The 60948-nt window shown below is 34.2% G+C and overlaps 1 protein-coding gene and 1 long non-coding RNA gene across 5 annotated transcripts; one reads left to right on the forward strand and one right to left on the reverse strand.

The window, feature by feature from the left end:
* Positions 1–12329: 12329 nt before the first annotated feature.
* Positions 12330–14225, reverse strand: LOC126889436 (uncharacterized). Of its 2 annotated transcripts, XR_007700030.1 has the most exons (4): positions 14074–14225; positions 13938–14019; positions 13680–13835; positions 12330–12607 (listed from the first exon to the last, which is right to left on the reverse strand). It is a non-coding gene; the product is annotated as an uncharacterized LOC126889436 (long non-coding RNA). The 2 variants fall into 2 exon arrangements; XR_007700029.1 differs by having other exon boundaries at positions 13938–14225.
* Positions 14226–14621: 396 nt separating this feature from the next.
* Positions 14622–57540, forward strand: LOC114337965 (TBC1 domain family member 15). 3 transcript variants are annotated; one of them, XM_050659560.1, is made up of 7 exons: positions 15007–15277; positions 18037–18679; positions 19960–20204; positions 26152–26568; positions 29212–29526; positions 41491–41802; positions 47212–57540. In XM_050659560.1, exons 1-6 carry the CDS (start codon positions 15272–15274, stop codon positions 41776–41778), a joined length of 1914 nt encoding a protein of 637 aa, XP_050515517.1. In that variant the 5' UTR covers positions 15007–15271; the 3' UTR covers positions 41779–41802; positions 47212–57540. The 3 variants fall into 3 exon arrangements, with proteins under 3 accessions (XP_050515518.1, XP_050515517.1, XP_050515516.1); XM_050659561.1 differs by lacking the exon at positions 15007–15277 and adding an exon at positions 14622–14732 and having other exon boundaries at positions 41491–57540; XM_050659559.1 differs by having other exon boundaries at positions 15008–15277; positions 41491–57540.
* Positions 57541–60948: the final 3408 nt, after the last annotated feature.

The raw sequence follows: 60948 nt of genomic DNA on the forward strand, positions 1-60948 counted from the left end.
GTGAAGTAATCCATTATCACCAACATGTATTTGCATCCATTGTCACTTTCTGGAAATGGCCCGGCAATATCCAAAGCTATTCTTTCAAACGGACTTCCAACATTGTACTGTCTCATAGGAGCCTTTCTTTTCCGGTAGGGCCCGTTACTTGTAGCACAGGTAGTACATTTCTTACACCAGTCCTTCACATCGTCGGAACTATTCATCCAATAAAATCGTTCCCGAATTCTCTGAAGGGTCTTCTTTACACCAAAATGCCCTCCTGATGGACTGTCGTGTAACTGACGAAGTACTTCGGCTACTCTGCTCTTTGGAATCACCAACTGTGTTCTCCTCACCGAACCATCATCATTTTCTATTACTCGTTTAAGCAAGCTGTTTTCCAAGATAAATGATTCCCACTGGGCCCAATACGTCTTAACTACTGAGCCTAGGCTTGATATTTCTTGCCAAGATGGTCGACGATTTTCTTCTTTCCATTGTCGAATCTTCTGTAAAACTGGATCTTTTTCTTGTTCTTCCTTGATCTTGGTAGGCGTCCACTCGTCGCTGACCACTGTTGTTCTTAGTACTGCTGCTTCCTTTGACTCTGTTTTGTTGCAATGGGAACATTCTGCTGGACACGGTCTTCTAGATAGAGAATCAGCGTTCCTGTGGCTAACTCCGGCCCGATGCTCGATCTTGAAATCATATTCTTGAAGTCGTTCAATCCATCTGGCTATCTGACCCTCTGGATTCTTAAACTGCATTAACCATTTAAGGGCGGCATGGTCGGTTCGGATTAGAAACTTCCTTCCGTAGAGGTATTGATAGAAGTGTTCCACTGATTTTACTACTGCTAGAAGTTCTCTTCTCGTGACGCAATAATTTCGTTCAGGTTTTGAAAGCACTTTACTAAAATATCCAAGAACTCGTTCCTGTCCTCCTTGGATCTGCGACAGCACTCCTCCAATTCCCACATTACTTGCATCCGTATCTAAGATGAACTCTCCTTCTGGCAGTGGATACCCTAATATTGGCGCTGTAATTAAATGCCTCTTCAAAGTTTCAAAGGCCGTTTGGCAGTCTCCATCCCAGCAATAATCTCTTGCTTCCTCTGTAAGTCGTGTTAATGGCTTAGCGATATCTGCAAACTTCTTAATGAACCTCCGGTAGTAAGTACATAGTCCCAGAAAACTTCTCACTTGATGTTTATCAGTTGGTTCAGGCCATTCCTTAATGGAATCGATTTTTCCTTTATCCACGGCCACTCCTTCTTTGCTGACTATATGACCTAAATAATTGACTTTTCTTTGAAATAACTGGCATTTCTTGGGATTTAACATTAACTGGGCAGCTTTAAGTCGATTAAAGACGTCTTCTAAATTCTTCAGGTGGTCTTCAAACGTCTCTCCCAAAACGATTATGTCGTCTAAATACACCAGGCACGTTTTCCAAGATAACCCTCTCAACACATTTTCCATAAGCCTCTCAAATGTCGCAGGAGCGTTACAGAGTCCAAACGGCATAACGTTGAATTCCCATAATCCAGATCCTGTCGTAAAGGCCCGTCTTCTCTTTGTCAACTGGATCCATTTCTACCTGCCAATATCCAGACTTCAAGTCCAACGTAGAAAACAATTTACTTCCAGCTAATGTGTCCAACGTGTCGTCGATCCGAGGCAGAGGATAACTATCTTTCTTGGTAACATTGTTCAACAAACGGTAGTCCACACAGAACCTCGTAGTTCCATCTTTCTTCTTGACCAGGACCACCGGAGAGACCCATGGGCTCGTAGAAGTTTCTATCACCCCGTCTTTCTTCATTTCTTGAACAATCCTTTCAGCTTCCTCTCTCTTCGCCTGTGGTAATCGTCGAGCTGATTGACGAATTGGCCTAGCGGTACCAGTGTCAATTTTATGTTTGACAACTGTCGTTCTTCCTGTCTTTCCTCCTTTCGGGACGAATATGTCACGATATTGCCTAAGAAATTCCCTTAATTTCCTTTTCTCCACTTGATTCAGAGACTGGCCTGCAACTGCAACCATTTGGTCGAACTTGTCGTTGGAATTATCTGATGTTGTCGTCTGACGGATTATGGACGTCACGGGTACACAAGTTCCTACTTTTGTCTCCTTCTTGATGGTCACTGGGTAGTCATTGACATTAATCAATCTCACGGGAATTTCTTTAGCAGAAGTAACCAATTCCTTTCCAATTATGATTCCTCGGCCAACCTCCTCGTCGTGGTTCCATGGCTCCATCATAATAGGTGTTCCTTCTTCCACAATTCCCTGTAGCCGCGCTACGATGATCGTTTCACTCCTCGCAGGCACAACTGTATCTTCTTTAATGGCTGCTAGCACAGTGATGTCATCATGTGGATGAAGAAATACCTCCTCGTTGCCAACTTTGATTACCCGGTTCTTAAAATCCAACTGAAATCCATGCAAATTCATTACGTCCATTCCTAATATAACATCTTCTTCGATGTCTGCAACTATGACAGTATGGACGAACTTTTCTGCTCCAATCCCTAATTGTATCTGGATTTCTCCGTGGATGTTGGCATTTTCACCTGTGGCAGTCCGCAGTCGCAACCTCGTTGGTAAGAGTTTCTTACGGCTGTTTATAACTGACGGTCGTATAATGGTCCTGGTCGCTCCGGTATCCACCAACAATGTGTACTTTTTACCATTTATTTCTCCATCCACATATACACTATCTTCACGACATTTCAAAGAAGCTATTAGTATGAGAGGGTCTTTGGAAAAGTTGCGGGTCGAAGCTGCCCCCCTAAGGCCGACCCGTTCTAGTTTTCCTGCTGGTGAGTCTCTTGACTGTTATTGTACCTAGGGTACTTACATGAACTCCGTACGTGTCCCATTTCCCCACAATTCCAGCACCTTATGGTCTTTGTTTTCTTGTATGAAATGCCCTTTATCATATTGACAATCTGGTCCAGTTTGTCTTCATCCTCTTCCTCTTTCACAGTCCTAACTTTACTGTACCCGCCAGATGCCTGGGTAGCTGATTCGTATTCGAGGGCGGCAGACAAGACATCAACCAGCGTCTTGTGACGAGCTAATCGCAGTGTTCTTTGCATTTCATGATCACGAAGGCCATCAATGAATGTTTGAACAGCCAACTTTTCCATCATGTCTTCGGGAGCTGTTGGATATGCATACCGTACTTTGGGGTGTAATGCTAGTTCGCCTCCATGTGGTGCACCCTGGGTAACGCTAAATGAACTAGCAAAAATTTGGCGGCAGACGAACGAAAAACAAAAACAATATCCTGCCAACATCACAGATCACAAACAGAAATCACAAACAGAAATCTTATCTATACGTAAACATACGATGGGAACAAATAAAGGTTCTTCTCAGAACCAACTGACTAGAGATCTCGGACCGTGTATCCGAGTCTGTCACCTTAACATCGAGGGCATAAGCCAGGCAAAATGCCAAGTGTTGCAAAAAATCCTACACGATAACGACATTGACCTGGTTGCCATACAAGAGACCCATACTGAAGACAAAGTCCAGCTTGATTTAAGGGGAAAGATACCTGGCTACGATTTACTGGGAGCCACCTATGATAAACATTACGGCGTCGCAACCTACATTCGCTGCAATATAGAAAATGGTTTCCTACTTTCTGCTTCCAATGAAAATAATATACATGAAGTAGTCACCAAGATTGGAGATATTACCGTAGTTAACATATACAAACCTCCAGCCACTACATGGAACCCAGAAGTGCTAAAGACTCATCCACATCCTACTATATACATCGGCGACTTCAACAGCCACCACGAAATGTGGAAGTACACCACGAATGATGAAAATGGGGAGGCACTAGTAGAATGGTCCGAAGAGCAAAACACATACCTAGTTTTTGATGCCAAAGACAGAGGAACATTTAAATCAGCTGCATGGAGAAAAGAATATAACCCAGACCTATGTTTTGTCTCAAAAGATACCAATGACAGACCACTAACAACTGCGAGAAGTGTCCTTGCAGACTTCCCACATACTCAACATCGTCCGGTGCTTATCACCATCGGAATATCAATTCCAATAATTAGATCATATCCTCGACCCAGGTGGAATCTTAGAAAAGCAAACTGGAAGAAATTCTCTGAACAACTAGACCGGACCTTGAGCTGGGTCCCTCCAACCAGCAAACATTATGAGAGGTTTGTGGGCGCAGTAATAAGCACTGCCAAGAAAACCATCCCTAGGGGGTATCGCAAAGAATATGTGCCTGGATGGACTGAAACATGTGAAGACTTATACACGAAGTTTCTCGAAAGTGGTGACCGAGAAATAGCCGATGAGCTTTTACACAACATCGATACAGCTAGACGCCAAAAATGGATAAAGACTGTCGAAAATCTTGACTTCAAAAAATCAAGCCGGCAGGCATGGTCCTTGTTGCGGAAAATTGGAGGAGCTAACCAGCTGGAATCCAGAGAGTCTAAAATGTCTCCTAACAAGGTTGCCTCCCATATAGTATCTCTATCCAGAGCTCCACGAGATCGAACACATACTACCAACGTGAAAAGAGACTTAAGGGCATTAAAACAAATGAACAGAACGAACTCCGAATATTCAGCAAGAATACTTATTTCTGAAATCACACATGCGCTGAAAGAAATGAAATCAGGTAAAGCACCTGGGTTTGATGGTATCCATCCAGAGTTCTTGATACACAGTGGTGCATACACGAAACAGTGGCTTGCAATGTTCTTTAATGATATACTTCAGTCAGGTAACATTCCTTTCTCACTTAAGCGAACAAAGATAATTGCAATTCCGAAACCGGGCAAATCAAACGATAAGCCAGAAAACTACCGCCCCATAGCTCTACTCAGCATGGTATATAAACTATTAGAAAAGCTTCTCCTCAACAGAATTAGTCACAGGATACTAGAAAATGTCCCCATTGAACAAGCTGGCTTCCGCCCTCATCGAAGCTGTACGGACCAAGTGCTGTCATTAACAACTTTTATAGAAGCTAGTTTTCAAAAGAAACAAAAGACAGCAACAGTATTTATAGATCTAACAGCAGCATATGATACTGTTTGGAGACAGGGATTAATATATAAACTGGCCCGCATTATCCCCTGCAGAAAGATAATTAACCTCATTGACAACATGCTGACCAACAGAGCCTTCCAGGTTATAATGGGAAAGGAGACGAGTAGACAGATGAAACTTAACAATGGTCTTCCACAGGGTTCTGTCCTTGCCCCTTTACTTTTCAGCCTCTATATTGCTGACATGCCTGAAACCGAATCTCGGAAGTTTGGATATGCTGACGTCTGGACCCTTGCAACAAGCCACCAATCTTTAGAAACTACAGAAATCACTCTCACGAATGACTTATCCATCCTCAGCGAATACCTTAAGAAATGGAGACTACAGCCAAGTACTACAAAAACTGAAGTATCAGCTTTTCATCTAAACAACAAGTTGGCAAACAGAGAATTGCGAGTGTATTTTAATAACAAGCTGTTAAAACACAATAAATACCCGAAATACCTTGGGGTTACTCTAGACAGAACGCTCACATTCAGAGAACACCTGACGAAAACAGCAGCAAAATTGAAAACACGCAACAATATAATACAGAAACTCTGCGGCACTACATGGGGGTCCACAGCATCAACATTAAGATCCTCTGCTCTTGGCCTGATATATCCGGTGGCAGAATACTGTGCTCCAGTGTGGCTAAATAGCAGGCATACCCACCTGGTCGACACCCAACTAAACCGTACTATGCGTATGATAACAGGCACAATTAAGCCCACCCCTACAATGTGGCTACCTACCCTTAGTAATATAGCACCACCCAACCTACGCCGCGAACATGCATTGGTTAAAGAATATAACAAAATAATGGACAGTCGCCAGCTTCTAGTCCACAACGACATCCCCGATATTCTTGGAAACCGTCTCCGATCCAGGTTACCCCCTCTACAATCTGCTCAAGCGCTGCAGCAATCCAACTTTGACTTAAATACCCGATGGAGAGAAGATTGGGAAAGTAGGACAGATCCGCATTACCATAGTCTACCGGACATCATAGGGAAACCTGGCGAATTTGAACGTCCCCGTAAGATTTGGGCAGCCCTTAATCGAATTCGAACAAACTGTGGAAGATGCGCCGACTCCCTCCACAGATGGGGTAAACTCCCCTCGCCTTCTTGTGACTGCGGCGCTGCAAGACAGACGATCAGTCACATTGTTCAGGACTGCCCACGCAGAGCATACACAGGCGACCCTATAGACTTTGTAATGGCAACCGAAGGGTCAATCGAATATATAAAAAAATTGGACATCTGTTTGTGATGCATTGTATAATGCATAAATCTAACTATATTCTGTGATATACTTAAGCCATACGCTAAATAAATAAACCGTACTAACCTGGCAATATCGACCTCGTATTCTTGAAGAGCTTCATCTTTCTTTTGTCTTCGATTTTTAAACTGCGACTGATAGACATGCTCTAAATGTTCGTGCCCGTATCGCATATTCAGTCTCTTTTTAAGCTGCTCGAAGTCATCTGTCTCCTCTACGGCTATGGTCTGGAGGACATCCAAAGCGTCGCCTCGAAGAGCAATAGTGAGGTTTACAGCCTTTTCTTTTTCGGACCATCCGTTCGCTCTGGCCGCCGATTCGAACTGTTTCATGTAGTTGTTCCATGATGACTTTCCGTCGAAATTTGGCAGCTTAACACGAGCATGACCCACACTCCCTTCAGCTATCGACCGTGGCTCCAATTTGTATTTGGTTTCATCATCTTTAATATCTGTTAAGATGGGTTCCATCCCTTTGTCTACTTTTTCCGTTTCCTCCATTTTCTTTTCTATTTCCTTGATCTTTTCTTCAAAAGTAGATTTTATGGACGATATCTTGTCGTCAAAATCCGAAGTGACCCTAGAGATCTCGTTAGTCATTTTGCTGTCAAGGGATGAAATATCACCCGAAACTTTCTTCTCTAACGATGCAATGTCTGTCGAAACTTTCAAAACATCCGAGGAAACTTTAGAAACATCGGAGGAAACTTTAGAAACATCGGAGGAAACTTTCGAAATCGACGAGATCACAGCAGCATGCTTGTCTTCAAACAAATAGGTTTCTGGATCTTGACCCTCTTCTTGAAGAGCGTTCTTTAGACGTTCGACTAGATCAGCCTTTTTCCCAGTAGTGTCCATGTCTCTCTCTTCTAACTGGTTGCGGAGCTCCTTAACGATCAATTCAGTGATTTTCTTATGTTGTGAAGACATTGTCACACACTTTATTTATTACGATTTATATTTTATTTATTTTTAAAAGTTCCACACTCTATTTAAACCGAAAATTTACGTTAAATTTATGTATTTCAAGTATCCTCACTTCTGCACCATTTTGTTACGCGATTGACTCTACTATTTTATTGTTTATGTTTTTAGGCACTAAGTTTAATTTAATTGACTTTATTTATTTTTAATAACTTACACTTAAAGAAATAAAGAACACTGAATTTATATCCTTTAATAACACTAATTTACAAACTTAACATTAAAATACTACATTAATTTTATTCGTTACAAAATAACCACGGCTTTATTAAAGATTACACTAAAACAACAATTTATCTAAATGTCTAATATTTACCATTTACATTTACATTTATTTCGCGTCCGAACATCGAAAAATGTTACTCGACCGACGACTACAAATTTATATCTAACTCTAATTTCAAAAATGTCTCTTTATATAGTTATAAAAATTAATCTACTGATTTCCAGAAAAAATCGAAAGATATCTATTATTTACAAAGCAACAAAAGAAAGGTGTATTAGGTGACCTTCTAGATATGCCGATACGTTCGTAAACAGCTGTCTCGCCGACGAACAGGGTTTCAGACACTTCGGCGCCAGAAAGTTCTGGCGTTGACAGGGCCGGCCTGGGACCGTGACAATATACTGCAGAAACTACCCCTATCCCTTGGCGAGCATGTTTTTACGATTTTCTCATTAACTATGTATTATTTTTAAACAAAACTTATACAAGGTTAAAGACCACTATTTACTCTAAAAATTATGTCCTATTCATTTTTTTCGTATAAGCAACCGTTACGGCACAGTGGCGCCGTAAACCTCATATATGCTTTGGCGGGCTCCAGTTTTTGTTTTTTTTTTCGTCATCTGTTCGTTTTATTGATAAAGTACTTATGTAAAATAAAACAACACAGTGTAACCTACAAATTATGACTTATGCACATTTTACATTCTTTGCTCCCCAAAGCCACAGTGGTGGCCCAAAATAAATTTTTGCATATTTTCGCCACCTACACGCATTTTATTGCATTAATGCTACGTTAATAGCACAATATTTACCCTTAGGTGGTCGCTAAGCAGTGGCGAATCCAGGGAGGGGTAACGGGGGTGATCACCTCCCCCCTCTCAAACCAAGTGATATTATATTCAAAGATTATAAAAATATTCATTTATTTTTATAGAAATTTAACCAATTGGCACCCCCCTCTTAACGATGCTGGATCCGCCACTGTCGCTAAAGCATAAAAAGTCATTCTTATAAAAATAATATTAATATAATATAAGTATTTCTATAAAAATAAATGAATATTTTTATAATCTTCAAATATAATATCACTTGGTTTGAGAGGGGTGGGGGTGATCGCCCCCATCACCCCTCCCTGGATCCGCCACTGCTTAGCGACCACTTAGGGGTGAATATTGTGCTATTAAGGTAGCATTAACGCAATAAAATGCGTGTAGATGGCGAAAATATGAAAAAAATTATTTTGGGCCACCACTGTGGTTTTGGGGAGCAAAGAATTTAAAATGTGCATAGGTCATGATTTGTAGGTTACACTGTGTTGTTTTATTTTACATAAGTACTTTATCAATAAAACGAACAGATGACGAAAAAAAAAACAAAAACTGGAGCCCGCCAAAGCATATATGAGGTTTACGGTGCCACTGTGCCGTAACGGTTGCTTAAACGAAAAAAATGAATAGGACCTAATTTTTAGAGTAAATAGTGGTCTTTAACCTTGTATAAGTTTTGTTTAAAAAAAAAATGAATAGGTAATAAGAAAATCGTAAAAACATGCTCGCCAAGGTATAGGGGTAGTTTCTGCAGTATATTTTCAAGGATAGGGCTGGTTTCCGCAGGGATGTTGCAATAATCATATATATTTTGAAAAGCACTATTGAAGAAGCATATGCCCATATGGATCAAAAAGCAAAAAACAAAAAAAATTTTCAACCCCCCATTTTATTTATTTTTTTTTGCTACAGGGGTTGCACTAGGAAATCGCTTTTAGTGTCCATGCATGGGTAATAATAACGTGCACAAAATGATATATGAAGCATATTAATGAAGGGCATTGTGTGTGAAGGATTCCAAGAAAATCACTTTATTTATTAATTCTTCTTTTTTTGGGGTGGTTTCGGGGAAAAATGGGGATGCATTATACAAATTTGTAAATAACACCAGTACATGGGTAATCGCTGAAAGTCTTTTTACTCTAGCATAAACGGTTCAGATGGTATAAAAAGGGATTTTTTAAAATGTAGCACCCTGTAATTAAAAAAAGGGCAATTACCCTTAAGTGAAACCTATACCAAAAAATCAATCATCTATTTGTGAATAATTTCCGCAGAATTTCTTTTTAATTTCCGTTACAGTTAGGGAAAAATATATTTTTTTTAAAAACATCTTTTTTAAAAACTTGTCAACTTTGGGGCGCCACCCTTGCTAAACGGTGGATGATAGAGATATGCTGTTAGAAATAAATTGTAGAAAATATAGTCCTCTTCATATTGATATAAAAGAAATTTTTTGTAAAAGGTACAGGAAGGGCTACGTTCCGCAAAAACCACAAATTACCCCCTTTAAAGGGGTGAAAAGGGGGGTTCCGGGGCGAAATTTGTTCAGAAAAAGTTAGTCTTATAATAAGCACCCCTTGATATGCCAGAAAAAAAATAAAACCGGACTTGTGTCCATTTTGCAAGGTTCAACCTCTGTTTCCTACACTACTTAGGCCCGGTCTTTTCACCTCCGGATAAATAGTTAACGGGAAGTTTATCTGACAGATAAAAAAAGTAGTGTCTTTTCACTCTGGAATAAAGTTATCCGGCAGATAAATTGACGTTAAATATCAAATATTTAACTGCCGAATAAAGTACCGAATAAGAAGTTATCTGGCAGATAAACTTTGATTTTCGTATATTTCATGGTTTCTGATTACCAGGAAACTAAAAATATAACCTAAAATCTTGAGGGTCTGATTGAATTTATTGCAAAAGTAAAATTTTGTTCTTTCTAAAAATTCTCAATCACAAATTTTATGTTATTTTGTTTTTATACATACCTACCTACTGTAATTTTTTAAGCAGAGTTATTAGATATTAACCCTCCGTTAGGCGCGTGGTCTACAATCGTAGACCACTCTCCTTTAAGTGGTCGCCAATTGCATAAAACTGCACATACGCCCCCATCCCGCTTAGTAGCTGTCACTAATACTTCCAACTTACTCTTCAGTTTTCTAAACGCCGCCGATCTGTTTGCATTATTTTTTTACCATTATTCAAAGAGCACTGGTCTACAACCGTAGACCACGCGACTAAGCGCGTTCCAGTTTTTAGTTGTATATATAAAGCTAATATGTAGCCCGCTGTGTATATAAAGTTAATAACATAAATGAAAATGTTTCAATAAGCGACTTCATTGAAAACTTAGCATGGTAACTAATCAAACAGCAAATTGAATATGGATCAACTATGCCTTCCCTGCTAAGAGAACTTAGACGACGAGCTCGCGTACTGCTCGGAGTTCAAGAAGTCGTACTCCTTTCCCCTAATATTCCAACAAATTACGTGGGACGATGTTGTAATTGTGCATGAATTTGCAATATGTCAACAAGAAGGGCATGCCAAATATGTGACACATTTGCATTCAAGGATCAGTTTGGGGATATTTGCACTGAATGTTTGACGGACTAAAATTGTGCCATTTTGACCATTTAATAGTTTTGTTCTTTTTTACTTTTTAGTTCTATTCTTTATTATTTATCCCTATTGGTCATTCTATAAGTTCAAAGATAAAAAATATTTGTGTTTTGTACTAAATTGAGCTTATTCTTATGACCATTTTCATTTACTTGCGAATAAAGACCCAAAAAATCATGACTTCGTTTTTAATTTTACCACTGTCAAAATGAGAAAAGCCAAGGAACAAAACATATCTAATATCAAAGTGCGAACATAAATAAACATGCTATTAACCACTAATTTGTTAATTTTGACAAAATGCGGTATTATACGACAAAAAACTCTTGGTCTACAATCGTAGACCACGCGCCTAAGCTTGTCAGCAATAGCGACGCGCCTAACGTAGGGTTAAATTAAAGATGGGTTATAATTTGAAAAAATTATAATAGGTATGTATTATTATATACCTACCCAACTATATTCATTTACAAAGGAAAACAAGTTGTAAAAAATAAAAATAGAATAGTTTCTTATCCCATCATTTCTTTGAATTGCCAAATATTTTACGATTCCAAAATGAAAGGTATTGATATATGTAGGTAGTAACTAGAATTATGTATGCACATGGTTCTCAGAAACAGTAGATGATACCTACCTTGAAAAAAAAGCTGCTGTTAAGTATCCAAAACATACTGGGTGTATCATGAAATTCTAAAAAAATAGAATATAGGAAGACTGATTTTATATTCTGAGAATTTCGTAATACTCCCCGGATATGTTTTAAATAGGTACCTTCTTACTAATATTTTTTTGTGCCAAATATAAGTAATTCTGTATTATTGCTGTTTAAATTCAGATCATAGCAATGGGTTGTTACCTTTTTAATGAGTCCGCAAATACATCCCTTTTTGTATATAGCAGAAAACAAAACGATTACATTGATTCAGTTGTCCTACACTGAAGCAATATATTTATAACATAGAGAGAGATGAAAATGAAGACAATTTTGAAAATGAATTGCTAAGTATAGACCAGTAATAAGCTAAATTATTGAATTTACTGAAGTTATGATGTTTGATAACCTTATAAAAATTTTTGTGTTAAGCTTGTCACGCACGGGGAACTATACTAAAATATATCTCATATCACTCACTATAGTAATGAGTGAGGCTGCATACACGGAACTATACCTAATGTATATTATGGTTCCGTTTATGCAGGCTCACTCATTATTATAGTGAGCAATATGAGATGTAATATATCTATTATAGTATACCTCCTGGTCAGTAACAAGCTTTATGGGGAAATAGAAGGATCATTAATATACATGTATAATTTTTTATTCTTTATTTAATTGTCCTTTGTATAATTTAATTATTAAATTTAATAAATCAATGAATTTTTGTGTCTCTTCTGCCCTTTAATTTTCTCTGGCACGCTTGTGTTCTACCCTTTCCTCCTCTTTTTCTATCTGAAGCAATTGAGCTATGTTGAGTATTAGCGTTGTTCTTTCTTGTAATACATTCTCTAGTTTATTATTGGTAGCTTATTTCTGGAACTAGCTTTTTCTTTGAGAACACAGGATTCCATCTTCTAGGTGTTTGTCATATCTGTAACCAATTTTTTTTAATTAGAAGAGTGAAAGATATCTACTAACAAATATTAAAATTAGGTTTTATTCTTGTTATTGGGATTCTTCAATTTACCATGTAAATTATCCAATCTTTAAAATATTGTGTTTTGATATACATAGTTGGTTTATCCCTAGTTTACTATTCAATATACCAGTTGGATGGATTATAAATCTGTAGCGTTTTGACAATGATTGATATGTCCATCTAGCCTAATTTTTCAGGAGGGCATTTTGAAAGTTTAAATCATGTTTTGTCAACCCAAAAACGAAAAGTAATCAACATAAGAAATCAAGTAATATATCAAGTTCTGGCCTACCTAATACAGTAGAATCCAGATTATCCGTACTCCTCGGGACCGAAGGTGGCACTGATAATCCGAACATGTATTTCTTATGTATAATAAGTACTTATACACATACATATTATAATATTATGTACCTACCATAAAAAGATAACAGAAAAAATAAATCTTTCATTATGAGTCTCTCTTTCGTCATATAGAGTTTCTGTTAAGTGATTTACAATGACGCTATGTTGATAAAACCTCAAAAATGCAACTTGAGTAATAGAAAATCATAGCACGGATAATTAGGGTTCTACTGTAAGTTAAAAGGGGACATGTGGGACAAAGGGGGTTTTACCTTCATCATACACATACCAAACTATACCAACTTGAAGAAATGTTACTAAATAGCATATCAAGCAAATAATCTCATTATGGCTAAAATCAGACGTAACATCAAGTTTTGCCATACCACTACAGAAATATAGTATTGAATTTAAATAAAAGTTTTCCCCACATTAACAAATTTTTACATCATTGAACAATTATTAGGTTTGTTCTAGCATCAGTTTCAAACGGTTTGAAACCATCAGCGAATAGTCGATCAGCGCGAGTAGATAGGGGATAGCACTGGTGACTGTATTATGTTCTCTCACTGAGCAACTAATTGCTGACGGTTTCTGACTAGTTTGACTGTTTGCTAGAACAAACCTAATATTAATAATCATATAATATGTACATATATAATTATGTAAACAAAATTACCACTGCATCTGTTTCATTAGCTAGCTTGTCTTTATTTAAACTTGTCTTTGTCTTCTATTTTACATACAAATCAACAGTTTTCCTCTAATTTAAAATGGATTTACCTCTTGTTCAAGCTCTCCAGTAAACTATTTCAGCATAATCAATGTTTTCTTTCTAAAACAATATTGTTGTCTGATTAAAATATGGAAATGTATTTCTAAACCTTATGACTTTGTATACTTATTTTTTTAAGTTGTAATTCTTTGATTTACTTACATTTCCTTCATTCCTTCTTCCAAAATGGAAATAAAATCGATAAAATCATCTTTGAATCTAATTATGTTAGGTTAAGTTAAAGCTGAAATTATAAAAATAAACATAAAAGTCAGGTGTGTTCGGAATCCAAACTTACTTTTAAGCTTATCTACCGGATAACTAACTGGAACATAAATTGACGTGAAAAGACGGGTACATTTTATCTGGCGAATAAATATTTATCCTCCAGATAGCTAACTGCCAGATAAGAGCATATTTATTCGGAGGTGAAAAGACCGGGCCTTAATTTTGTTTTCATTTATAAATGAAAGTTGATATGAATATAAATATATTTTTAAAATTTGTATTTATGCCATATTTATAATACAAATCATGTGTAATCTATTCGTAAGACAGCTGCAGTGTTGCCGATACACATTATTTCTTTCAAATAAAACATAATTTTTAATGGAATATAATATGTTATAGTGTTTATAATATATGCTTTTAATCTGATCATAAAGTAGGTACAATATTTATTTAAAAATTGTATACTTTGATAAAGCTTTCCCAAAATATCCAACCGTCTGGTTTCTCTTTAAACCACAGAATAAGAAAATACATTTGTGTGTGATTCTGTGGTCTGACTTTTGAAAAATGACAACGACACTTGACAGCGATGATTCATAAGTCAAATTCCAAATGCGAACTGTCAATGGTTGTCAACATTGTTTTTTATATACGAACAAGAATTTGAAATATTTTTATGTACAATTTATATTTTAGTGAAACTATAATTAGAGATCTGCTAAGAAGGTACGATTTCATTTTAATTACGTTAAATTTTTCCAATGGCAAAAGACCTCTGTCTTCCTAGTATTCGAAAGTTTAAAGTGCCTACAACAGCATTGTTTTTATTTCAGTGCCAAAATTATCCTACAAAAAGAAACTTTTAACTTGCATCTTTTTCGACGATTTTTTACGACACAAAAGTTTATAGTAATTAATGTTTAAATGAACATGCTTTACGTTTTTATAAGCTAAGTCAACTAGTATTGAAATAAATAAGTTCTTGGTAATTAATACAAGGTGGGATTTTAAAACTAATATTTAAAATTATAGGCAAATTAGCTGTAAATAATAAAACAGTTAATGGTCATTTTAAACGCAGTAGTCTGATATATCGCAGTTTACAATTTTTTAAATAATATCCTAAGAATTAATAAGTAGCACACTATAAGGTTTAAATAGCTGCATTTATAGATGTATCATTTATAAGTGTTCAATTTGTAAGCAGTGTTGATACTAATATAGAAATATCCTTATTCCACACATTTGACTTACACTTTTTTAAAATGATGGTAAGTTGGAAGTAATTTCTTTTTAATAGGTATATTTATACTGTGGGCTATTAATTTTTCTTTCGTTATAAGCATAATTCAATTATGTTTCAGGAATTCAATTCAATTTTTTTTAAATTAATACAAACAGGAATAGTTAAACCAAAGTTGCCCAGTAGACATATGCTTTTGCCAGTAGGAATTAAAATAACTTTCATAAAGCTTTTATGATAAGCCATTACTATCAAATTATTATTTCTAACAAGTAATTGGACTTCGTAAGCCCTAGCTTTTCATCCAAAGTGACCAAAAGTAGAACCGGAAGTCGATATTTGATGTATTCATAAAGTTTGCGTTGATTGATATATGATTTCACTACTTTTGTGTCATTTTACTAAAATTTCGGTCATAAAGATTCAACCTCGACTTTTCAATACACTTTGCTTGGTATGTCACATGTACTATTTTTGCAACTACAATATGGTACCTCTGATAAAAACTTTTTAACCAGAAATGATATAAAAATTAAAAGTACATATACATTTGTTCTCATCTTGCTAAAACACTTGGAGTAATATATTGCTTATACTATTTTGGTGACTGTAAAATGGTACTTTAGGTTGTAACCTGTATCATCCTTGGGTTATAAGCTTTCATGCGGCACCTAATTTATCAGTCTACCTGGTATGATGACGGAGGAATTATGTTTACAGACAAACAGACAGACGTGGATAATTCAATATTTTCATGTTTTTTCAAAATTGAGTTAAAACAATATAAGATGTTCAGTAGAACCTCAACTATCCATTCTCCATAGGACCGGATATGGCACAGATAATTAAAAAGCATTGATAGTTCTAACATTTATTTCTTAATATATTATAATACATAATATGTGCCTACTATAAAAAGATAATAGAAAGAATAAATCTTTATAAGTTTAAACTAATTCACAGATCAATCTTCTGATGTATGCTGTGCAAGTTTAAAATATCGACAGGGTCCGAAGTTTCTCTTTGCTCAAGTCATTTTCTTCGTCTTGACTCTCATTTATGGATGAATCAGTTTCAAAGGTTGTTTTATTTTCAAGTGTTTGTAAAAAAATATGCAATTGCTTAGCACACATTGACCTAGAGGGCCATTGTTTAGTTCTGCCATATTATGGCAGGGGAGCCCAAGCGGGGATTTTTGCAGTTCGAAATTGTCAGATTAAGATAATGTAAGTTAATACATGCAAAAGAGTGTATATTTCAAAAATCTGACGATTTGAGCCGGGCGTAAGAAAATGGGCGAGTCAAAAAGTTTCACAAGAAAAAAGCGAATAATTCACGAAATGAATGACAGATCAAAAAACTAAAAAATATGTGCTCAATATTTTTTAAAAATCTATCGAATGATACCAAACACGACTTCACACGGAGAGGGGAGGGGGTTAAATTTAATATTTTAAATATGAATCCCACGATATTTCGCGAAATGAACATCAGATCGAAAAACTGCAAAATACACTTATTCAATATTTTTGAAAAATCTATCGAATGGCACCAAACACGACACCCAACGGAAGTGAAGTGGGGGGTTACTTTAAAATCTTAAATATGAGTCCCCATTTTTTATTGCAGATTTGGATTCCTTGCGTAAAAATAAGTAACTTTTATTCGAAACATTTTTTCTAATTATGGGTAGATGGCGTTATAATCGGGAAAAACGATTGTTGGAAATGGAAAATTAAATTAAAAAATGGAAAGCGCCCACTAAAATGGAAAAATTTACTTAACTTTTTTTGGTTTTAGGACCTACTCTTCACAACCCAGTAGGTCCCCATAACGCTCGAGTGACTGCACATTTAGCATACTTTGCTCCCCTACTATTACATTCCACATCTGATCCTTTTTCATGCTATTGAATTCCCATCCTTTTTCAAGCATCTGCCTTAGAGTAAAAATCTGATCTATGGTCAATCTATTTTTCTGAATCTGGCTTGGTATTTCCCTATGACCTATAGGAATTCGTCTGGTATATTGTCAGAGCCTGGAGCTTTTGAGTTCTTTAATTTGTTAATTGCTTGTAATATTTCGTAAATTTTTGGGTATTCAACCGCTAGGACCACCCAAAGTATATATCTTTTTTATGTTCTTTTTCTTGATATATCTTTAGTAAGTTTTTGAAATATTTTTGCCATGTTGAGTGCTGCTCCTCTTCGTTGATTATTAATTCATCATTATTTTCTTTAAGACAGATACACAGCAAGGTATCAAGCTTCTCTTTTTGTTTGACACCGATTTGTAAAATGCTCGACTATTTCACTGTTGTCTATTTCTTTCCATTTTTTCATATTGCTGTTGTTCATATTTCCTTTTCCTCTCTAAACAGTTTTCTTGTTTCTCGTTGTATAATTTGCTTTACTTTCTGTTGTTTCTTGTTGAAGCATAATGTTTCGCTGTTTTTGTCTGCTTTGTAGTTTTTTTGACATTCTTTATCAAACCATTTCTTTGTTCTTTTCCTGTGTAGAATAGAGTAACTAGAGTAATTTTACTCTACTCTACTCGTCCTGCTTTTTCCTACTATTAGTTCTGCTGTCTGTGTAATTGATTTTTCCATTTGTTGTCTTTCGACATCATTTCTCTGGTCTACTAGATTTAGATGTTGTATCATTTCCTGTACATATTTTTTTTTTAATTTCCTCATTTTGCATTGTTGTACTAATTTAGTTATTTATATTATATTGTATATTTAGTTAATTTGTTAACTAATTTATTTATTATATTTTTAATTTTTAGTTAAAAATGGAAGATTGCCTTGAAGACTGTGAAGAAATTTTCTCTCAAGACGGAGTACTCCTAAAACAGGCACCCGCTACTCACATCACATTTGTCAACACTATCGGTACCTTGTACCTCTCAGAATCTCTAAATTCAAACAAAAAAAGATTTATCGAATGGAAGCCAAATGACATAACTGTGGATTCTGATATTCAAGATCAAGAATGGGCTGTAGTCAATACAGTTCAAAAGAGAATGAGGACTCTTAGTGGCAACTACCCTCCTGATTATCAGAACAGACTAAAATGCATTAAATTCAGCTTCGAAGAAATCAAAAGCTTTCGAGTGGCTAACAAAAATCGACAGATTTCATTTTACGATGGAAAGGCTGATTGTTTATGCATATTTGGGTTCCAACACGGAAACTGTGAAATGTTATTGTCAATTTTAAAACGAATGTTGAGAATTAGTTTATCCAAGAGAGATAAACACTTGTATATTGTATACGATGCCAGTTTTCACGAATTTCAACAGTTGGACAAATCGTTTGCGGAACTGGACATACAGCACGATTCAAGAACTTTATGGAGTGTCTTCAAAAACTTAAAGGACCATCCATATGAAGCTACATTTGAGGCATTTGCAAAAGTTACTGATTATGGTAGGTTATTAAATGTTTATAAATGTTATAAAAATAATTTATGGTTTGTATTAACTATGAAATGCATCACCATTCAATCTTTTTCCATTATGGCTTAATCAAGACAACATATATATTCCTGGGATCCTCGTCTACACCATCCCTCCATCTCAACCTTGTTGTAAGTCTTTGTCTGGTTCCCTTGCTTAGCTTTCATTTGCTCTGGTTAGATATCCCGCCCATCACGGCCACCACATGCATCTAAATTTTATTGCTGTGACTGTATCTCTGGCTTAGCATGAGTGGAGCAGAAAGTGACTCGGATCAGTTCTTGGTAAGAGCAAAAATGAGAATAAAGCTAAACACGAAGTGGACAAAGTAGAACCCATAAGGGGATATACAAAACCTCGAATTACATTAGAAAGACCAAGAATACCAATTGGGGATACAAAATAGGTTTCAGACGATGGAAGAAGGGGTATCAAATGAAGAGCTGGCATTAAACCAGAAATGAAAAATAACAGAAACCATAGAAACAGCACCAACATGGAGTAAAAGAGAAAAACGAGAAAAAAAGTGGTTCGGCTAGGAATGTGAATAAAGTTGGTGCTCCAAACTCTGAGACCGAAAAACATCATACTAAGGCAGATAGTGTGTGGTTGTGCTCCCCATTTTGTATTAGTTAGCTTGAGGATGATATTGTTTCTGGTGTCTCTTTTTTTTATATGTTGACAGTGGTATCGATAAAAGAGTTCTATCCAGACGTACGTCGAGGTATTTTGGCGTTTCGTTGTGTTCCAGCATCTGACCACACCATTTCACCTCCAGTGTCCTTCGGGCAAGCTTGTTTCTGAGGTGGAAAGCACACACCTGGGTTTTTATGAGATTGGGTTTCAATGGTTTACATTGTATAATTCAAAGTCTTCTAAGGCCTTTGTCAGTTTTACTTTGACTTTATCGAAGGTACTTCCTTGAGCTGCCACAGCTGTATTATCAGCATAAATAAATTGTCTTATTCATTGGTTGATGGGTTAGTCGTTGGTGTATAAATATGTTGTGCAGAATCTCACGAGGACACCTCTATAGGGGAGTCCATTTTTGGTCCTTCCACCAATTATTCTTGGGCTGGAGCGTTACATAGAACCGTGTATTCTGGAGGAGACATTTTACTAACCTTGTAAGTTGGAAATCCTTTGAAGTTTCGTAGAGTTTTGCCAGCAGCCGATTCTTATTAGCTAATATTCATGTTTACTTTCTGTAAACAATAAGATATTTTAATAAAAAATTTATTATATTTCCAGTTTATAGAAGTCCAGAACAAAGAGAAATTGATGATGTAGATAAAGAAAATCTAAACCGAAGTATAACCGAATACGAAAATACCACTACACATTCACAAGGAGACTACGAAGTTGTAGCAACAGTGCCTGAACGAAAAGACTTTCCTAGATTACGTCCTCTTTCCGTAGAACAATGGAGAGGTCATTTGAATAGTGAAGGCAAAATTGAAGACGTAGAATCAGTTAAAACACTCATATTTCGAGGAGTAAGTATATTAATTGCTAATATCTTATATACTACATTGAATAGTAACGCACCACTATAATTTCACTTTGCCCCCTTTTTTACAGAGAGAACATAGTAAGTACTGTTTGCCTCCATTCCTTTGGTACTTCTTCCTTTTCTCATATGTTTTTTAGTAGTTTGTGTATTTTGTCTTATGCTGCGTTCTTTGTTGTGCTGACTTGCTAGTGTCATCTGCTACTACTTTTACAATATTTTTAATTATGTCCCATGTTTGTTCTAGATGTTGAATGAATAGACAACCATACATTTTTTTCAATAGGTGACGTCTAGCGCTTGTACTTTCAGTATAGGGTAATGTGGGACTTCAGGTACTTCACACAAAGTGCAACAACCTGACCTCACCCACTAAACACTTTTATCTCCTACTGCGTACTCGAGACTACTCTTATAAACATAGTAACATTGTTTCTGCCCTATTTTTTCAGTTCTTTTAGTTTTACGTATTTTGTAGCATCCTCTCATATTCTCCTTTCTTTTTTATAATTTTCCTTATTGAGTGCTTTCACTCTTTATTGACTATGGCTTTCTTTATCATGGTTTCTGGTGTGTTCCTGCATATCGACCTTTCTTTTATTTGGGTACTTTTGCAGATGTCCTTATCATTGTTCTGAAACTATTGAAGATCTTATTGTTTCCACCAAATATTCTAGTTCCTTCTCTGTTTAATTAATTAAAGCAGTACACATTTTGTAATCTTCTCCCAATTCCTCTCTTTCCTACCACTTTCCCTTGTATAACTAATCACATCAAAACTTTAAACCCTGTAGTTGGCTGTATACCTTCGATAAAACAATGTGGAAGGTAGACTTCTGTTATATTTAGGTATATGAATTTATTAAAATTCTTAAAATTTATCCACGAGGAAGTAATTGTACAAAACGTTTTCGGTCAAACTGACCATCATCAATGTAAACGTCCAGTGTACAAGTAATTGAAACTAGCCACTTCATTAGGTGTAAAACCCTCTAAATTACATTTACTACATTGGACATTAAAAACAGTCGACATTAAGTCGATGTCTTAAGATTTTTAAATTAACATGTGGCTGTACTTCATCCTTGCTCGAAAATTGCACAAGATAGTGCTCAAGTGAGAGATTAACGACCAACTCAGTTGGTCAGTTTTACCGATGATGGTCAGTTTAACCGAAAATGTTTTGTACCATTTCCACTTCCTCATGGATAAATTTTAAGAATTTTAATAAATTCATATACCTAAATACAACAGAAGTGTTTACTTCATTCCACGTTGTTTAATCACAACAGCTCATATTTTTCATTTTTTAGTATGTGACCAAAGTAGCTCATTTTTCTTTCGTTCATAATGTTCAATATTTCTTTTGCTTTTTTCATCTTTCTTAATATTTCCATGTTTGTTACGTGTTGTGTCCATGGTATTTTCCACATTCTTCGATAACACAATAACACCACATCTCAAAGCTAGCAAGTCTTTTTTCAGTTGCGTCCGTAATTATTGTCCAGGCTTCAACTCCATATAAAAGGACAGAGAATACGTAGCATCTCTATACTCTTGTTCTAATTCCCATTCCCAGTTTTCCATTGCATAATACTGTTTTCATCTGATTCAAAGCGCTTCTGACAATCTCTATGCGTTGTTTTATTTCGAGGCTGCGGTCCCATTGGTCATTTGGTTCACATCCCAAATAATTGTATCTGGACTTTCTCTTTTTTTTTTTAACGTAGATTGTTTCGTCTTCAGTCTTGTTCTTACTGATAATCATGTTTTTTTTTTTGTGTTCAGAGCCATTCCATACGTCTCGCAGTACTGCGTAGTAGCCCAAAAAAGTAGCGATTAACCAAAATTTGCAGCCCTTCTCTGCTGTCTGCAAGGAGTATTGTATCGTATGCATATCTGAGATAATTCACTAATGTTCCGTTAATTGATATGCCTTCATCGATGTCTTTTAGTGCTTCTGTGGCGACACGTTTCTATTACTATTACCATTTTAATTTTAATTTTTAATACCTTTTTCAAAATGAAATAATGCGTCCCATTTAGAATTCACATTTAATATACAAACCATATGCATAGAAGGGCCTGTGTAGTTTTAAGAAACAAAATACACTCCTGGCCAAAAAAACCTGGACACCTTGAAAATAGGTCATTTTTGATGTCACGTATCTTCTAAACTTGTCCGATTTTAGTGATTTTTTTAATATGTTATAGCCTTATTCTTTAGCAATATCGCTGTGATCATATTGTTGCTAGAGAGGTAAATTGTCATTGTATACCGGGTGTATCAATCAAACTGTGTTTTTTTTCTCAAAGTTCGCCACACCCTGTAGAATATTCTAGCAATTATAAAATACTAAAATTAAAACCCAACTATAGCCTCATGTTTTCTTAACATTTTGTTGTTTGATTCATTCTCTTATATTGGATAATAAAAAAGTTAGGTACTTTAACAACTAGCCATGTTTTTCATCAATACAGGGAGATTTTAAATAAGTATAACAAACTTTAAGGGGTAATTTGCATGAAAAAAAATGACAGTTTGTTTTATAAACGTATGTTCGCAAATGCTTTGTTTCTGAGATACAGGGTGTTGAAATTTTTCTTACAAACTGACGGTTATGTATTGCTAAAAACCGGTCTAAAACCGGTTGAGATATGAAAATTAAATTTGGTGGGTTTTAAGATGGGTTCTATTTCGCATTTTCTGACATACAACTAAGAATTTTGTATTCGCCAAAGGCGCGCATACGGGTAATATGACCCGTACGTGTAATGGTCTGAACTTTTTATAGAAAAAATTAGTAAACCACTGAGATATTTTAAATTAAAAATCATTTTTCTATTCCTAGTTAAATTTGCAACAAAAAACCTATCTTTCCTTTTTTTCATGTGAGGCGCTGTTTTTATGCAAAAAATTAAAACATCTTAACGTTTACACAGTACCCTCCTGGTCAAAAAATTCCGGGCACTTGCATTTTGTACGTTTTTTAAAATTCTCTATCTGTTAAGGGGTTTAAATGGGGGGAAATAAATATAAATAATAAAAATAATTTATTTAACACACTAAAAAGTAATAATAGGGAAAATAAGTAACCCACAAGAAAGTAATAAACAACGCAAAAAATTAACATTGTTGGAAAAATTAAAGAAAAGAAAAAATAACATTTTAATTGCCCACAGTTGACTATTCTTTTGGTTTAGTACCGGGTATTGCCTCCTCTACATCTGCGGAGGCTTTCAATCCGCCTAGGCATACTTGTAATAAGTTGCTGAATTTGTGCTTGCGGTATATGCTCCTATTCTTCATTCAACGCTATTTTCAGCTCTTGAATTGATACTGGCAATGGTTGCCTCTTTCTAATCTTTTTCCCTAAAACGTCCCATAAATGTTCTATTGGATTCATGTCAGGACTACAAGCGGGCCAATCCAAAACTGGAATTTCGACAGTATTTAGGTAGTCCATGACGATTCGCGCAGTATGTGGACGCGCATTATCCTGCATAAATAAGAAATTATCCCCAACGAAAGAGGCGTAGGGGACAACATTCTCCTCTAGACACTGTCGTATATATCTATCTGCTGTCAGAGTTCCATGTTCGATAAAAATTAATTCGGTGCGTCCGTGGAAAGAAATACCTGCCCATACCATAACACCTCCGCCACCAAACGGCGTTCTGGGTGAAATACAGCAAGGTGCAAATCGTTCTCCGGGTCTCCTCCATACACGTTCGCGTCCGTCTGGAGATCGTAAGCAAAAACGGGACTCGTCAGAAAACATTACATCACTCCATTGCTGAACAGTCCAGTCTCTGTGGTCATTCGCAAATCTCATCCTGTTAGCCGGATGAGCTGCTGTTAATTTAGGGCATGCTACTGGCTTATGAGAGCGTAAACCACTTTCATGCAGAACTCTTCTTACAGTTCGTCCAGAAATTTGGGTTCCTCGAGCTTGTAGCAAACCACTAGCGAGAACATTTGACGTTAAAGAGCGGTTCCGTAATGCGGAAATCTGTAAAAAACGTTCATCACTCTGACCTCTACACCTTTTTCTGCCTGATCCTGGTCTTCTAGTGTATTCTTCAGTCTGACGATACTTAGTAATACCATTATGTACGGTACTTTTGGTAATATTTAACTGATTTGCAATATAACGTACACTGCGACCATCTTCATGTAACGCCACAACTTTTGCATTCTTTTCGAGAATCATACTAACACGATAATATGGAAAAACTAATAAACAGTTATCTGATTTTACCCGAATAAACGTCAATCTTATCGTAAACGCAATAAAAAATTCAAAAACTCTATCGCTGGTACACAAGAAAGAAGTGTCATTTTTTGACAAATGTCAAAATTTTGTTTCTATGGTAACGCGGTCATTTAAAAACATTACAAAATCGTTTTAATTGTTGTGAATGAACGTGTTTTATCATCACTGTTTATTTCCTCCCAATTAAAACCGCTATACATTGAGAAAATTTTAGAAAATAAACAAAATGCAAGTGTCCGGATTTTTTAACCAGGAGTGTATTTGAAATAAGTTTCATGCATATGGAAACTACCTCGAATACTTTGTAAGCGTTAAGATGTTTTATTGTTTTGCATAAACACGGTGCCTCATGTGGAAAAAAGGCAAGAACATTTTTTTGTTGTAAATTGAACGAGAAATTCAAAAATTATTTTTAATTTGAAATATCTCAGTGGCGTACTAATTTTTTTTTAAATTCAGACCATTACCCGTTCGGCTCATATTACCCGGATGCGCGCCAATAATGAATATTAAATTTTTAATTGTATGTCAAAAAATGCGCAATAGCTACCGGTTAAAACCCACCAAATTTCATTTTCATATCTCAACCGGTTTTAGAGCAATAGATAAACCGTCAGTTTGTAAGAAAAATTTCAACACCCTGTATCTCAGAAACGAAGCATTTGCGAACATACGTTTATAAAGCAAACTGTCATTATTTTTTCATTCAAATTATCCCTTAAAGTTTGTTATACTTATTTAAAATCTCCCTGTATTGATGAAAAACATGGCTAGTTGTTAAAGTACCTAACTTTTTTATTATCCAACATAAGATAATGAATCAAAAAACAGAATGTTAAGAAAACATGAGACTATAGCTGGGTTTTAATTTTAGTATTTTATAAATGCTAGAATATTCTACAGGGTGTGGCGAACTTTGAGAAAAAAACACAGTTTGATTGATACACCCGGTATACAATGAGAATTTACCTCTCTAGCAACAATATTATCACAGCAATATTGCTAAAGAATAAGGCTATAACATATTAAAAAAATCACTAAAATCGGACCACAGGTTTAGGAGATACGTGACATCAAAAATTACCTATTTTTAAGGTGTCCAGGTTTTTTTGGCCAGGAGTGTATATCCCTATTCAGGTAAAATGCCTTTTCAGCTTTTAAAAGACCAGATCTAATAAATTATCGCCTGCCTGGCCATATGGTAAAACCACATAATAACAAATTAATGTTTGTAGACTAGTTCAGTCCGTTTAGTCACAACTCAGCTGGCCCCGCGGTCGGTCACATCACCACACTCACAAAAGAATAACAAACCCTCTTTCGAGACATATTCTTTTTACCGAAAGAAATAAATATATTATTGACAGACAGTTTGTTGTTTTTACATCTATTTTAATTTCATTTATTTGTTTCCGTGGACAATACGGTTGTTACACGCAACTCAACCACACCACGGAACATTTCTTTAAACATTTCTTCTGAGGACATATTAAAAAGTAGAAGGGATAGTACACATCTTATATTATGTAAATAATAATTAATTTAAAAATTTCTTTTTCTTTTTTTCATAAGATATAAAAAGGTCTGACACTTCCCAAAAATATACAGCTCTTGAACAATGATCAAATTTTTATTTATCGTTATCGTACGTTTTAGGGTGTTACCCCGTCTTTAAGAGCCGAAGTGTGGAAGTTTTTACTGGACTACTTCCCTTGGTCGAGCACAGAAACCGAAAGACAAAAACTTCAAGCTGTCAAAAGCGACGAGTATTACAACATGAAATTGCAATGGAAACGAATGACCAAAGTTCAAGAAGACAACTTCTCTGATTATCGAGAAAGAAAAAGTTTGATAGAGAAAGATGTCAACAGAACCGACAGAACGTTAGATTTCTACGCCGGTGACAATAATGCTAATTTACAGACGTTAAACGATATCCTTATGACGTATATAATGTTCAATTTTGATTTAGGTTATGTTCAAGGGATGAGCGATCTGTTAAGTCCGATTTTGATGTTGTTGGACAATGAGGTAGACTCGTTTTGGTGTTTTGTAGGATTCATGAATAAAGTGGTAAGTTATATTTCTCTTTTATTATATGACAATTGTTTTATATTAGATTTGTTTATTAAGAAAATGTTAGCTTTATCACAAAATTCATTAGTGACTTAGTTTTCTAGTAATAGTCATTCTAATTGACCTAAAGTCCACCATTGCATTTACCGCCTAAAGTCACTTTTTATCACTCCATACCCATAGACGGACTGTGTAAGTCTATTAACTACTGGCAACTAAGAAACTGAGAAGGACAAAAAGAGAATAGTTGAGAAGGCTATGAGAAGATAGAACAAACTACATAATTAGACGAAGCAATAAAGCACTAAAATCGGTCTTACCTCCGAAAAAAAGGAGAAGACAGATCTTAATAATTCTTTTTGCATTCGATTCGTGAATGCACCAGGAAACTTTGTGAAAAGGAGCCATGATATAGTATTGAAAAACTGCATACAAAAAATGCATTCTTAAAGTGCATCTCAAACAGACAAAAAAAAAATCAGAACTCATCAATTATCGGCGGAAATGAGTTCAATTTTGTTACTCGGAGGTTTTTGGGGTCGCTGAAAACGAATATAGCATTAACGCTAATAGCATTAGACAGATGTCAGCAGAATGGACTGGATACCATGACTTATGATTCTTTGGAAAACTGGCGTGTGACATAAGAAGTGGTGAATTAGGACAAAATCAAATGGACAACAAAGTATTTTGAGCCATATAAATCACCGGGTCTGGACCCGGTGAAACAGAGGGGAAACGACCTTCCTGTACAAAAAAATACTAGCTTAGAACTGGAGTACATACCAAAAGCATCGAGCTTTTATACCCAAATCTGGCTAAACCGGACAGGAAAAAGCTAAGTACCTAAGGCCGATAAGTCTGATCTTATTCATACTGAGACTAAAAAAACTGCTCGATAGGCATATTAGAGATGCTGTATTGGTTAAAATCGGATACTTTAAGGGCAGCAAGCGTATCCAGCAGAAACGGCACTGCACCATCTCGTAAAGAGGTTGGAGTACATTCGTAAAAACCAAGAGGTGAGATTGGGTGCATTTCTCGATATAAAAGGAACATTTGACAAGACATCTGCTGAAAGTAATAGAGGAAACAAGCTGCAGATGTATATTCTGTGGATATAGTATTTGCACAAGTAGTCAGTGGTTGTCGGCAGGGGGAGTTTTATCTCCTCTTTTGTGGAATTTGGTCATGGATCGCCTGATAGCTAGACTCCGTAACGGCAGGCATCATGTCCTGGGTTATTAGTTTATTATTATCAGTTTGAAAGGTACAATTATTATTGCCACTCCATTTGTATTTTCATTATCTGGTCTACTGGGAAGTAGACGACTTGCCAGTAGTTGTTTTAAAATGGCCTTTATGTCTCCCAGTGAGTTTTTGAGAGTCCCCATACCGAAAGATGTTGGTTTCCATTTCTTTTTCGATTATTTTAGCTTTCCTGGGTATTGGATTAATCCCTGAACATCCCATGTTCCAATTTTTTGACACTTTCTTAAATTTAGTTTAGTTTTGAGTTCAGTCACACAGTTTCTGCAAGATGTTTCATTCTTCACATCTTGGCAGTCACTACAATCCTATCTTCAGTTAATGTTGCTGTGATATTGGGAGAAATTCCCTTGGGAATATATAGCGCGGTGGTTTCCCTTTGTCTTCTGCATGCAGTCCAGTCATAGTAGCCCAGTTTCAAACCGATATAGGATCATTTCCTGTGCACTTCGAGTACTGATAATTGCGCTGCTCTTCATCAGGGAGACATAGGAAATAGATATCTAGATTTTGGAAGGATAAAGGAATGGGATATTGTTTCTCTCAGAGAGGACTGCATACTATCACCATTATTATACAATATATAGTCTGCATGTATAATGAGGAAATTACTAGACGAATGGGGTGGTGAAGTCACTATAGTAGGCAGGGTAATCAGTCCTACCATCATTGAATGGCTAAACCGGATAAGCAAAGAATTCGGACTTCAGAAAAAAAAACAAAACTCCGAAAAAAACAAAAATAATGATCGAACAACGCTAAATTAGTTGGAACCGCAACAGCTAAATTAATTAAAATATGGAAAAACCGTACAATAACAATGAAGGCTCAAGTTGGTCAATGCCCTTATTTTTTCCTTTGCTATATACTCGGCCCAAACATGGATCCTCAAAAAAATCGTCAGAAGTAAAATCGAAGCTTTCGAACTGTGGGTCTACAGAAGAGTTCTACGCGTGTCCTGGACTGAACGCAGAACCAACCTGTCAATTCTAGAAGAGATGTAGAAGACGGACTATAAAAAAAGTGAACCCAGCATACTTAAATTAATTCGGTTACATAACCAGAAGAACGGGGACTATGGAACTTTGGTAGTAGAAGGAAAGGTAAAAGGAAGAAGACCAAAAGATGGACAGACCAAATGAAGACTTTGGTGGGAAAATCCTTACATGGAGCCGTCCATCTGCTACAGGATTGCAGTCAATGAAGACAGTAAGCTAAACATATTTGCAGTGTCACGATCTGACATTGGGGTAGGCAAGGGTTTAAGGAATGAGGAGGAAGGAGGATAACTCAGTATATTGTATAATATTAAAAATAGCTTATGGTTAAATGACTAATTATTAAATACATTAAAAAGTTTTTGTTTTTCAGAGTCGAAACTTCGATATTGATCAAGCTGGAATGAAGGACCAACTGGGTAATTTACACACACTTCTTGCCTTTGTCAATCCGCAACTTGCCACTTATTTAGACACTCACGATTCAGGAAACATGTTCTTCTGCTTTAGGTGGTTGTTAGTTTGGTTTAAAAGGGAGCTCAGTCAGGAAGATGTCATGAGGTTTTGGGAGGTTCTCTGGACGGGATATCCTTGCGAAAACTTCCATCTACTTGTTTGTGTAGCTATTTTGGATTCGGAGACAACTACCATTTTTCACAACAACTATGGATTCACTGAAATATTAAAGGTAAAGTTAATCAATATTCAACATCACCTCATTCATTCATTCTTCTTCCTTATTGATTCGATACTTAGATTTGTTTGTACTACAATAATATATATTATATTATTTTGAAAAAAAAAACATAGTACACTTTATTGGTATCCCAGAAAAAATTTGTTAAACCGTACTGATGGGAAAAAGACATTGAAGAAATTATTAAGATAACAGTACAAATTAGAAGGCCAAAAAATGCATATTTTCTAAAAAAATTCTCAGCTTCTTTATTAAATACGAATATGAATATGAAAACCTTTTTTTAGTTCCCATGAATAGCCCGTTTTCTAGAGGGCGTCTAATTTAACATCTCAAAAAAGTTGTCCGATGACATACAAAAAGACAATCAACCACTTTTAATCGAAAATTGCAAATAATTTAAATGGCGGACATTTAAAGAAAGCAAAAGTTGAAAAAAAAAAATAGATTTTTTTTAAGTGTTTATCTCGCAAAATAGTCTTCTGAATAAAACAAAACAGGAATAATGGAAATCGGTCATGTAGATTCAGAAAATTAGTGTCCACCATGTAGATAAACGCCATTTCGAGAAAAACGCGTTTTAAGGGGATCGGTACAAAATTTAGGCTCCTAGGCTATTTATATGCATTAATTTTTTTCGAATCCTGAGAAAAGTAATACGTATTTTTAAAAAATTTAAACGCAGAATAAAAGACTACCGAGGGCCGAAAGCCCATGAAAACTTCTATGCTTATTTTAATATGTTACAGGGGTGATAAAAAAGAAAAAAATTAATGTGATTTTTAATTTCAAATATCTCATTCAATAGAAACTTTTTGTATATTTTCCAAATCGAACATTCGCTATCTTTGTCATACAACGCACTCAATCGAACATAATATGGCTGACAAGACAGTGACAATTTTAAATATTTGACACGGCTTCAGGAATATTTTGAGTTGTTTATTCAATAATATTGATAGTGTACAATTTGATAAATAATTGATTTAAGACGTGAAATTAATAAAAAGTTATTTATTATTTATTATTTATTTAAGATCCAAGCGGAGAATACACCAGGATATATTCTGTGATCCAATTATTTTGTTGTTAAAGTTGTTCAAAATTTATATAAGCGTTCCATAGTAACAATATATTGTTAAAAAAATCACTTTATCAATTTTCCTCTTTTCTCGATGAAGTATTAGTTTTTATTGCATAGTATATAACTAATTGCAATCACTGAATACATAGTTAGTGGGAAAATAATCCTATAATTTAAGCAATTACACAAGTAACGGTTATCCAAGAACATTCAAAAACTGAACGAAAATCTCTATAATGCTAATGACAATGTCATTGTCAACTACTAATATTTACATCTGAAGTTTCCATACCAGTGATAATTTTACTACACGTAATTGCCCGTGTAAAAAAAGAAAAAGTAGGGATAGCTCCGTAAAATATTTGCGCCTACACTCTTAGCCAAGCCGCACACCAAAGAAACATGAAACGAAAAACATGAAACATGAAACGAAAAACATGTTTCATGAAACTAAAACACTGCTAAACAAATCTCAAAGTTTGCCTACCAATGAAACGAGTGTGATTCATGCTCATGACACATTTTTATTTTCGGAGAGTTTCATAAATGGCCGGACGTATATTTGTTTAGCAGTGGTTTATTTCCATGAAACGTAATTTACGGTTCATGTTTCTTTGATGTGCGGTCGGGCTTAAGTTTTAATTTTATTATCAAATTCTTTTGAGAAACTAATTTTACCACTTACAATTGCTCACTCTGCTATCCCTAGTCAATATAAACGTAAACTATTACTTATAAATCTCTTTTCTTGCTCTTGTCGAACCGAATATTAAATTTTAGAACTATTTACTAAGTTGAAACTATAGACCACAAATTTTAGTATACGGTCATTCTTTCATGGAATGTGACCAAGACTTTGGATGATTGAAAAATTAAAAAGAAAAACAAAACTCCCAAAATACAAAAATTGTTACTACTTTTACTCTTTATACCTCGATTCACCATGATTTTTACCGTAATCTAAACCATGATGAGGCTCAAAATTGCAAAACGCGTAATCAACCACCACATGAAAGAAACCTCAAATAATTGGATATTGGAAAATACCTAGACCTGGTATCAGATTGTGATGAATAAACGATATATTTTTTTATTTTTTTTTATTTTATTTTACTTTAATAAGAAATTCGCGAAGTGCTTAACTCGCAAAGAGAAACAATTTCAAAATTTGAAGCAGATTTGAAGTGAAAATATTGTCCAAAATTTCAAATATTTTTAATGAAAATAGATACCAACTTTAAAAAAGCTTTTGCTATTAAATGTACAGAGTTATTGCAAACTAATGTACAAAGTTATTGCAAAATAAGTGTATAACTAATTAAGGGGGTATGGTTTGAATCAACAGGATGGTATAAATCAACATTCCAAGCATTTTTGTGATTGTTTTTATTGTAGAATTATTTTATTTTTAAATTAATTACGCATATTAAGTACAATTTAGAGAATATTCAAAAAAGAATGTGTGTGTACTTTGTACGCACGTAAGAAGTTATACTTCTTCTATTACATATTATGTGATTTTAAGGAAATTGATATAATGTATTGAAAATCGCGATTCAAGGGACTGGACTGCACTCCGTATTCTAATTGAAAAGTAAGATTGTTTTGCCTTCGCATTGCAACTGAATAAAAATGGTATACATTTTTATTTTATAGTCGTATTACTCCGTAGAGTAACTAGGTGCATTTTTCCGTTGGAACTTTACCAGCTGCAGACGAGGGATGTGAATTGCATAGTGTAGAATTCCTTCCCTCTCGTCTTCACTGCAGCATCCATTTGACTTGCAAATTGTAGAAGTCTTGGAGGTGTCACCAGGAAAGTGTACCAATAAGTTTTCAATTTAAAAATCTTTTAGTAATATTTTTAATATTTTCAATATTAATAATTTACTATTAGGATTGGAAACTACTTCGTCTTCGTCTGATATAATGTACTTTAAACAGTTTATTTATATTTCATTTAAATATTAAACGAATTTTAATACTTACTACTTTCCAAAAATTTTTATTAAGACAATACCAAAAATTGTAAAAAATAAAAGAATAAAACGCACACAAACACATTGAAAAATTCCACAAAGAAAAAATGATTTCTGAACGATAATAATTGTTGGCAAAAATTTTAAATACGCATTTTCTGAAAAAAATTATATAACAAATATACTTACAATCATAAAATGCATAAAAAAATAAAAACTTACATCGGGATTCGAACCCGCGAATTTGGGGACGCTTTGATTCGTAATCGAAGCCTAGACTCACTCATCCAATTACACATTATTTGTCATGTGGAAAAATAGGGCAACTCAACGTTTTACTGTTTGACAGTTGTTCTGAATTTACCTAATCAAATTATGTAGTTTGATTTTTGTGGAAGAAAATATTAAAATATGAAAAAGCAGTAAGAAAACAATATATTAGATGAAGATTGGTAGAACTTTTGTTGGTAATCAAATTAAGTAGGTATGTAAATCAAAGCATTCCATACCTACTAGATAAATAAATCTACGCCAAAAAATCATAATTTAAAAATATAAATCGGACCTAATTTCGGATTTCTCTCTAAAATCCCCATTCTTGAGAAAATAAATTTATTCCAACCTAATCCAAATGTATAATTACAATATGATTATAATAAAAACTACTTACCAAATTAGAATGAGTTTTCCTTGTCTAAAAGTCCAAAAATATATATGAAAACTATTTAAAAAGGCAGTATAACGATTAACTAACTTTTGTTTGTTGTTTCTTTTCTCACAAATTTCAAAACGCAACAACCATAAATAATCAAACCACACATAGAGAAATAATAACAACATTCTTTTTATTTCTCTATGAAACCACAGCTGTGCCACAGCCGGCATATTGAATAATTTTTGACATGACATTTGAACATCCAATCAGAACAAAGTTGCGCCCGGATCGTAGGTTTTAACATATAAAAATTCACCCTCATATCGCGCGTAAAGAAGTATAACTTCAAAAAATTTTCAAGGGAAAATATTGAAAAATAAGTCATCGGTGGCAAATTTTCACAGCCACCGAAAAAAAATGGATTTTGCGGTGGACATCAGAACTTGTCACTGGATTATGCGAAACAAAAAATTCAAAAAGATTTTATTAGCGTATGAGTTTCTCGAGGAAACGCTGTCGAGTTTTTTGAAGTTATACTTCTTTAGGCGCGATTGAGGGTGAAATTCCCGGCGCATGCGCACAACGACAGTATGGTGTTAGTCGCTAAATCTTTTACATTATGTAGCGCAACTAAGGTGTGCGTGAAAAGAATATATTAGTGTTTTTAGTAAATATATTTATTATAATTTTTGTGTCTTTGGGAGTACGGTAATAAATATTATGGAAAATGTTTATTCAATTATCTATGTGTCACCGCGATTGTCATTATTATGACCGAGAAATAATCGTACGTAAGAGGGTAACCTCGGTAGCTCGTCGATAGAGCATTCGCCTAGAGATCGGAAGGTCCCACGTTCGAATCCCGGACAATGCATATTTTTTTGGTATTCTTTTAGCTCTTTCTAAAATTAATTTAATATTTAAATACAACACAAAAAAAACTGTTTAAAGTAGATATATTTATTTTGTTGAAATCATAATATAGAAGTATAACTTCTTACGTGCGTACAAAGTACACATTCTATTTTTTTATTTTTAACGATTTTGAGTTCTTGGTATCACTGGGAAGTAAAAAAACGAAATTCTTTGTAACAAAAGGGTGCAAATCAATATAGTTATTATTGCTAAACAAAAAATAAGCATAAAAACAAATATATATATCGACAGTGTTGCCTCATGAAATGTCTAACGATAATATATGCCAAATTTCAGGTGGATCCGTCAAGTAGTTTTTGAGTTACATTGTCCACCGCCTTTAAAAAAGCAGTTTTGAGAACAACGCGTTTAAAGTTTTGACAACTTCGTCTACGTCTTCGTCTTCTTATTTGTCTGTCAAATCGTAAAGTGATGCACACCAAATATGTTTTTTAATCGCGGAGTACTCTACAAAAGAGAAGAAGAGCAGTTTTTAAACATTTCTCACTACGCTCAGGCGTGCTGGCGAGGAACCGCGGCAAAGCGAGTCGAATCTGAAATTTGCAGAGAGGATTTTTGAAGTTTTGAACTTTCATTTAAATTAATAAAAAAATTAAAAATAACTATACCGCCCTTTCGCTAATTCGCTGTAGAATTTATTATCTAAAAGTTATATATCTTTCACTTCATAATATAATCCCCTCAATAGGGAACTTGCATAAAATTTTAAATTCGAAAAAAATGTTATAAATCACAACAGAACATAATTTAAAACTGTATCAAAGATAAACACGTTTTGTTTGGCTTTCGTTTGGCCCCCAAAGACGATTACAAATTCAAATTATTTCAGCCAGGCCAAAACGCGTCGTCACGTCATCCGTTTATATGTTTCTCCATTATATCTTATATCCATTCTTCCAACAAAGTAAACAGAATTTTAAATTAGACGTTATAATCGTCAGTAGAAAATACAGTTATGTGACGTTACAAGTGTTTTTCATCGTTTGAACTATTCATAGAAAACTTGTACTTTTACAAAATGGTTTTATTTTCCGTAGTAAACCTTCTTTCCGTTCCTTCAATAACTATATCAAACTCCAATGTCAACAAACTGGTATATATTATTACAATGACATACGATAATTGTTAATAGAATATCAATATTTTCCTTTATTCCGCGAGGAGGTATACCTAAGTAGGTGGAGGCCAATAAACTAAAGAAGAAGAAGAAGAAGAATATACCTAATGGACATCCTAAGTCTTGACGTCACAAAATTGGGAGGAGTTTATACAGTCGGAAAAATGAAAGAATACCCATGAACGAACATATAAAACACGCTGTATTTTCCTGTCACCGTGTCACAAAGAAAATTGTCCAGTGCAAGTGCATGTAACAATAATTATTACATGTACTTGCGTTGGCCAATTTTTTGTGTGACACGGTGACAGGAAAATACAGCGTGTTTTATATGTTCGCTCATGGGTATTCTTTCATTTTTCCTACTGTATTTGACTCCAAACAATTTTGTTTATAATGTTAAACACTCATAAGGAATTTTTAATTTATTGTTTACGTAGTTTGTGTGACAAAATAAGACATTTCATTTAGGTATTTAGTTAAAGAAACATGTCAATTAAGAGATTTTTATTCGTTTTTGCCCAGGTGAGTTAATTTAATGCAATGTTTAAGTAAACAGTAAAAACTTTTGAGGTTATGTTTATTTTTAACCACTAAGGAATAAAAACGACCTGAGCAAAAACGAATAAAAATCTCATTTCATTTAGGTATTTAGTTAAAGAAACGTGTCAATTAAGAGATTTTTATTCGTTTTTGCTCAGGTCGTTTTTATTCCTTAGTGGTTGAAAATACACATAACCTCAAAACTGTTTACTGTTTACTTAATCATTGCATTAAATTAACTCACCTGGGCAAAAACGAATACAAATCTCTTAATTAACACGTTTCTGTAACGAAATACCTAAATGAAGTCTTATTTTGCCACACAAAGCACATAAATGAAAAATTCCTTATGACCATTTGACGTTACAAACAAAATTGTTTGAAGTCAATATAAGCTCCTCCCAATTTTGTGACATATGTGACGTCAGACTAAGGCTGTCCATTATAAACGGGACCATATATAGTCCGTCTAATTTACTTACAGGTGCACGTCCTTATCTACGCCAGAGATCTAAGTTGACATAGTTGCCAAAGTATAAAAAAATCCTGAATATCCATTTTAAATCAAATAGATCACATAATTATTGTAAACGTGGATTATACAACAAAACAAATTAATATTCAATGTAAATAAGTAAAAACTTAAGAAATAGAGAACAAGAATTAAGTTATAATCTTTTAAGATTTGCAGTGCAAGCATTTTTGCACTGCATTGTTAATAATTAAAAAACGGCTCCGAACTCTTGGCATGAAGCCGTTAGGTTTCTTTGTATATGTCTACAATAACAACGAAAAAAGTTGTCAGATACCTCGATTATTCTAACACCCGGTTTCCCAAAGGATGATCATCTCAAAAATTATGTAATCGACGATTAACAATAGATTAAATGCGTCAGAAACGTCAAACAAACTAGTTTTAACCACAGTCGATCATCTGACAAAAGATTAATCGTTAGTTAACAGCCGATCATGAGTGTTTTGAGTCTGCTAAAGGTCGATTAACCAGTTTCGCTTGTCAAACGGCGGTAAAAATGGACTGTTACCTAATCTGCGACTATGCGTCGATTAACGGGCTGTTAAGAGTTTTTTTAGTTTTTTAATTTCTGCAATTAACAAATTCCTGGAAAAAGTTGTCAAATAACACATATATATATAAATGATATAAATCATGTTGTTCTGAAGCTATTTTCTTGTGGCATTTTTATAATTTTAACTATTTAGAATGGGAAATAAGCCACAATATTATTAAAAAATGATTTTTATTAACGTTTCGACGCCCAAATCGGGTGCCGTTGTCAAAATACAAAATACTATTAATATAAACAAAAATGTTGTTGCTTAGTAAAAAAATTCTTCTAATAATTTATTTAATTTGACTCATTTATATCGGCAATTCAGATACATATGATACATTTTAAAATAGAAGACTTTAAAATGATATTGCCAATATTTATGAGTTGCGTTCCTGGGACGACTTTACTGAAAGATAGTTCATTCGATTACATGAAATCAACCCCAACTCAAGAATATCCGTCACAAAAAAATCATAGCATGTGATCTGTCTTTAAAAATTAATAATAAAATAAAAATTAATAACGCGAGAATTTTAATGTCACCGTTGCATGTGGTTGTCTTTTTAAAGACAGATCACATGCTATGATTTTTTTGTGACGGATATTCTTGAGTTGGGGTTGATTTCATGTAATCGAATGAACTATCTTTCAGTAAAGTCGTCCCAGGAATGCAACTCATAAATATTGGCAATATCATTTTAAAGTCTTCTATTTTAAAATGTATCATATGTATCTGAATTGCCGATATAAATGAGTCAAATTAAATAAATTATTAGAAGAATTTTTTTACTAAGCAACAACATTTTTGTTTATATTAATAGTATTTTGTATTTTGACAACGGCACCCGATTTGGGCGTCGAAACGTTAATAAAAATCATTTTTTAATAATATTGTGGCTTATTTCCCATTCTAAATAGTTAAAAGATATAAATCATATTATTCAATAAAAATAAGATTTTTTTATGGAAGAAATAATTTAAAATATTTATTTAACTTGCAGAACATGGATATATCAGACATTTTTTATATTTGATTATACAATTTATATTTTTTTTTCTTTTAAAAATGTACGGTAACAAGGATGCTAGAATCATGGAGCTATTTTTTGAGAGGCCAGAGCTCTAAAAAGCAGAACATAATGATTATAGCGATGTAAATAAAAGGGAAAACGTGTGAGAAATTATAGCAGCTAACTTTGAAGACAATAAAACAGCCTGTAAATAAATTAAAAATAAATATAAAAAGTAAATATATAAACCAAAAATAAAAAGAAGATTATAAAATATTATAGATCATAAATAAACTGTTTTATATCTCCAACTTTCGTCACAATACCTAGCCTCATTTTTAAAATGCTCTCGTTCAATTCTTGCTCCAAACAAAAGTGACAGTACGTAAGAGAGAATGCACCTTTAGAATCTAACGATACAAGTTTGGATTTCGAGGTTAATATAATTGAAATTTTGAAGGATAACAGCCAATTGTGACAGTATCGCTACCAAATCGTATGTCAGATCATCGATTACATGATCTATGATCATGCAATTTTACAATAATTGGCGTTCGAGAAACCCATCACTGGTTAACAGTTGATCAAATCTGACAGCCGATTAGATGATCGGAGATTTGAATAACGTTTCGGAAACCGGCTGTAAGTCGTGATAAAATTAGGTGAAAGGACCAGGCAACACTCCTTATGGAAAAGTGGTCCCGGTCAAATTTGATGAAAGTTTGGTCAATGATACTTCTTGATGTGTAGATTAAAAAAGTCCATGGCACCTGGGTCTGAATAACTACTATTCTCGAGTTATAGCCTTCTAAAGTTATTGGATTCGAGTGCTCGGTTTACGTTAAGTGCACTAATTTACGGTCAAGTGAACGAAAATATTTATTATTAGAAGAAGAGAAACTCATGTTCTTCATACATACTTGCGTGTTGTATATGAATTCGTGGTCAAAAATAGTTGGATCGTATTTTAGTCTTCAGAAAACCTCCGAAAAGTCTTCACAAAACTAAAGAAGTGCGGTATAAAAGGTGCTGCTAGATCGATATAAGCATTATCATGTTTTCATGAATGCTTCTCAGTTATGGAATACCAGCAAAACTACAGTTCCGCCTTATCTTTAGAAAACTATTGAACAGTGGCGGATCTAGGGGGATGGGAGTAATTCCACTCGTAACATGTTCCAGAATAATTAAAGAAAAAATTGTTGAAACATAAAAAAATACATTAGTTGACATGAAACTTGTCCCGGATATCATATATAAGACAGGTAGAGAACATGGACTTGATTTCAATACAAAAAAAAAGTAAATGGTAGTTTGTAAATGTTAAATATTAATTACAATTGTCTATGGAAAAATCGGATTTAAATAATCTTCGACTATTCGTATGTTAACATTTTGCTGATTTCGGTTAGATGCACCATACGTCGTGTTAACTAACGACCTATCAGGATACTTAACATTGGGTTCATGTCTTGCAAAGCCTAAAAACCATAACACACCGGTGATATGAGCACAAGTACCTACAGTTCTCGCACCAGATTGACAGGTACAGTAGTACCCGTTAATCGGTTCTTCTACAGGCTCATCGTATAGGAAATGAATACTTGGTGTTTTGTAGCTTGCCGAAACCTAGAAAATATTCCAACTCTTATGAATCCCGGTTTATCCCTATTCTCATCAATTTGAAACTCTTCGTCATTTTCTCTTATTATTTTATCTTGTATGTAAGATGGTGCCAGTTTAATTTGATATATCCCAATCGTAAGGTCTTTTAGTCTAAGTCGAAAACAGGAAAGTTAGCAAAATCATGATTATGAAGCCTTCTCCATTGACCATTTCTTCTATATGATTATACCTAAGTATGAATATTATAGTTGTTCTAAAAATAGCCCTACAAAATTATTCTCCATAATATTTTGTATTAAAAAGCTCATCATCATTAGCTGTAGAACCCCTGGTGGACCTCGGTCTGTTCGAGAATCCATTCCATTCTATCCTCCGCTTTGGTTTTCCAATTTCGTACTCGTTAACACCCGTAACTCATCTTCTCTGGTCCTTAAATCGTACTCTGGGCCATGGGCGCCCATACCCATGGACAGGGGGGGGGGCGTGACTCCCCTGGCTTTTCGGGTGCTTTGAATTATATATGGTTATTCAAAGTATACAAAATATAATGTGCAACATTTTCACGTTTGCCACCCCCCTAAAAATTTTTATATGGGCGCCCATGCTCTGGGCTTACGTCTTTTCGTCACACTATCCGCTCTTTGGTTATAAATGTGTTTTGATGGCTCCATCTCGTTCATTTTCGTTAAATAAAGTTATTTCATTAATTCTGGAACATGTTACCGGTGGAATTACCCCTATCCCCCTAAATCCGCCACTGTTCAGTAGTTTTCTAAAGATAAAGCCGAACTGCAGTTTTGCTGGTATTGCATAACTGAGAAGCATTCATGAAAACATGATAATGCTTATATCGATCTAGCAGCACATTTTATACCGCACTCCTTTAGTTTTCTGAAGACTAAAATACGATCCAACTATTTTTGACCACAAATTCATATACAACACGCAAGTATGTATGAAGAACATGAGTTTCTCTTCTTCTAATAATAAATATGTTCGTTCACTTGACCGTAAATTAGTGCACTTAACGTAAACCGAGCACTCGAATCCAATAACTTCAGAAGACTGTAACTCGAGAATAGTAGTTATTCAGACCCAGGTGCCATGGACTTTTTTAATCTACACATCAAGAAGTATCATTGACCAAACTTTCATCAAATTTGACCGGGACCACTTTTCCATAAGTAGTGTTGCCTGGTCCTTTATATTTTTACAGTAGAGAATGTTTTTATAGTAAAGTAAATAATAAAAACAGTAAATATAATAAAACAGATACTTATAGTAAAGAATATAAACAAATATGAAGTGTCATCACCGCAACTGTCAAATAAATGTTACCAATTTATTCTAAAATGTCACCTTCGTTCGATTACAGTTACAGTGTGATTCGAGTAAATGTGCTTTATAAAAACGCTTTATAATCCATTTATACAAATTAAATGAAACATATTATTGTGTATTTCTTTAGGTTAACATTAATAGAAATCTTCAAATATTATTTCTACGCGTATATAATAAAATATGTCTAGTGGCTGTAATTCCAGTGTATTCGGAAACGTGATTCTAAAAAAGAACACACCTACAGCCTAAATATTTCGTGTTGGTATCATGCGACGTCACAGGCTATGACGCGGATGACGTGCAACGGTTAGTAAATTAGATGAAGTATAGTGAAACTGTGTGACGTCACGGGTCGTTTGAACTATTTTAAAATACAGAAGACTTTAATTTTGTACTTCTAAGTTATTATGAGTTTTTGAAGTGTAAAATTTTGGAAATCTCGTTTTTATACAAAACTGAACATTATTATGTAATAAAAAAATGTGCAAGTTCCCTATTGTTCATAGGGTAGCAATTATTTAAGTGAATACTCAATTAATGTAATCTACTTAATTATTTCGGAATGATCGAGGTATTTTTAATCTGTTGTAGCATGTAAACGACTTGAATGGCAAACTGGACATGGCCATAATGCTCAACAAAGCAGAAGGCATATACTACCAAATCAAAGAATCTGAGCACCTAACCGACAACATAAGGATCATACTCGGTTTACCGATTCTCCAAACCCAAACTTCCTACGGGAGCCACGAGCAATCTCCATTCGAAGACAGCACAGACATGAGCAATGGAACCCAACCTTGTTGTTCCGTGGATAACGTGAGAATCAGTCCAGACGAAGTAGCTTACGAAAAGTCGATCAATTCGAGCTTTTTATAGTAGTACTCTGATAGTGTATGTAAGGTAATTTTCTAAGATTTTATTGGCCAGGAGTTGCCACTCGACTGTTCGTTTTTCTGTTGTTAATCATGACTGTCTAGGAGCTAGGGGTGGTTGAGTATGCACTATTATATCCCATCGGTACATTGACGTTTCTTTTTGTTTTTTGGCGCGTAGATTCGATTTTTCGATGGTACCAGGCTGAAAATCTGTTAGATAATTTGTTATTAGCAATTTAATTGTTTAAATTAGCGACACGCTTCATTTATTATTTTTTTAATTGCTAATTTTAAATATTAACTTTTCTCAAAACGAAAGCATACGTCTCATGATAAATTCATATGTGTTTTCGTTCCTAAAATACAAAACCAGATTGTATAAAATTAATGGTTTTTTCAGGGAAACACAAATTCCGTAATAGATTACGATGCCAGATTGGCCACGCTCTTTATGTCAACTTCTTAAAAACTACAGAAAGGTTCTCAGCTTTTAAAGCGCCAGATTTAGTAATTTATCGCCTTTTCTGGCCACATGGTAGAACCGGATACATTATGACATAATAGCGTTTGTGGTCTCGGCCAGTATCACCCCAGCGGGCGTCGGGATAAGTCAACAACACACCCAGCGGGCACGCGGTGGAGTCACACCCTCGCAAAAATAACAAACCCTTACGAGATATAAACGAAGCACGCTTGTTTACCCAAAATAAATAAATATATTACTGTTCGTTGTTTTACATTTATTTTAATTTCATTTAATTGATTCCGTAAACCACCACGGAACAGAAGTTATAGAACATCTCAAAACGAACATTTTAAGATTCGATAAATGTTTCTATATTAATTTTTTGCCGAGATATTGAAAATTAATTTACGCGCGCCCGCATTAGATGCGCTCTAGTCCCATATCTTGGTAAAAAATTAACATAGAAATATGTAGCAAAGCTTAAAATGTTCGTTTTAAGTTGTCCTATAATTTCCATTAGCTAGATTTTTAAAGTTTATATAGTTTAATTTTGTTTAAATCTCTTTATAAACTGATTAACTCGAAACTTTTTAATGAAATTTTTATTGTTTAATTGTTAACTTTTTTATTAATAAGGATAAAATAATATGTTTTTTTTAGTTAATGGCAGGTATGAAAGTTGAGTTATACTTGGAAAAGCCCCATTGAACGTCTATTTTGCAATTGTTTTTCACGAAATTTAATATAACTCCGGTTCTAATAAGCGGACCAAAGTTTACCAAACACCATTTTGTTCATTTTCAAAAATATCACAGTAAAAGTAACACTTTTCAAAGGAACACAGTAAAAGGAACAATTTTCATTTTGGTAAAATTAAATATCTCTAATAGTTTAGGAGATACTGTTATTTAAACAATTAAATTGTTAATAACAAATTATCTGACGTGTTTTCATCATGGTACCCTCATAAAAATCAAATCTAAGCACCAAAAAACGGACAGTGCCTATTTCGGTCCAAGAAATAGGTAGGTCTTTTAAAAACGTCCCAAGTCGTCGCAAAGGTTAAAACTGCCCGATATAAAATATACCAGCTTAGCTCATGGGATATTAATTGTTACTATTCCGGTGGTGTGGTTGACGGAATTAATAAAAAATAAGTGTAACAACGAACAGTAATATATTTATTTATTTTGGGTAAACAAGCGGTGTTTTGCTTATATCTCCAAAGAGGGTTGTTTGTTAGCGCGAGCGAGGGTGTGTCTGCATCGTTCGCATACTGTGTAGAGACTGACTTTCGGATCACCAACTATTATGTCAACTGGTTTTGCGATAATGGCCAGAAAGGGCCATAAATTATTGCATCTGCCTTTTAAAAGATGAGAACCTTTTTGTATTTTAAGAAATTGACATAAAGAGTGTGGCGATATGACATCGTAATCCATTAGTGTTTCCTTGAAAAAAACATTAATTTTATACAATCTGTTTAGGGATACATTTTGGTTTCTCGAAATCAATGCCCTTGTTGGCATATGGTTTGTATATTACATGTGAGTTTTAAATGACTAATGTTGTTTTGTTTTGAGAAATGTTATTAAAAATTATTAAGAAAATAAAATTAGCAAAAATAGTAATTAAAGCGTATCGCTATATTACTATCAAATAATTTTACATCTTAATGGAAAAAAATAGATTTATAGAATAACTTTATTAAATAGAATGTATAAATCACTCTCATTATTAGTTAATGTTTATTTTTTGTTTCAAATGTTACAAACACAGAAGAAAAATTTAAACAAGATTGCCTTACAATCGGCAACCTATTTTTATTTTAAAATGGTTAAAAAGCTGAACCTTTACGATAATACATAGAAGATAAATTAGGTATAATTTGAAAAAAAAAACGTAATTGCTTTTGACTACATGAGCAGTGGCGTAGCAGATACCCAAACAGTCAATATGTCTCAAACATCTAACCATTTATTTATCCTATGTATCAGTAGCGAAATCGACTCCACGGCCAACATTTCCAACCAAGAGAAACTGTTTCTTAAATTCGAAAAGAACCCAAAATGCTGTACAATATTGCAAGAACGGGTATTGAGCGTAGGATGTTTTTCTATGTTAATAAGAAATTTTCCCTAATCTATAATTCCAAGATAAAATTATTATTATACCTACTAAGGGGGAACTAATACCCACCTGTTAATCTTCGAGCCGACCTGGGGAGTTTTGAAAATGTACCTGGGGTATCAAAGAATTAAAGTGAGCCGAGATGGGAATACCCCCCAAAAAACATCAAAAGTGCCAAGGTACAGAGGGTACATAAATGTGCATTCCAAACCCCCGTTGGCTCCTAGATTATGTTATACTATCAAATTGCACAAAACAGAGAGCCTAAAGTATTAACGAATATGGTAAATACATTAATTTACTATCGACATTTCATTGTCAATTTTAGTTTATGTGATATTTTATTTGTACATATTTTAACATAGTTTGGCTGTGTTATGTATTGTAATAATATATGTTGAACATCAATTGAGTCATTTAACGATTGTACATCAATAATGAGTTAAGTACCAAAAGGTTTTTAATTATTCATTTTAAGTGACATAAAAACTTTTGATCAGAAAATTAGAACCAAATTTGAATTTATTTTGTACCGAAAAATGTGTTTATATTGTGCATTCATCATCATGCAGCCTATACTTGTCCACTGCTGAATGTAGGTCTCCGTAGTTCACCCCACAAATTCCGGTCCTGAGTCACTTGCATCCAATTTTGGCATGCCGCTTCAGGTCATCTGTCCATCTTGTTGGTGGTCATCCTCTGCTTCGAAAGACCTGGGTCTGAGTCTTCACTCGAGAATACGTTTCGTCCATCTGCCGTCCTTCTTTCGCGCGACATGCCCTGCCCAGTTCCATTTTAAGGTAGATATTCTGATTGCGTCGGTTACTCCCGATCTACGGCGCAATTCTGTGTTGGTACTTACTTTCCGTGTCCGGAACACCAACAACTTTAAATTCTATATTTCCAATGGTTGGCCACATAGATGGCCCTGTCATTTGCTAAAATTAAGTCTTCTTCTGTTCAGGTCTCTCTCATCTCTGTGCATGATAGTAGATGCCGGCTGGTCTGAACCGCGCCACAGTCGCAGATATCGTCCTCCTGGTATCCAGGAAAATGTGTTGCGGTAGCTGACGCTTGCCACAGGTGTATTCGGCGCGTCTCTGGCGCTTCGGGGATGGATCTTGATGTTTTCAGAAAGTTTTTCTGAGATCTTTATCTACTTGGCTGAGTTTGGTGGTCATATAAGGTCCGTCTCCTGCTTTTTTCATTCTATCTCTGACGTAACTTTCCTCCTGATAGATGGTGGAGCAATCCCAGCTATGGGGTATACCTCTTCGATAGGTGTCGGTTTTAGGCAACCCGATATTATACGAACCGTTTCATTTAGAGCCACGTTCTTTACGTGAGCAGAGTTTGCCCATACTGGTGATCCAAACTACGCGGCCGAAAAACATAATGCTAAGGCAGAAGTGCGGAGAGTGTGTGGTTGTGTTCCTCATTTTGTATTAGTTAGCTTGCGGATCGGTAAGACAGAGTTCTATCCAAACGTACGCCGAGGTATTTTGGCGTCTCGTTGTGTTCCAGCATCTGACCACGCCATTCCACCTCCAGCGGCCTTCGGGCATGCTTGAGTCTAAGATGGAAAGCACATACCTGGGTTTTTGTGAGATTGGGTTTCAGATGGTTTTCATCGTAGTATAGAGCTGAGTCTCCCAGGGCATCTGTCAGTTTCACTTCGACTTCATTGAAGGTTTTCCCTGAGCTGCCACAGCTGTATCATCAGCGAAAATAGATTGCCTTGTTTGTTGGTGTATGGGTTGGTTGTTGGTGTATATGTTGTATAGAATCGGTGCGAGGACACTTCCCTGTGGGAGTCCATTTTTTTGGTCCCTCCACCGACTGTTCTTGGACTGGAGCGTTACGTAGAAGCGTCTATTCTGGAGGAGACATTTCACTAACCTTGTTAGTCGAAAATCCTTTGTAGTTTCGTAGAGTTTCGTAGAGTCCACGTCTTAACTGTATAGAGAAGGGTCGATCAGACGTAGCATTTTGATAAACGTACTCGAATTTCGAGATCATTTAGTCTTTTGATTTTTTGAACGATTTTTGGCATGTTCTATTCTCGATCTTATTTCTAGATCAGGATTTAGGCTGCTATCGATGCAACATCCCTATTAACTATTAAATCTATTAACCTGTTCTAAAATGTACCCATTTACTGTGGAAGGTTCAGGTACGTTTTGGGTTTTTCTGATTGACATCACTTTGGTTTTTTTAATGTTTATTTTCATACCAAATTACTCACAGGTCGAGTTTGTCTTGTCTATGAGTCGTGTAAACCCAAGTCGGAATCCGCAATCAACACCGTATCATCGGTGTATCTGATGCTGTTGATATTTACGCCATTCACCTTGACTCGATCCTTGGAATCGTCCAGTGCCTCTTTAAATAGAAACTCGGAGTAAAGATTAAACAGCAGGGGCGACAGAACACATCCTTGTCTAACTTCCCTCCTAATTTCTACTTCTGCGGATGTGGAACGTTTGATCCCAACTCTGGCGTTTTGGTTCCAGTACAAGTTTTTTAGTAATTTGATGTCTTTTCCATCTAAGCCGACTTCCTCCAAAGGTTCTAATAGTAGGTTGTGTCTTACTCTATCAAATGCTTTTTCGAAGTCTATAAAGCATATAAATACATATATTTTTCTTTTGGTCGTAGCATTTTTGGGCAAGAACGATTAAACCGAAGAGATTATCAGAATATTCGATTATCACTAAATTCCTTTTTTGCGCTTAGCTTGTTATTGTGGATAGAACCCGTTGTAGATTTTTAACAACTATACTAACAAAAATTCAAATTTTTAGTACAAAACCCTTCTAATTGTTAAAATATTTGTAGTATTTTATAAAGTCCAGCATTATGTGAGTATATAGTAAGAAAATACCTACAAGCACCACGTAGTAATGATTACAAGCTGAAATGTGATTAACACTATTATGATTAAGTGACGACGGATCAGTGGCAGCTCTGGAAGAAAACTTTTCACACTATGTAAGGTAAAGAAAGGTCAAAATGTGAATACGAAATTTGGGGATTAAATAGTATATTGTCAAAAAACAAGATATGAAAAATTAGGACTTAAAGGCCCATGGTTTCTAGTCTTGAGTAGATTCTTTCACTTGTTCCAGTTCTACACAAAAAAATTTTTTGGACACCCTGTATAATTAATCATGTTAATGTGTATATTACTAAATAGGGAATTGTATAACCTTTCAAATGAGCTAGCACTCGACCCCTATTCCTATTTTAAAAAATAGTCGATTACGTCATCAGGCCCAAATGGATGACGTCACTAGTACGATATATTATGTCAAAAAATCATAATTTAAAAATCGAATAACTTTTGTATTTTACATTTTTTTTCTAATTCTGTAAATAAAGCAGTTTACAAGGGGGTCAAAATATAGTGAATAACCCTGTACATTCAATGGGGCCCACCGACCGGCTCTGTCCCGTCATACAGCTGACCGACTATAATAACTTTTATTTATATTTAATTTAGAATGTGTGTACTGATTTTCAGCCTTAGTAAATGGATTTAATTACCTTCGTAGGAAAGCAATCTCTACACAATCACAGTAATCAACTGTGAAAAATCTAGCTTTAGTAAATTCAAAGAGATTTACGAGATTTTTCAGCGCTGCCTCTTGGACTATGATTGCTGTATTCCATTGCTCTGGCATTTTTTCGCTTTCCCATATTTTTACAATAAGTCGAGCTATCTTTTGGATGTAGTATATCTACTCCTACTTTTAATATTTCTGCTTACACTTGTATTTCTGTTTACCCTTTATCGTTTAGTAAATCGTCGAAATACTCTGCCCATCTGGTTAATTTCAGTTAGTTTATTGCATAGAATATTGCTAGCAAGTTTAGAAATATAAATTCATTTTAGTTAAGGTATAACAGACTCAAACAGTTTTTTCGAAAATAATAGTTTCTATTAATCTTTTCATATCTTGTTTTTTGAATATCAAACTTTTCTACAATATAACATAAAGTAAAATTATGGTAGAAATCGCGGACTTGGTTTTATAAAAATAAAATAAAAAATTGTAAAGTGAACGAAATTTTGAATCATGACAAGGTTTAAAATACGCAATTTTAAATATGAATGTGCAAGAAAAAGGAAACATCACCAACGTTTTGAAAAGTTTGTACCATTTAGTAATTGCAAACTGTGATTTTAAAAATAAGCCATCTTCTCGCGTTCAGCTTCTTTAAAGTGCGGAAAAATTCCAGAAAATGAACTTGGATAATCTTAAAACTTTAAGGGGCTATCCTAGTGTAAAAGTACGAAATTCATATACTTTTTCGGGAGTTTCTAAAATAAAAAGTACTGTACCAATTGCTTTGAAAATTTGCATGAGGATTTATTATAAAAAGAAGTATATGCAAAACAATATTCATAAAAGAATATTGAAAATTAAACGATTTATGCGCCATCTACTGGCACCGTGAAAATAAAAACATGGCTCCACTGCTGCAGTGATTGGGGCTAATAGAGATCCTGAAACATAAAATTTCAAAGTTATTATTGAAATAAAAGTTATTTTCTATACCATCAACTAGGGGTTTTTTGATCGGATAAAAAATGTCAATTCGGCGGTTTTTGAAACTGAAAATGTTTTGGCTAATTTAAAAAAAAAATCAACACTTTATTTTTCCAAATTTTAATATTTTTCAAATATTCTAGTTGATGGTATAGGAAATAACATATTTCAATAATCACTTTGAAATTTTATGTTTCAGGATCTCTATTAGTCCCAATCACTGCAGCAGTGGACCTATATTTTTATTTTCACAGTGTCAGTAGATGGCGCATAAATCGTTTAATTTTCAATATTTTTTTATGAAAATTGTTTTACTTATACTTCTTTTTATAATAAATGCTCATGCAAATTTACAAAACAATTGATACAGTACTTTTTATTTTGGAAATTCCCAAATAAAGTATATGAATTTCGTACTTTTACACTAGGATACCTTTTACCAGGGCGCATCTGTTAAACAACGTCTACATTAATTGGATGTGAGAGGTGGCATTCCGGTTTTTGCATAAAAAGTTTTGATAACTTCAGTAATACACTACTCCAAGAAATTAACGCACCACCTAAAAAATGGGTCATTTTTGATGTCTCGAATTTCCAAAACCTTTTATCCGATTTAAGTGATTTTTTTAATATGTAATAGCTTTATTCTTTACCAATGTCGCTGTAATAATATTGTTGCTAAACAAGTAAATTGTCATTGTATACCGGGTGTACCAACAAAACTGTGTTTTTTTTTCAATGTTCACCACACCCTGTGGAATATTCTAGCATTTATAAAATACTGCAATTAAAACCCAACTATAGCCTCAGGTTTTCTTAACATTCTGTGTTTTATTCATTCGCTTATATTGGACAATAAAAAAGTTAGGTACTTTAACAACTAGCCATGTTCGTCATTAATACAGGGTGTGCTACAAACTTAAGGGATAATTCTGCTTGAAAAGCAATTAGGTGTTTAGATAAAGAATCACAGCTCGACATAATTACCCAGAAGTTTTAAATTATAAATGGGAGATTTGAAAATAGTGCGAAAACCGTCTATTAAAAAATAGTTATCGGATCTAAGTATACCATTCTTTAGAACAAGACTAAACAATAAAACTAAAAGACTATCGCAGCTGTGTACAGGTCTGACCAACATTTTAAATTTAAGAAAAACAACATGCTACATGGTCAAACTCTTTTCAAAATGTGGTTAATGTTTTTTAAGTAAATATTGACGTATTAACGATAAAGTCTGCTCAGATGACTGAATAATATCGGTAGGGCAAACGTTTTGTAACAATTTTTATAGTAATAATTATAAATCTGTTTGTTAAAGTTAGTTGGTCCCTAAAATAATTTATTTCCTATAAAATAAACTTTTTCTACCAATAATGATCATTCATTTAGAGAAGCAATAGAACAGATGCCCTAAAAATTAGCGTATCCTCTCCGAAAAGTATGAAATTGGTTTAAAAATCGTATATTTCTCCCTCTGTCTGATCTGACTTTGCCTGATAGGCCTCAATATAGGCAAAATATGTCTTTGTGTTAATGAAGAAAAGACTTTAATAGAGACAACACAGACATTCATGACTTCTGGTATATCTCACACCGCCCTCTATAAAATGAATTGCAAAAATTTGTTTCTAGATGATATAGGTTTTCCGAATCTAAAAATTCTAGAAGGGAAAATTGTGAGAACCATATTTGAATTAAATATAACTACAGTCGGAAAAATGAAAGAATACCCATGAACGAACATATAAAACACGCTGTATTTTCATGTCACCGTGTCACAAAGAAAATTGCCCAGCGCAAGTACATGTAATAATAATTATTACATGTACTTGCGCTGGCCAATTTTTTGTATGACACGGTGACAGGAAAATACAGCGTGTTTTATATGTTCGTTCATGGGTATTCTTTCATTTTTCCTACTGTAGAAGAGGTTTAACAACAGCAAAAAGAAACACAAATAGACGAAACATTGAGTAGAAAACAAGATAATCAAAACACAAACAATAAAACATTTGTCCTAAAACAATAAAATTACAAAGAAAAAGCAATATTAGAATAATTTAGAAATGAAATAAAGTGGGGGAGACAGATGGTCAGACAGTAACTGATACCAACCAATGTAGACGCTTGATTCGTTGCTTATACCAGTCTATCAGCTGAAAATGACGAGTATCCGGATATATTGAACCAATATATGAACAACTCATGTCTAAAAGGAACAGATTTATGCCAAAAACTCAAATTTTTAATTTTTGCACAACCATTTGCTTTAATTTAATGGAACGGTTTGAATTAAAAACAGTTAAATTTTCACAAATCAGAATAAAGATGCACTAGAAATAAACAAACCAATAAACATTGAATGTTACGAGGAGCACTCCCAAATCATGATTTACGATGTATATACATTGTAAATCACAAATCATGATTTACAAAGTTTATACATTGTAAATCATGATTCGGGAGTGCTCCCGAACACAAATAGACGAAACATTGAGTAGAAAACAAGATAATCAAAACACAAACAATAAAACATTTGTTCTAAAATAATAAAATTACAAAGAAAAAGTAATATTAGAATAACTTAGAAATGAAATAAAGTGGGGGAGACAGATGGTCAGACAGTAACTGATACCAACCAATGTAGACGCTTGATTCGTTGCTTTTACCACTCTATCAGCTGACAATGACGGCAATCCAGAGATATCAAACCAATAGATGAACAACTCGTGTCTAAAACGAACAGATTTATGTCAAAAACTCAAATTTTTAATTTTTGCACAATCATTTGCTTTAATTTAGTGGAACGGTTTGAATTAAAAACAGTTAAATTTTCACAAATCAGAATAAAGATGCACTAGAAATAAACAAACCAATAAACATTGAATGTTACGAGGAGCACTCCCAAATCATGATTTACGATGTATACAGGGTGAGGCAAATAAAGGGCCCATTAGAAATATCTCGAGAACTAAAGGTTAGAGAATCATGAAAATTGGAACACAGGGGTTTTGAGGTATGAACTATTCAATGAAAATATTTTGGTCTCTTTGCTACTTCCGGTTATACCGGAAGTTGATTGTAACTTGGTTTTTTTAAATGGGACACCCTATATATTTTTACATTTTTAGACTCTTCTTGATTTCTTCTTTCTTAAAATATAAGGTTTTGTAATATTATACAGGGTAGTTTAAAAGATAATTACGTTTTCTTATTAATTTCGTAGCAACATTCACACCCTGCAGAATTGTAGCAGTTTGACACAATAAACTCTATTTACGTTCAAATGATTTTTAATATAGTCTACTATTGTTAAGAATTATTGGTATAGTTAAATTTTTCATTTTATTATACAGAGTTGGTCGAAACTCGGAATGAGTATTTTGTGAGTTTTCTTAAATGAAACACTCTGTATTTTATTATTGTAATAAAATGCTATTTTATGGTACTTTTTAATTTTTAAGCATTCCCTATACCTAACTGCTTTAATTTGTGAGTTGTTGGTGATTTAATCCGAACATTAATTGCAACACAAAATACGTGAAATTTTAGTAGGTTGGCCGTGAAAATAATTAATCTCAAATAATTTTTCGAAAATAAATACATATTAATCCAGACTGATACTTAAAATTGCCAATAATGGTTGAGCTATCAAAACACCTACGTAGTTAAGATTGTTGGTGCGATTAACAATTAAGCACAAATTAAAGCAGTTAGGTTTAGGGAATGCTTAAGAAGTAAAAAAGTATCATAAAATATCATTTCATTACGATACTAAAATATAGGGTGTTCCATTTAAGAAAACTCTTCCACCCTGTATACTTAAATTAAAAATTTAGCTGTACTAATGATTCTTGCCAGTAGTAGACTACTATCCCTGCTCAATTTATTAGACTCACCCTAGAAATATCAGTTTTTTTCATTTGAAACACCTTAAAAGTATGCTCAAAGTCATAGGAAACTGCTGAATGGGTTAAATAACAATTACTTAATAATATTGTTCTACATAATTGTTAAAAATGGTGAAAGTTTTTGATTGAATTGTGAAAACTTGACAGTTGGCAATAGAATGGGCTAAAAGGGCGCAATGACTCGACTTTTTTCAACTTTAGTTTTTTAGTTAAATTAGGGATTGGTGTTATTCGTAAAATATTCGTAAAATTTGCAGTGGTGAATGTTAATATTGTTGTATATAAACGTTAGTTTTCAATTTTTTAAATTTATGTTAAAATATTAATAGAAATATGTTAATTTCTAAAAGATGAATATCTTCGATTGGAATTTTTTCATATGGGTGATTGTAAAAATATTTTTGTTGAGCAAATCTCTTCTGTTGCTGCTCTTTTAGAAAATATTGCATGTTGTCAAAAAGAAATAGCAAAAACATGCAGTCTATTTTAATCTTTAGTTCGAATGTGGAGTCAAAAACCTAAAGGGAAACATCATGTTACATCGATTTGGAGGGGTGGTATGGCAGAAAGATTTCAGTCACTCCCAGAGCGCAACGATTTTTAATAAATTTGGCTGTAAAACACAGAAGAGTCACCCATAGCAATATACGGAATGAATTGGAAGAATCAGAGTGTTCAGTATCGAAGTCCAATGTATGCCGAAATTTGTACAGTATGGGATTCAAATATCATAGGCCAGTTAAGGAAATATCTAAACAATCAACTATCACCATAAATGCTCAAAAAGGCTTAGTTTGGGCCAATTTGCATTAATATTTTAGTCATATAATATTTATGCAAATTGGCCGAAATTAAGCGTTTCTTGAGCATTTGTGGTGATGGTTTTGGTTACTTAACTGGCGTATGACATTTGAATCCCATACTGTACAAATTTCGGCGTACAGTGGACCGATACTGAACTCTCTGCTTCTTCCAATTTATTCCTTATATCGCTATGGATGACTCTTCTGTGTTTTACAGCCAAATTCGTTACAAATCGTTGCCCACTGGGAGTAACTGAAATCTTTCTGCCATACCAACCCCTCCAAATCGATGTAACATGATGTTTCCCATTAGGTTTTTGACACAACCTTCGAACTAAATATTAAGATACTCCGCATTTTTTTGCTATTTCTTTTTGACAACATGCGATATTTTCTAAAAGAGTAGTAACAGAAGAGATTTGCTCAACAAAAAGATTGTTACAATCACCCATATGAAAAAATTCCAATCGAAGATATTCATCTTTTAGAAATTAACATATTTCTATTTATATCTTAAAATAAATTTTAAAAATTAAAAACTAAAGTTCACATAGAACAACCTTGGAACAATATTAACACTCACCACTGCAAATTTTACGAAAATTGAACGTACCAATCACCAATTTAACTAAAAAACTAAATTTGAAAAAAGTCGACTCATTGCACACCTTTAGCCCATTCTATTGCCATCAATCAAGTTTTCACAATTCAATAAAAAAAATTTACCATTTTAGCTTAATTATGTAGCCTGATTATTAAGTAATTGTTATTTAACCCATTTAGCAGTTCCGTATCACTTTGAAGATACTTCAAGGTGCTTGAAATTAAAAAAAAAACTGATATTTCTCGGGTGAGTCTGATAAATTGAGCAGGGATTGTGTATTAAAAATTATTTGAATATAAATAGAGATTTGGATGTCAAACTACTACAATTCTACAGGGTGTGAAAGTTGCTACGAAATGAATAAAAAACGTAATTATCTTTTAAACTGCCCTGCATAATATTACAAAACCTCATATTTCAAGAAAGAAGAAATCAAGGAGAATCCAAAAATGTAAAAATATACAGGGTGTCCCATTTAAGAAACGAAGTTATAAGCAACTTTCGGTATAACCGGAAGTACCAAATAGATGAAAATATTTTCATTAAATAGATCAGTCTTCAAAACCTCTTTATTCCAATTTTCATGATTAAGTTGCCTTTAGTTCTCGAGATATTTCTAATAGGCCCTTTATCTGCCTCACCCTATATACATATATTGAAAACCCCAAATCATGATTTCCAAAATTTATAAATTGTAAATCATGATTCGGGAGTGCTCCTCGTAACATTCATTGTGTCTTAGTTTGTTTATTTTTAGTGCATCTTTATTGTGATTTTAGTATAGTTGATTGAATTTTACTGTGAAATGTAAATTTATAATATTTTAAGGACCAACCTATTTGTGTAGTTTTTTAAGCTTAAATGGCAACTGTATTAAAACGTTATTGAATCACAATTTTTTGATATCTTGTACCTACAATTTTAGATTTACAATATTACATTAATTTTATATTATTGTACATCTCAAATAAATTATCCCAAACACTACATTGTGTGAAACATGAAATAGTAAGTATTTAGAGCATATTTAAATTATGGGTCACACATAAAGAATGGGGAAGAACCGAGAGATACTAACCACCATCAAATTTCGAAAGTTGGAATACTTTGGACACATTATTGGAAATGAATCCAGATATGCCATGTCCTCCTACAGGCCATCCTGCAAGGAAAAATATTTGGAAAGCGAGGTCCAGGAAGAAGAAGAACATCCAGGTTAAAGAACCTCAGAACCTGGTTCAACACAACATCTGTGCAGTTTTTCCGCGGTGCTGCAGATAAAGTGAAGATTACCATGATGATCGCCAACATTCGTCACGGATAGTCACATCAAGAAGAAGAATTTAAAGTATATTTTTATAAGTTTATGGTATACAGTGGTGAGCGCGCTAATAACCGGCAAAATAAAGCAAAAGATGGAAAACATAATACATTGGGAAATAAAAAGAGATGAGACTAGTAGAGGTGGAAATTATCGATATAAACGAATAAACTAACAATTAAGTACATATACTTCATCTAATTTACTAACCGTTGCACGTCATCCGCGTCATAGCCTGTGACGTCGCATGATACCAACACGAAATATTTAGGCGGTAGGTGTGTTCTTTTTTAGAATCACGTTGCCGAATACATTGGAATTACAGCCACTGGACATATTTTATTATATACGCGTAGAAATAATATTTGAAGATTTCTATTAATGTTAACCTAAAGAAATACACAATAATATGTTTCATTTAATTTGTAAAAATGGATTATAAAGCGTTTTTATGAAGCACATTTACTCGAATTACACTGTAACTGTAATCGAACGAAGGTGACGTTTTAGAATAAATTGGTAACATTTATTTGACAGTTGCGGTGATGACACTTCATATTTGTTTATATTCTTTACTATAAGTATCTGTTTTATTATATTTACTGTTTTTATTATTTACTTTACTATAAAAACATCATCTCTTATAAAAATATAAATTTCACCTAATTTTATCATGACTTGGAATTATCGAGGTATCTGACAACTTGTTTAGTTGTTATTGTAGACATATACAAAGAAACCTACCGGCTTCATGTCAAGAGTTCGGAGCCGTTTTAATAATTATTAACAATGCAGTGCAAAAACGCTTACACTACAAATCTTAAAAGATTATAATTTAATTCTTGTTCTCTATTTCTTAAGTTTTTACTTATTTACATTGAATATTAATTTGTTTTGTTGTATAATCCACGTTTACAATAATTATATGATCTATTTGATTTAAAATGGATTTTGGATTTTTTTATACTTTGGCAACTATGTCAACTTAGATCTCTGGCGTAGATAATGACGTGCAACGGTAAGTAAATTAGATGGACTGTAGTTTCCCACCATAGACGTCTGTGACAGGAGTATTTTATAAAATTCTCCTGTCACAGTGACAGTTGTCATTCCTCCCATACGTCTAAAGGTGGGAAACTATGTAATATAATGTTGATTTATACGTTTATATCGATAATTTCCACTTCTACAAGTTTCATCTCTTTTTACTTCACAATGTTTTATGTTTTCCATCTTTTGTGCCATATTGCCGGTTATTAATGCGCTCATACTGTATAATAACAAAATTCATTGTATATCGCTAATCAAATCATTTTATGCAAAATCAAAAGGGATAGTAGGGTCAAAGAAGATAATAATATAGTGCGCTGACATTCTAGCGAACCGATTGATTGAGTCGATCTCGTACAAAATAATCACACAGCCAGAAAAAAATAAACTCTTGAGATACATATTGATTTATGGTTGAAGATATACCCAGAAAAGAGAAACTAGTGAAGAGTTGAAGATATACGCAGAAAATATTTGAAGAAAAATCAAACGTGGTGTCACATTCATCCGTGCCCATGCCTCATTCCTTCTTGTTCTGGTGGTGCCTATCTGTTTCGAATGTTGGAGACCATCATGACAATCTGTAATTTGCTCAATGCTGCTCTGAAAGGATTTGTGGTTGTTGTGTTGAACCACGTACGTATATTTTTCATTCAGGAAAAATTAAATCGAAGATTCAATATGAAAATGATGTTCTAATTGGAATTTATTTCCTAGAAGTTACTTCAAAACACTTGAAGAAATTATTGTTTTGATAACAAAAATCATTTGGGATAATTTATTTGGACCTAAATATTGGTTGCTTTGGAGAAAAATATTTTTACTGTAATTTTAAGTATAAGTAATATATTTCGCTTGTTTTACTTTTTAAATTGTTATTATGACTTAATGTTTTATTTTATCAATAAAATACTCAACTTTTTTCAACTGTGTTTCTTATTAAGAGTGCCTAATCCTCCTCATCCCTTGAGCCCTTGTCAGGATGTGGTGACAATCTAAATATTGTTAAATTGCTGTCATATTGCACTGGCTGCGATCCTGAACCAGATGGACCGCTTCATGAAGGAATTTTCATACCAGAGTTTTCATTTGCCTATCGAGTTGGAGTCCTTCCTCTTGGTGTTTGACCCTCTACATTTCCTTCTACTACCACTAGTTTCGAGGTAATTTAATAGCCTGTCTTTCATACGAAGCTCTTCAAGAATTGACACGTTGGTTCTGTAGACACCAAACACTTTAGTCAGAAAAATAAATGGAACACTGGGAGGGCTTCTCAAAACAGATGGAACACGACTTCTACGGAACACAAAAGGAAATATGGAGAATGATCAGAGGACAAAGAAAAGAGATGAACGAACTAATAAAAACGAAACACATTCAGAAGGAAACTTGGGCAGACTATTTTCGATCTTTGATAAACTAACGATAACGAACCACCTACACCTGAAGTAGCAACAAACGAAGAAATAAATATTGAAGAAGCAGAGGTAACGGAAGCATTAAGGAAATTAAAAAATAGAAAATCACCAGGAGAGGACAGAATATCGAATGACCTCCTAAAGTACGGAGGATAAGATCTTACCAAACATCTATTAAAACTAATCCAAAAAATAATAGAACAAAACAGAATACCACAAGAATGGAGATCAAGCATCCTAATACCTCTCTTCAAAAAGGGAGAAACATCGGACCCGGAGAAATACAAAGGAATTAATTAAACACAACACTAAAATTAACTACCAAAGTGATAACAAACAAACTGAATAAAATTTATAACAGCAGAAGAACGAAAAGGTTTTAGGTCGGGAAGATTATGCACCAACGCTATGTTTATAATGAGGCAGGTTCAAGAAAAATCATTAGAATACAACAAACCGGCATACTTAGGTTTCGTAGTATGCACAAAAGATCTTTATAGGTCGAAGTGCTGAGAGGCTCCATAGCCTTAACGACCTCACATAATCTAGGTTTCGTAGACCTTAAGAAGGCATTTGACAGGGTCAAATTAAAGGACGTTATCCATTTATTGTACGCAAGAGAGGTACTATTGAGAGATATATTGTACCCGAAAACTACAGAGGAATGCTTAGTACAGCTCTGAAATTGACCATATAAGTCATTACCACCAAAATCACCAACGAAACATCTAGCAGATGAACAATAAGGCTTTGCATAGATCTGGGCGATCCTGTAACGATCCAGTTTTTGTCATCAGGCAGCTCATGGAAAAATCACTAGAATACAACGTCCCGGCTTACCGTTACTTCATAGATCGACAAAAGGCATTCGACAGTGTAGAGCTGAATTACGCAATTCACCTGTTGTATAAACGAAACATACCATCAGATATTATCAAGACTATCGAAAACATATATACAGCAGAAGTAACATACAGGCCAGAATTAATGACAAACTAACAGCCGATACCATACGTCAAGGAGACTCATTGAGCCCGCTGCTGTTTAACCTCATCATGGATGAAATTATCCATAAAGTCAAATAACCTGAGTATAGGGTACAAAATGGGTGAAGAAATTATCTCTATAGTATGATATGCAGATGATGCCATACTTATTGCAGAGAGTGAAGATGACCTTCAGAGACTTTTATATCAATTTAATATAACAGCAAGAAAGTTCAACATGATAATACCACCAAATAAAACAAAATATCTCTATCTCTAAAGATCCAATCTCTAATCCAAAAGGGTAATCTCTAAAGATCCAATAAGATGCAAGCTAGAAGTGGACAGCAAAATAATCTAGCAAAAAGAAGTATTATTTACCTGGAAGTTCTAATGCACAGTTCTGGAGATACAGAAGCGGAAGTTGCCAACAAACAAACAAAGCCACCAAAATAGCAGGATGTCTTAAACACACTATCTGGCGCAACCCAGATAGCATGTAAACTTGTGGCAAGTTTGATTCTTCTTTGATTTGAAATTGCTGCGTCAAATATAACGAGGCAAGTATGTGTCAAGTTTGCTGCAATATTGTTATGACAAAGATGATGATTCAAGTTTGTAGCAACTTTGCTGCAAGCGTACAGTTGCAAAGCCACGTCACGCGTGCTATCTATTTGGTTGACTTACACGTTACGGTCGGTTCGGTTGGGTTTTGTTCGGTACCCTGACTGATGTCACGCCCACGCTAACGAAAGTGTTGCCACCGAAGGGAAATTTCCCTTTTTGCGAGAATTTTCAACATAAAAGGGAAAAAGTTAACTTATAAGAGAATGTTTGCTCTAGTCCAAATTGTAAAATATTTAAAAAAAATCAAAATATTTGAAAATAATTCAACATATTTTCACAGATTTTTTTAAATAGGAGCATAGGAGGGAATTTTATCATAAAAGTGGGAATTTTTAAGGTACGTTGAGGAAAAAAGCTTACTCGACAGCTGACAACACGGGAAAGTAACCTGCCAAGTGCCATAGTGCCAAGCGGTGATAATTTGTGGTTATATCCTATCCTATGTTGTTATATTTTTCTTTGAGTTTTTAACTTAAATTTACCGTATAATGTACAATTCTCCCAGACTATTACTTTAATTATTATTACTAAGCTGAAGCTTGTTTTTGAAGTTTACTAAGCTTACAGATTGGTATTATTTTTGCTTTGGTGAAATTGAGGTAAGTTTTTTTATGTTTTTCGTAGCTTCTAGCTGTATTTACATACTACTTTAACATCTTTTATCTCTATTAATAGCAAATATTAATTCTGTTCACACAACAAGAGCTTATAACAATTTCTTTTATTTGTTTCAGAGCTGATAGACAAAACTGAGCATCGGAACACAATCGGAATCTGAAGCTAGCGGGTTTAATGTAAGTTCCAATAAATAATTTTAGACAATAGATTGTATTTTAGTTGAGTGATTAATAAAACGTTTTATAAAATGGTATTTTATTTTTGATTCACGTTGTTTTATTCAAATTGTGGCTAGTATGTCAAAACAATCCTTAAGCAAGTTTGTATCAAGTTTAAAAAAACAAACTTCATGCAACAAAACAAAAATAAACCTTCAGCAAGTTTGAAAAAACAAACTTCATGCAAGTTTGTCACACTGTAACTAGCAAGTTTAATTTAAACTTGCTGCAAGTTTGCAAAGTTGCCATGGCAAACCTGCAGTCAACTTTCATGTTTGATGTATCAAACCTGTTGCAAGTTTGAAACAAGTTTATATTGTTATCTGGGACACACATCTACGAACAAAAACAAAGGGCAAGATTTATAGGACGGTAGTTAGGCCAATTATGAATTACACTGCGGAAACAAGACCTGACACCACAAGGACAAAAAGACTGATGGAAACGTGTGAAATGAAAATAG

This window comes from Diabrotica virgifera, chromosome 8 (assembly GCF_917563875.1).
Source record: "Diabrotica virgifera virgifera chromosome 8, PGI_DIABVI_V3a".
NCBI classification, from domain to species: Eukaryota; Metazoa; Arthropoda; class Insecta; order Coleoptera; family Chrysomelidae; genus Diabrotica; species Diabrotica virgifera.

Coding starts and splice junctions, on each gene's coding strand:
- LOC114337965 (XM_050659560.1), top strand. Junction 18,680..19,959: donor TGCAAAAGTTACTGATTATG/GTAGGTTATTAA, acceptor TTATATTTCCAG/TTTATAGAAGTCCAGAACAA. Junction 20,205..26,151: donor AAACACTCATATTTCGAGGA/GTAAGTATATTA, acceptor CGTACGTTTTAG/GGTGTTACCCCGTCTTTAAG.